Here is a 72,089-nt window from a genome sequence, read left to right as displayed (position 1 = left end):
GTAGACTTTAGACTTGATCGCATGATCTTGGTGGCCAACTTACCGGTCCATTTCTTGAGATGAATTGTTCTCCGAAGTTTTCCCTCAAAATGGCCATAGAATCGCGAGCTGTGTGGCATGTAGCGCCATCTTGTTGAAACCACATGTCAACCAAGTTCAGTTCTTCCATTTTTGGCAACAAAAAGTTTGTTAGCATCGAACGATAGCGATCGCCATTCACCGTAACGTTGCGTCCAACAGCATCTTTGAAAAAATACGGTCCAATGATTCCACCAGCGTACAAACCACACCAAACAGTGTATTTTTCGGGATGCATGGGCAGTTCTTGAACGGCTTCTGGTTGCTCTTCACTCCAAATGCGGCAATTTTGCTTATTTACGTAGCCATTCAACCAGAAATGAGCCTCATCGCTGAACAAAATTTGTCGATAAAAAAGCGGATTTTCTGCAAACTTTTCTAGGGCCCATTCACTGAAAATTCGACGTTGTGGCATATCGTTCGGCTTCAGTTCTTGCACGAGCTGTATTTTATACGGTTTTACACCAAGATCTTTGCGTAAAATCTTCCATGCGGTCGAATAACACAAACCCAATTGCTGCGAACGGCGACGAATCGACATTTCACGGTCTTCAGCAAAACTCTCAGAAACAGACGCAATATTCTCTTCTGTACGCATTCGTGTGGTTGGTTTAATGTCCAATAAAGTAAACTGAGTGCGAAACTTGGTCACAATCGCATTAATTGTTTGCTCACTTGGTCGATTATGTAGACCATAAATCGGACGTAAAGCGCGAAACACATTTCGAACCGAACACTGATTTTGGTAATAAAATTCAATGATTTGCAAGCGTTGCTCGTTAGTAAGTCTATTCATGATGAAATGTCAAAGCATACTGAGCATCTTTCCCTTTGACACCATGTCTGAAATCCCACGTGATCTGTCAAATACTAATGCATGAAAATCCTAACCTCAAAAAATCACCCTTTATTTATACGGGGTCTATATTATTGCATTGTATGCTAAATGAAGTTCTGAATTGTAGATATTCAGCTTAGAAAACAGAGATAGGTAATTAAACACTCGAAAATTGTGCAGGACCACTGTATGGGGTCTATTGAAACATATGGACCTACACAGAAACTTTTCGGGGAAGAATTATATTATTTATCAGGAATTTTAAATGCCGGGTACTTCAGTATAAAATTGGGGCCTGGAAAAGCATAGACCCAAATAGAACCATTTATACAAAGGCCAAATTAGAGCATCTTCCTTGGAAAATTGCGGTCAAGACCTCAAAAATATCAAATGAGCGGGATCATTAGGGCGGCTAAACAAAAATGGTATTACAAAAAATCTGCAGATATATGTTCTCTGCGATTTCGCATTTCGGTATCATTCAATGAGAATATTAGGTTCAAATTTTCCGAATATCGGAACTTTTAAATGGGGGCTACAGAAGACTTCAAGCGGGTCTTCAAGGTTCTGAAATTTGTTGAAGGTTTTCTAGCTATAGAAGTAAAAGGGCTTATAATTCATTTGGGAGGTCTTATAGATATAGAAGTCCTGTATATGGTATGGAGGACTCGACAAGGTTTTTTTAGCCACAAAAGACATCTGAAAGGTCTTCTAGACACAGAACATCCCTACTAGCTATAGAAGTCCTCAGGAAGGTATTCTAGCCAAAGAGAAAATGTGATATTCTATACCTCCAATAGATTAATGGCATTTTAATGGCTCTCCGTCGATAAAAGTTCTCAGAACCTATAGAACGTGGCCAATTTCTAAAATTCCTCTCCGTTCTGTAAATAATTACTGATAGACCTCGACTTTCGGGACGTCTTTTGCAAAGGTAATGTTAAGGGACCGTAAAATACTTTAATGTCTATGAAGGCCATTGGGATGTCGGAGTAATATCTCAAAGTTCTTCCATACAAATCTCCAAACGGTCTTTTGTCTTTAGAAAACATATAGAAGATATTTCTCGGAAAGGTTTTCCTGGCCATGGAGGATCTCCTAAAGCTTTTAGTCATTGAAGATATTCGGAAGATCTTCTCTGTAAGGTCTTCTGGTTATAGAAGTTCTCGGAAAGGTTTTCCTTGTGTAGAAATCCTCAAAGGGGTCTTTACATGACCTCTAGAGCATTTTATGTCTATGTAGGCCATTGAGAGGTCGATATAATCTCTCGAAGTTCTTCTATAGAAATCTACAAACGGTCTTTTGTCTTTAGAAAACCTATAGAAGATATTCTATCTATAAGAGAAACACTTAGAAGATATTATACCTTTAGAGAACCTTCAGAAAGTCTTCTGTAGCTCCAGGACCATCAGAATGTTTTCTATAGCTATAGGTACTATAAGTATTCTGACTATAAATCACTATAAAATATTTAATCCTATGGAAGTCCTTCTGGCCATGGAGGATCTCCTAAAGTTTTTTAGTCATTGAAGAGATTCGGAAGATCTTCTCTGGAAGGTTTTCTGGTTATAGAATTTCTCGGGAAGGTTTTCCTGGGGTAGAAATCCTCAAGAGGGTCTTTACATGGCCTCTCGAGCATTTTATGTCTATTAAGGCCATTGAGAGGTCGATGTAATCTCTCGAAGTTCATCTATAGAAATCTACAAACGGTCTTTTGTCTTTAGAAAACATATAGAAGAGGTATTATGCCTGTAGAGAACCTTCCGAAAGTCTTCTGTAAGTCTAGGACCATCAGAATGTTTTTCTATAGCTATAGGTACTACAAATATTCTGCCTATAAACCACTAAAAATATTTGGCTAGTCTTTGCCTATATTGGATCTTTAGTAGACCTTCTGATTATAGAAGTGGTTTGTCTATATAAGACCTGCAGACGGTCTTCAAGCAATCAATATAAGACCTCTGAAGGGAACATAAGGTATGTTTCTGGCTAAATAGAAGATCTGTAGACTTAATTATATACATAGATGATACTATGCCTGTAGAGAACCTTCAGGAAGTCTTCTGTTTGTACACGGCCTGTAGAAGATCAGTAAAAATTATTTCGCTTAGCCTTCCCCCTATATCAGGCCTTTAGCAGGCTTTCTGATAGGGCTTTTAGTTGGCCTTCTGTTTCAGTCTACATGAGACCTATAAACGGGCTTCAATTTATGGAGAATCTATAGACTACCTCTGAAGAGAACTTTAAGTATGTTTCTGGCTAAATAGGAGATCTGTCTATAAAAGTTCCCTGGCAGCTGTTCTGTTAAAGGAAAACCTCTAGCATGTAGTGTGTTCGTAGAACACCAAAATAATGTCTTCTGTTTACGAAAAACCTATTGATGGTAGTCTGCCTGTAGAAGACATTATATTTGGTGAGACATTATATATGACCTTCCAACTCAAAAACATCTATAGAAGTTGTTCTGTGGAACGGCTTTCCCTTGGTGTATTGGTTTTGTTACTCGAAATCGGGTTGCCCCACAGTCGCCTTTCTAGAGGCCTTTTTACTGACTCTTCTTCTGGACAATATAGATACAACATTACCTTCCTGTGGATTGGTCTATGGTGCTAGGGATCTCTCGTCATTCAGAGACACCATCGAAGGTTCTCTTGATTACAGATTCCTGATTTCATTCTGAAATGTAGTTCGATGAACCGGTAGCAGAATTTTTTTGTACTTCGTTGTCATTGACACATTTGGTGATAGATTCTTCTGATGAATTCTCTATTGTTCAATGGGAAGATGATCGGCATCCATATCCATCTTAATAGTACATTGCCTAATTTATCAGGGACAAATTAAATCGCTCTCTAGTGAAGATCGGTAAAATGTTCTCTAGATTTATGTATATATATATATATATATATATGGTTCTCGATATTATATTAAAGGAATTATAGAAGGTCTTCAAATCACAGGAATTCTGACACCTCATTATAAGTGTCTAGTTTGCATTTAACGACCAAAAATTCAATAACGCCTAAAAGTATGTTTGCTCGATTACAGCTAAGGGGCTTGGTGCTCAACGACTTATTTTAAATGAGAACATGTTCTAATTTTCAATTATATTTTTATTTTATCACATTATTTTTTTAAATAAGTTCGATTACTTATTTATTCTATTTCTTTTTCCCAAATTTTCCTCCTTCATTCCTTCCAGTCGCTGATATTACATCTGGCATCTATCGTATTGGTGCAATAATACTCTATGACACCTTTTGGTCATTGGGTGTCATCTTCCTGCCCTCTCTTAGTGCCTTCTTCAACAGTTGGACTCACATCTATTTGGGTATAACATTTCCAACATTATTTTTAACTCTTCTACTACAATGGACCCCCGAATCTCCAAGATGGCTGCTGAAAAATGGCTGTGATAAAGATGTGGCGAGAGTAGAGGCTATAATACGGGAGGGAGCTGGTATCAATGATCGCCTATGTAAAATTCCTGCAGATTTTCATCATCAGTTACAACAATTAAGGGAGAAATTACGGTCTGCCCCAGCACCAGCAAAGTGGTTAGATTTGTGGAAAGGTCCTCGGGCCAAGGTCCATATGATTGCCGCTCATTTGGCCTTGGCTGCTTTCATTATAAATTTCATGGGCATGTTGCTGAATATTCGTTCATTTGGCCGCGACTACTTGGTGCCGAACACTGTGGCAATGGGTAAGTGTGGGAAGGAAGGGATGGAGTCTTTTGGATGAATTTTTAATTGATTTTGCAATTTTAGGTTTCTCTGAAATCTTTGGCTGCTTCTTGGCCTTGCATTTTACTTTGCGGCACAACAAATGGAAGTGGCAATGTGCTGGAGTTTTCAATATTATAGCTGGTCTTATTGGCTGCCTGGGATGGCTCTTCAGTCATTCGGAAAGTAAGTTGAAAGGGATTTACGTTTTAAAGGTCATGCAGCTAAAAATATGTAAAACCCGAGCAAAGTCTTCTGGCTATCCAATGTGCAAGAGTCCTAAACTGCTCAAAAGTCTCCTAGCTATAGGAAACCTTAAACAAGTTCTCTGGAACGCCTTCTCGTCATGGAGGATCTCCGGAAGTTTTTCTAGACATTGAAAATATTCGGAAGATCTTCTCTGGAAGGGAGGTCTTCTCTTCTGGTTATAGAAGTTCTCTGGGAGGGTTTCCTGGTGTAGAAGGTGTTTTAGTCACCTAAGACCTTTGGGATTATCTTCAAAAGATATCCCGAGACCTATGGAAGGTTTTCAAGCCCTAAAAGACCTTTGGAACGTTTTCTGGTCGACCTCAGAAAAGTCCCTTGGGAGCTCTTCTGGTTATGGAAGATCTCCTAAAGTTTTTTAGTCATTGAAGAGATTCGAAAGGTCTTCTCTGGTAGGTCTTCTGATTATAAATGTTCTCTGGAAGGTTTTTCTGGTGTAGAAGTCCTCAAGAGGGTCTTTACATGACCTCTAGAGCATTTTATGTCTATGAAGGCCATTGAGAGGTCGATGTAATCTCTCGAAGTTCTTCTATAGAAATCTACAACTTCTTCATTTATGACCATAAAAGACCTCTGGAAGGTGTTTTAGACACCTAACGCCTTTGGTAGGTCTTCTAGACGCAAACGACCTTCGGGAGTTCCTTTCGATATAGTAGGCTTCTATATGGTCTTCTAAATGTAAGTGACCTATGGAATATTTTCTAGCCCTAAAAGGCTCTGGAATGTTTTCTGGTAGTATAGTATAGATCTAGAAGGTCTTCTGGCTATTGAATCCTATAAGTCATCTTCCATATATGAAATACCTCTGTAAGATCTTCTAACCGATGATTACTGCTGGCAAGTGTTTTTGACTAGGTGGTCCTCTGTAAGGTCTTCGAGCCATAGAAGTTCACTGGAAGTTATTCTAACCAAAGTTCTCTGGTCCTCTGAAAGGTCTTCTAGACATAACAGACTTGTGGGGGGACTACTAGATACGCGAGGCATCTGCAGGGAGGCCATAGAAAGCATTTGATAGGTCTTCTAAACCTTGAAGACATACCTAATGTCTTCTATACCCATAACTCTAACAGACTTTCTACAGACCTCTGTCTGATTCTCTAGTCATAAAAGATTTCTGCAAAGTATTTTTCACTTGGCGAGCCTTTGGAAGGTCCATTAAAGTTCACTGAAAGGTCTCCTAGCCTAAGTTCTCTGGTCCCCTGAAAGGCATTCTAGCCATAACATACTTTTGGAGGGACTTCTAGATATCTGAAGGTCTTCTAAACTAAGAAGACATTCCTAATGTCTTCCATACCATTAACTCTAACAGACCTTCTAGTTATCACAGACATCTGTGTGATCCTCTAGTTATACAAGACCTCTGCAAAGTATTTTTGACTAGGTAAGCCTTTAAAAGGACCATAGAAGTTCACAGAAAGGTCACCTAGCTAAAGTTCTCTGGTCCCCTGAAAGGTATTCTAGCCATAACAGACTTATGGAGGGACTTCTAGATATCTGAGGTATCTGCAAGGAGGCTATAGAAGGCATTTGAAACCTAAACCTAGAAGACATTCCTGAAACCTTCTATACTCTTAACTCTAACAGACCTTCTAGGTATTACAAATCTCTCTGTGATCCTCTAGTCATAAAAGACCTCTGCAAAGTATTTTTGACTAGGTGGGCCTTTGGAAGGTCCATAGAAGTACATTGAAAGGTCTCCTAGCCAAAGTTCTCTGCCCCCTGAAAGGTATTCTATCCATAACAGACATTTGGGTGAACTCCTAGAATATATTCCTAAGTTTTTCTATATCCATTACTCTAGTAGCCAAAGCGTAGATTTTTTTAAAAAATATTTTTTCAAGGCTAGTCAAAGCGTAGATTTTTTCAACTCTAACCGAACTTCTAGGTATTAACAAGTTATCCTGAAGTCATAAAAGACCTCTGAAAGGCCTTCTCCCTTTCCTATATCTTCTATAGATATAACTCTGACAGGTTTTCTAAGTATAGAAGACCTCTACAATGCATCTAGCTATAAAATACCTCTAGAAGTTATACAATATAAGACAACTCAGAAATGTCTTCTAACGAAGGTAACCTATTCTAAGTTTCTGTAAGTTTGCTATCTTCGAAAAGTCTTTCGGCTATATTAGACTTCATAAGGTATTAAAACTACAAAAGACTCCAGTTATAGAAGACATCCAGAAGGTGTTTAGCAGTATAAGGCCTCTGAGTGGCCTTCTACATATAAAAGAGGCCTGTCTAAGAGACCTTTAAAATCGAAAAAACATTTCTACCTTGCAATAATTCCCTTTAATTTCCCTTTTCTCCTCTTGCAGTGGATCCCGAGCTGAAAGTCACCCTGTGGATGATAATTGCCACCATACCCAAAATGGGTGTCTCCTGTGCCCAATCGATGATACTGGCCTGCATGGCTGAAGTTATGCCAGCCAATAAGAAAATACCATATGTTTTCTCTGTGGTGACATGGGCTCGAGTTTGGCTACTCTCAGCACCCTTTATAAATGTTCTAAAGAAAATCGATGTTGCATTTTCGTTAAGTGCCTATTGTTGGCTGAGTATATTTGGTGGCATCTGTACGTGTTTAATGTTAACACCACGAGCACCCGCGGCGCCAACACAACAAAATGCAGATACAATTCCTGAGAAAAAAGATATATCACCGTTGCCGAAACCCGTGTGGACTGTCGACATGGATATAAGTAATACTCAGCTGTAGGATGTACAGGAGCCGAAGAAGAATGAATCAGGTCCTAAATATTGGATATTTTAGCACAAAATAAGTAGTTAAATTAGTTTGTAAGTTTTGTAAGTCCGAAAAGTGATAGGAACAGATATTTCATGAAGTGTACTTAAAACTCCCAAGAGTATTGTTATTATTTTTTATTTTTGTATATAAGTATTTTTTATATTTTTAAAATAAATATTTTATTTAATGTGATGATTCTAAATATATATACCAAGATATCGAATATATAAAATTGTGTTTTAGAATTTTAAAAATGCAATTCATTGTTAGTCAGAAATGAACTATAGGTTCACGATTTTGTATTTTTTAATTATTAATTTTAAGTCACCATTCAGCCTAGACCTTTATAAAAATGTTCCTTATATATGAGAGGCATGCACAAAATCAATGGAAATTTATGCAAGAAATAGCATGCTTAAATGTAAAACATTGTAGCCCCAGTCACGCAAATTTTAATCTTGCTTAGACCTTAAGAGATGATTTATTGCCTGATAAGGAAAATTTAAAATGAAGGAGAGGTTTAAAAAGATGTGGAAAAGTAAATAGTTACTAATGGATAAAATTCAGACATGAATTACCAGGGCGGCGAAATAGGTTAATCTTTTAGTCAATAAAGATATATTCACGGCAAATATCCGACAATTCCTCTCTTTAATTTTTTTCACCGCAAACTCAGCTCCAGATACTTTCTGGAAATTGGAAATGTGTATATGTGATTTGCCACGTTCCTCTGTAGATCCTTACTGTCTTTGGTGGGCATTTGCCTAAGAAACTCACCGAGTTCGCAACCACACCTCGAGCTACTTTCTGTGAATTGGATAAAAACCAACTACTCTCTCTGGACACATCCTTTTTTATCGCAACCCCATATCACGTTCGGTCTCAGCTTATCGACGGATCTACTCGGAAGAAGGCAAACCTTCCGAAATCCGTTTTAACTTTCAAGGATTTTACAATATGGTTCGCTGCAGTACTTTCTGTACGCAATCTCTCTTCATCTGTCACCAAATTAACCCTTAAGTTCGGGAACTTGTTTTTTTAGGTCACAACAATTCGACCTCAGAATGCTCATTCCTTAACCATTCACCAGTTCATACTGGGCGTTTATCATCATCTCTCCAAATATCTGCCGATTTCGTCACCCAAACTGAACCTACTGCAATTGTCGGCCTCTGCTTACCGGCCACATAGTACTCAACACCGGTGAAATGCGGCTCGTCTTCCAAGCCGCAACATTTGTATTTATCGGTAACATACTAATCATTCTTTTCATCGCGAACTTATCATATACGGATTCTGCTGCTCGATGTTACTTCGCCTTTCGAAAGTTTAATTTCTTCCACTTCCCTGGATTTCACGATGTGATTAGCTGCAACTCTTGCTGTACTCGCATTCTTCTCAGCTACCACCAATACACTTATGTTCGAGAACTTTTTTTGTAGTTCTCCTCTCAGCCTTTCAATGACTGCAAAATTTCTTAAAGGACAAAATTGGTATCTACTGGTGTCTTCAGGGTACATCAGCTCGCGCTCTTTTCTGGTAATTAAAAAAATATATAAATATTTGGTCTTTAACTTACCCTCTGTAGCCTTTTACTGTCATTGACGACATACAGCTGCCCCTCCAAAGAAGTCACACCTTCCGAGACTTGTTTTACTTCCACTTCCAAAGATTTCAGAATGTGGATCGTTGCAATACTTGCTGTATGCGTTTCCACCTCAACTACCAGCAAATCACACTAGTTTTTTATATCATGGCTTTATGGTTCAACCTTACGACCCCATTTTTATAGAAAAAATCACATAGAAAATTCTATATAAAAATTCAAAAACATTTTTTTGTAGATCCCCGCAATCTCACCCACACATACCATATGAGGCAATAGAAAATGCTCTCTTATTTCTAAATACAAACATTAATTAAGAAATATCTCTTATCTAAAGTGGACTGTATAAAAATATATCCCTGTTTACTACAATTTTCTCATTTTTAAACAAGAAACCCACAGCAAGAAATTCACTATTTATACCCTACACAACTATGTTGTCAGGGTATTATAGCTTTGTGCAGCCCCAAAAGTTTGTAACGCCGCGAAATATTGGTCCTAGACCCACCTTTAAGTATACCGATCGTCATATCTCGACTAGCTAAGTCGATCTAGACATGTGTGTCCGTCCGTATGTCCATTATAATTTGTAAACACGATACAGGCCACAGTTATGGACCAATCTTCACGAAATTTTGCATGTAGGATGGGTTCTGGCCAATGAAGACCCCTACTGTTTTTGGGAAAGATCTATTAATATTTAGGGGATGAAATGGACCAAATACTAAATTTTTGTCGGTTTTTCTGGTCGCTCCAGAGGCCGCAATTATGGCCCAAACATCGTGAAATTTTCCACGGAGAAGGGGATCAGGCCAAAGAATAAGCATGCCTGTTTTCATAAAGATCGGTCAATATTTAGTGGGTCAAATGGACCCTGACTTTTGTGTGAAAAATGACAAAATTTGTATTCTATAGCGTATATATTTATCCCTGAAGGACATAGACCCGAGAAGTTTATATTATATCCAAGAGGAGTGGTTGACTTTTAAATTAATACCAATTATATTGTTGTATGTGCTCGGATGTGGGAGTTACTCCTAAATATTTACAGGTATCTCCGTATTCGTATATTATTTAGTAACCCATTATAACTCTAGAGAGCGGAACTATAGCGCTGATCGCTTTGAAATGTTCCATGAGGTTCCAGTTATGGTCAAGGACAACGCCTATAATTTTCGGTGATGATCAGATAATAATTTTGGAATGAAGTGGACCGAAAACTTAATTTGTTTGTGTTATTATCGAGTCGATCTATAGACCACAAATGAAAGCCGAACATCACAACACAACCCACGGTGAAGGGAATCTGGACAATAGCTGTACTGAATACTCGTAATATTCGGAAAATATGTCAGTTTGAGGAAGAGTTGCTGTTTACCACTAATCGGGCAAGAGGGTGCAAATATCACGAATTATTGCCCAGGCTCGGAATATACATCCGCAGAAAATTTGAGTTCCGTGGTAGTTGTGTAGGGTATCGTATGGTTGGCCCCGTCCGACTATACTGCTCCGCTCACTGGTTTTATTAAGCGAAAATTCCTGTTCGCTACCTGAACATTGAACGCTCTTCTAATTCTTCTAGGTATAGAAGACCTCCCTTTGATCCTCTAATCATAAAAGGCTTCGGGAAGGCCTTCCGCCTTTCCGATGTCTTCTATAGCTATAACTCTGACAGATTTTCTAAGTATAGAATACCTCTAGAAGGTCTTCTTGCTAAATTTGACTCATAGGAGACTCCTCTAAGTGGTCCTTGAAATCTCTCTTTCAGTGGATCCCGAGCTGAAGATCACCAATTGGATGATAATAACCACATGTCCTACAAAAACAAGTTTCTATAGACTAAAATGGGACCTGCACGTCTGTGATTTTTTTTTCTATAGAAAAAATAGGACCTGAGGGTCTGTAAATTATTTTTCTAAAGAAAAGAATTAAAAAATGGATTTTTATAGAAAATAGGACCTGAGGGTCTGTAAATTATTTTTCTAAAGAAAAGAATTCAAAAATGGCTTTTATAGATCATGGCTTTATGGTTAAGCTTTACGACCCGTTCCAACTGGGCGTTCAATGACGTTCAATGTTACTTATATAAAGGCAACATTGACATATTCCATAAACTTCAGAATACATTCTGGCTCATTACTCGTAGTTTTGCAATTTCAAGTCCTGCTTCTTCTAATTTTTGGTTAAATTTTAAATATGAAGCCTCGGTTAGACTATTTATTTTCTTATTCAAATATTGAACCGTCAACCGTTCACGAATCGAATCATGTCAAACCAATGGCTTGTTCACGTGCAGTAGCATATGATGCCTTGACCTTCATCGATGTCGAATAAAACAAATTGTCAACAGGGCCTCATTAGCTAAAGTCTCGTTCATGTGCAGTTTATAATTCAAATTTTGTCCCTATAGTGAACTAGGCAGAAGCAGAAAATTCGGAATTCTTAAAGTTTGACTATTGTTTCTGATGATGCCGTAGGTAACAACTTTCTATATTTCATCATCTTCTGGATATGACCTCACCTTTCTGTCTGCATCCTCCTGGTTTAAGTCTCATCTCAAGTGAACTGTATACAGAAATAGATCCCTGTTTAACAAAATTCTCTCTCATCTACTTAAAAAATCGCCATAATGAAAATATGCACAGCAAGACGTACCAATGACTTTTTTTAATTCCCGAACTAGTTGAATTGAACGATTCCCCGAAAAGAGGCAGGACTAGGTTAGACTCAACTATAATCAACGATTTTCGTTCAGTTTTTAACGAAGAATTCACTTATTCTTCGTACTATATTCCATCACCTGGTGCGCTACTCCGCAGACATGGCAAGACTCTTGAACTGTGTTGAATCATATCTCAAACTTCTCTTAGGGATATATATGACTTGATAATCTTTTTGTCTTCAGTTCTTATCTCATGTGGAGAGTATACAAAAATAGATCCCTGTTTAGCTAAAGTCTCTCTCATCTACATAAGAAGTCCCCAGTATGTCAGCTCTTGACTTTATCGGATAATCATTTTGGAAAGATAGTTCAAATATATTTTCTTTGAGTGTAATATTTGAATAATATACTTGAATTATTTTAAAGAGATTTTAATCGCTGAACAATTAAAAAGTATTTGGATTTTTCATACATATTAAATCAACTTTAATATTTCGGTACCGTAATCAAATGAAAATCCGCATGCTGTTAAGCTAGTTTTTCCAACGCAGAGATAGAAAGCTTTCGCGTAATACTCGTACCACACTGCAACTGCACAAAAAACTTTCTTCATTGCAACAAAACGAAGCGTTTAGTTTACTCAAAGGCTTCAAAGTGTGCAAACATTCGAACATAATTTGTCGGAAACATAAGCGGATTGTAGCGGAGAAAATATTAGATTTGTATTTTTTGTTAAACAAAGAAAAGAAAAGTGTCGTTAATGTTTGGGGAAGTTTGGGAATAATAATGGAATTTTATCAGGATGCAGTTATATTTGTGACAGGTGAGTAAGTAAATAATGTTGAAAGTCGGGTGTTTACGTTACATTGAATCTCTACTTAAACTGACAGGGAACTATGTTAATAGGCTTTTAATCTCCATTAAGTCGATTTTCAATATTTTTCGCATTTGTTATATGGCACCTAGGAACTTTAAAATATTTAAGTATCCCGAAATTAAACAACATATAAATAATATTCTTCGAAAATAAAAAAGTTCCAATTTCGAATTGAAAATGTGACTGAATTTAAAAATACCTTAAATCGACAGAAACCTTATATTGAGGGTATGTAAATACCTCGACATATATTTTCTGGCAAATAAATAGAACCTGAATCCCACTAAAAAATTCCCAGAACTATTCAATTATCCAAAATTGAATTCTATTGTGATTCCATGATATCAATATCGAACATTTCAAGGCGTTGAAAAGGAAATTATAGGTTTGATTATACCATATAACTTTAAATGCAAATACGCCAAGATAATTCGTAGCAGACATTTCTAGGATAAAATTAAATTTCAGGAATACTTTCCACCGATACCGATGGGACGCAGTTTCGAATCACTACGGAGAAAGCAAAAATCATTCACAGTGGTTTTCGAAAATTTTTAAAAAGAGGCACACACCTTTTCCAGATGTGTCCCAAGACCACTGGTATTTAAATAATAAAACTCGGCAGCAAAAGCAACACATGAGGATAACACAAAATTGAAAAGGCAGGAGATAACGCCATCCGGACGAAAATGCCAAAACTACATTAGCAAGGTCATCACCCACGATACAACATTATTGAAGTTGTTTCCAGATTAAATATATTTGAAGCCTCTTTACATTAAGAACAAACATTTGCGTCAGCACATGGACATGACACAAAATAGGTATAGCAAGAGATAACGCCACCCAGTAGAATATGGCAACACTGGTTATGCAAGGACACCAACCACTGCACATAATTCAATTAGGCCCTGTTTCTAGGCAACGATAGATGGCAGCCCCATCTCACACGATATGCTACATCAGACCAATCATCTACTTAGCTAGAATAAAAACAATGAATGGATGAACGAAAATAAAACAAGGATTAGTCGATTAAGATGGCGATGTTTTGTGGAAGACATATGATCCCAGATTTGAATCCCAGCGGATTAGCAAAAATGCTTTCAAAGTGGTTATAAATATAAGTCCCTTGACATTCTGATAACCAACCTCGACATCATCACAATAGGGTAGCACAAAATAGGTATGGCAGGAGGTAACGCCATCCAGAGGAAAATAGCTTAAGCAAGGACACCAAAAGGACAGTGCAAAATCCAAAAAGGCGTTGTTTCCATGCAACGGCAGATGACAATCACATAGGAGAGGCTACAACAGACCAATCATCTACTTAGCAGGAATAAAAAGTAATGATAACGAAACATACACAAGGACTAATCGAGTAAGATGTCGATGGGGAAGCCCTATGCTTGCAAGAGGAGTAATAAGAGAGAAAAACTAGATCTCATCAGGTTCGAATCCCAGCGAAGTAGGGAAAATTATTTCAAAGTGACTTTTGAATATGCTTAGTGAATTGTCCGAAGAGGAGTAACATGAGAGAGAAATTCACAGAAAAATTAGATCACACCATGTTTGAATCCCAGCAGAGATGGACAAATTCTTTCAAATGGTTTCTTGAATATTTGCTAATATAGATACACACCTTCTTCAGATGAAATGCATCCGAAGCCCTTGACATTCGGGTAATTAAACTCGGCATCAATGCATATATCACAAAATAGAAGTGGCAGGAGATAGCGCCACTCAGAGGAAAATAGTTTAACCAAGGACACCAAACACTGCAAAATCCAAGGAGGTTTTTTCTAGGTAACGACAGACGGCAGCCCCATATCACATTGGGCAGGCTACAGCAGATCAATCATCTAATGAGCTGGAATAAAAAACAATGATACCGAGATGTCGATGCGAGAGAAAAAAAATCCTAGAAAAATTAAATCTCACCAGTTTCAAATCTAAGCGAAGTAGGAAACAATAGTTTTGAAGAGATTTTTGAATATTTGTTAATAGAGAACGCACCTTCTTGACATAAAATGCATCCGAAGTTCCTGACATTCTGGTTACCAAATAAGAATGACTAGAGGTAGAGCCAGCCAGAGAAAAATGCCAACACTAAGTAAGCAAGGATTCCAACCAAGAAGATATTGTTTCTTGGCAGCGACAGATGATAGCCCCGTCAGACTACAGCAGACTAATCATGTACTTTGCTGGAATAAAAACGATGATAGCGAAACTAAAGAATGGTCCCAAGAAGATTAAAATGAGAGAAAAATTAGTTCTTTCCAAGTTCGAATCCGAAGAAATTCGCTGTAATATTTGATAATAGACACACATTCATCAGAATCTGGTCCCTGATATAGGAGTGGAAGGAGGAACACCACCCAGTGGAAAATGGCAAAACTTCTTAAACAAGGTCCTCAACCATGGCACAAAATTTGAGAAGTTGTTTTTAGGCAACGACAGATGGCAGCCACATTACATAGGATGGGCTAAGGCGGACTAATCATGTACTTTGCTGGAATAAAAAACAAAGATAACGAAACTACCACAGGGACTAATCGAGTATACAGAGCGATTATTTCGAAGTGATTTTGGAATATATGTTTTATAGAGATAAAATGTACCCGAAGTCCATGACAAATCAGAATGCCTAGAGATAGAACCAGCGAGAAGAAAATGTAACACTAAGTAAGCAAGGATCCCAACCACTGTACAAGATTTAAGGTGGTGTAGTTTCTAGGCAACGATAGATGGCAGTCTCATTACATAGGGCAGGATACAGCAGATCAATAATATACTTAGCTGGAATAAGAAAAACAGGGACTAATCAAGTAAAATGGTGATGCTAACACGATAAATAAATTAGATATCACCAGATTCGAATCCCAGCGGAGTAGGACAAATTCTTCGAAGTGGCTACATAAATTCGATGCATGCCATTGGTAATTTGCTGTCCTTATTTATTTTTCATATTAAGATCTAGAGTTAAGAGGAAATTTTAAATAAATTGAGTTCCCTTCGAACCACGAACCGTACATCGACCATATCTGTTTATTTTCTCTTTGTCGCACTTGTGATGAGTTGTGATATCGATTCAAAATATTTTAAAAAATAAGTTCGTATGCTATGGAAATTAATAATTTTTTACTTATAACAGTTAATAGAAATGTTTTTAATTGCAATTAATTTCACTTTTGTCAATTTTACTTCTTATCTAACCAAAACAACATTTCTTCTTCAAGCACACACAAATCCAACTCCCCTTCCTTCCCCGTCCCCTCAATAAACACTTTCATAATCACTCGACTTTGCAGTCATATCAATTGAATGATTCGGAGAGTGGATCATGCAACATCGTCATCATGTTGTCCGATCATGCAATAACAAACTACTTATTTACCCCTCTCCTTCTCCTGCAATCCACCACATTTTAATTCAAGTTTAATATACGATTTTTCCTCTTCATCGTTCCGTTGCATTGCAGGTGCCACCGGTTTTGTGGGCAAAACTTTACTGGAAAAGCTTCTATGGAGTTTTCCACAGCTCAGCTGTATTTATATTTTGATACGCGAGAAAAATGGTAAAACTGCCCAGCAACGATTCAATGAATTTTGTCAACATAAGATCTTTGAACGTTTGCGTCAGCATTATCCGCAACGTTTGCGTAAGCTGCGTTTTTTGGCGGGAGATATTGAAAAGGAAGATTTTGGTATGATAAGATTTGGAAATTTTAAGTGAAAAGAAATAAATTTGTAATTTTTTGGTAGGTCTCAGTAATGTCGACAAAAAAATCTTGTGTGCCGAGGTGAACATAATTTTTCATAGTGCCGCCACAGTTCGCTTCAATGAACGTCTAAAGGTTGCCGCAATTGTAAATTCCGTGGCCACATGGAATCTATTGGAGATGTGTAAGGATATGCCGCTGCTAAAGGTCAGTAAAAATTGGATTTGTGGGTCGTTGAATCTTTTTCTATAGAAAAAAAACCCGAGGGTCTGTAAAAAAAATCCGACCTGAGGGTCTTTGAATTTTTTTCTATAGAAAAAAATCAGACCTGAGGGTCTGTGCGAATTTTTTTCTATAGAAAAAAATCAGACCTGAGTGTCTGTGAATTTTTTCTATAGAAAAAAATCAGACCTGAGGGTCTGTGCGAATTTTTTTCTATAGAAAAAAATCAGACCTGAGGGTCTGTGCGAATTTTTTTCTATAGAAAAAAATCAGACCTGAGGATCTGTGCGAATTTTTTTCTATAGAAAAAAATCAGACCTGAGGGTCTGTGCGAATTTTTTTCTATAGAAAAAAATCAGACCTGAGGGTCTGTGCGAATTTTTTTCTATAGAAAAAAATCAGACCTGAGGGTCTGTGCGAATTTTTTTCTATAGAAAAAAATCAGACCTGAGGGTCTGTGCGAATTTTTTTCTATAGAAAAAAATCAGACCTGAGGGTCTGTGCGAATTTTTTTCTATAGAAAAAAAATCAGACCTGAGGGTCTGTGCGAATTTTTTTCTATAGAAAAAAATCAGAATCAGAAAATCAGATAGAAAAATAAATCATACCTGAAAAATTAGACCTGAGGTCTGCGAATTTTTTTCTATAGAAAAAAATCAGACCTGAGCGTCTGCGGATCTTCTGATCCAAATATTTTTTGAAGTAATGTTTTAGATCTTGTTTCTTGTAGAGTTTCGTTTATGTTTCAACGGCATATTGCAATCCGGGACGGAAATATGTTGACGAAGAAATCTACCCTACCCTGCCACCAGTCAATTGGAAATATTTTGTGGACTGTGCCTTAAAAATACCCGACGAGTACTTTAATAGTTTGGCCAATTATATCAAGGTAGGATTCGAATACCTAAAGATTTTTTTAAGAATTAAAATTGGTCTTCCAGGGTCCTCATCCGAACACTTATACCTTCACAAAATCGATTGCCGAACAAATTGTCAACGATTATAAACATCGCCTGCCAATTGTCATTGTACGGCCTTCTATAGTGACAGCATCATATCGTGAACCCTATCCCGGTTGGATTGATAATATTCAGGGTATCACCGGGATAATGATGGAAATTGGCAAGGGTTCGATAAGCAGTATCTTGGGTGATAAAAATGTCATATGCGATATTATACCTGTTGATTTTGTGGTTAATTCTATGATAATGACAGCGCAGAGGGCTACGCTGGGAAGGTGAGAATTTGAAAGAATTTTCAAAGATTTTATATGTTCGAAACTGAAGACTATGTTTCGATTATCGAATTTAATCTGTATTTTGATTCTTTTTTCAGAATTTTCATATCCAACTGCACCTCGGGAGTTACCAACCCCATAACCTGGCAGCGTTTGGGTTGTTTAACACTCAAATGGTCACGAATCTATCCGACCCGTAAGGCCTTTATGTTTCCCTATTTCCAGTACCGCAAAAGCTTCCTAATGCATGATATTGCCGTGTATCTGCTACATTATGTTCCGGCCATTATGATGGATTTATTAGCCCTAGCTCTGGGTCAGAAGAGAAAAATGGTCTTACCCATAGCCAAGAAGTTCCGACAGGCCTGTTTGGCGGGTATGTTATCGAGAACTTTATGAAGCAATTTTTTTTTTTTATTTTTTGTTCTGCCTTCAAGGAAAATGTTTCTCTTTAAATGAGTGGATTTTTATGAATGGCAGCCGTTATTATTATGAGGATGTGTTGGGTTCGGGAGCCTTCCCATGCCTCTATTGGAATTTGAAGTCCTTGGATTATGAAATTTATATACGGCAATTTGTCATTGGAATACAGAAATATTTACACCAGGAGCGGTTTCGTGAAAATTCCAATAAATGGCAGATCACAAGGTGAGGATGAGGATTTTTTTTTTCTAAATCCACGCCCTGTGTGGGTGGTTGAAAAAAGTATTTTTTCTAAATCCACGCCTAGTGTGGGTGGTTGAAAAAATATTTTTTCTAAATCCACGCCTAGTGTGGGTGGTTGAAAAAATATTTTTTCTAAATCCACGCCTTGTGTGGGTGGTTGAAAAAATATTTTTTCTAAATCCACGCCTAGTGTGGGTGGTTGAAAAAATATTTTTTCTAAATCCACGCCTTGTGTGGGTGGTTGAAAAAATATTTTTTATAAAACCACGCCTTGTGTGGGTGGTTGAAAAAATATTTTTTATAAATCCACGCCTTGTGTGGGTGGTTGAAAAAATATTTTTTATAAATCCACGCCTTGTGTGGGTGGTTGAAAAAATATTTTTTCTAAATCCACGCCTTGTGTGGGTGGTTGAAAAAATATTTTTTCTAAATCCACGCCTTGTGTGGGTGGTTGAAAAAATATTTTTTCTAAATCCACGCCTTGTGTGGGGTGGTTGAAAAAATATTTTTTCTAAATCCACGCCTTGTGTGGGTGGTTGAAAAAATATTTTTTATAAATCCACGCCTTGTGTGGGTGGTTAAAAAAATATTTTTTATAAATCCACGCCTTGAAAAGATAATTTTATTGTAAATGGATATTTTAAAATTTTTGTTTATATATTTTTTCAGATTATATTGGTTTTGGATATTCCTGCATGTCTTCATCACCCTGGTGTTATTGTATATAATTCTCTAAAAGGCTGAAAGCTGGGCCAGAACATCGGGATTCTTAAGAAACACTCCTTATACCTTAAGACTATACAAAAATATATTCTTTACACATTTATATATTCTAGAAAAAACAGGCCACTGAACTTAATTACAATTTAAATAATCTTAAAAATAATTAGCTAAGTAATATTTTCTTCATTTAACATACATACGGGGGGATAATTAATATTCCTATTTACTAAATCCTTACTCTTAATATAATGACAATTTTCAAATTGCAAAAGAATATTTAAAAATACAATTTTTCGTCCGGGGTAATAGCACTGATGTGAATCATTCAGAAACCCAACATTTTCACAAGTACCATGGGAAACTCTTCCAGCATCCTCCTCTGCCTCGGGTGGTTCCACAATATCACCCACAACCTGTTTCATTGCCAATTCCCGTTCAGCCTCCTTTAATCGCTCCAATCGTATCAATTCATCCATATCATCGAGATCATATACCTCACGCTTCATTTCGAAATTTTTCTGCTCAACACTGGTTTTCAATTTACGATTAAATTCCGAACGATAATAATCGTTGATGAGGTTCATCAATCCCTTGGAATACCAATAAATTATACCCATCAGGAAGATACCTTGGGCAAATGGTCCAACCATTTTTGTAGCTACTTTAAATATTGAGTTTGATTACTTTTTAAATATTTTTATTTTTTATTTTGAAGTTCGGAAAAGGTTTATTCTTCTCTGAAGGTATCCAACCACTGCATTAACCAAATGTACTGCTGTTTAAATTGTGGCCAGGCCATGGTAAGGATCAACATAATCGTATTGGCAAAGACAAATAATTTCATCATTTCAACACCTGCAAGACAAAAACAAAAATAATTGATTAAAATTCATCCTGTGAAAACTTCACGATGGATCCTGAAATATTTCAAATCTTGGCGTATTTGCATTTAAAGTTAATAATACAGAAAAAAATTCACTGAAGCCCAGGTCCCAAGTTTTTTTTATAGAAAAAAATGCACTTCAACCCAGGTCCCAAGTTTTTTCTATAGAAAAAAATTCCGTGGACCAAAGGTCCAAGTTTTTTCTACAGTAAAAATTCCGTGAACCACAGATACCATGTTTTTCCTATAGAACAAAAAAAATCCGTGGACCCCAGGTCCCAAGTTTTTTCTATTGAAAAAAATTCCGCAGGACTACAGGTCCCAAGTTTTTTCTATAGAAAAAAATTCCGCAGGACTACAGGTCCCAAGTTTTTTCTATAGAAAAAAATTCACAGGACCACAGGTCCCAAGTTTTTTCTATAGAAAAAAATTCACAGGACCACAGGTCCCAAGTTTTTTCTATAGAAAAAAATTCACAGGACCACAGGTCCCAAGTTTTTTCTATAGAAAAAAATTCACAGGACCACAGGTCCCAAGTTTTTTCTATAGAAAAAAATTCACAGGACCACAGGTCCCAAGTTTTTTCTATAGAAAAAAATTCACAGGACCACAGGTCCCAAGTTTTTTCTATAGAAAAAAATTCACAGGACCACAGGTCCCAAGTTTTTTCTATAGAAAAAAATTCACAGGGCCACAGGTCCCAAGTCACTGGACTCCAGGTCCTGGACATGAAGAATTTTTAAGATCCATTTTCAAAGGTCATATTCCTGACTACGGGCGTGGATTTTTTAAATAAATTTCAAGGACCATATTCCCCAGTACAGGAGTGGATTTTTAAAGAATTTTTAAGATCCATTTTCAAAGGCCATTTTCCTGACTACAGGCGTGGATTTAAAAAAAAATTTCCTAGGACCATATTCCTGACTACAAGCCCGGATTTTTAAAAGAATTTCAAAGGCCATATTCCTGACTACAGGCATATATTTTTTAAAGAATTTTCAAGGGTCATATTCCTGACGGCAAGCCTGGATTTTTTGAAGAATTTTTAAAGGACCATATTCCTGACTACAGGCGTAGATTTTTTTAAAGAATTTTCAAGGGCCATATTCGTCTTCAGAATCGTGGAATTTTTAAAGAATGTTCAAGGGTCATATTCGGCTTCAGAATCGTGGATTTTTTAAAGAATTTTCAAGGGTCATATTCCTGACGGCAGGCATATATTTTTTATTTTGAAGTTCGGAAAAGGTTTATTCTTCTCTGAAGGTATCCAACCACTGCATTAACCAAATGTACTGCTGTTTAAATTGTGGCCAGGCCATGGTAAGGATCAACATAATCGTATTGGCAAAGACAAATAATTTCATCATTTCAACACCTGCAAGACAAAAACAAAAATAATTGATTAAAATTCATCCTGTGAAAACTTCACGATGGATCCTGAAATATTTCAAATCTTGGCGTATTTGCATTTAAAGTTAATAATACAGAAAAAAATTCACTGAAGCCCAGGTCCCAAGTTTTTTTTATAGAAAAAAATGCACTTCAACCCAGGTCCCAAGTTTTTTCTATAGAAAAAAATTCCGTGGACCAAAGGCCATATTCCTGACTGCAGGCGAGGATTTTTTTAAAGAATTTTCGAAGACCAAATTCCTGACGGCATGCGTGGATTTTTAAAGAAATTTTAAGGACCATATACCTGACGGCAGGCGTGGATTTTTTAAAGAATTTTCAAGGGCCATATTCCTGACTGCAGGCGAGGATTTTTTTAAAGAATTTTCGAAGACCAAATTCCTGACGGCATGCGTGGATTTTTAAAGAAATTTTAAGGACCATATACCTGACGGCAGGCGTGGATTTTTTAAAGAATTTTAAGGGCCATATTCCTGAATACAGGTGTGTATTTTTAAAGAATTTTCAAGGGTCGTATTCCTGACTACAGGCGTGGAGTTTTAAAAGAATTTTCAAGGGTCATATTTCTGACGGCAGGCGTGGAGCTTTTAAAGAATTTTCAAGGGTCATATTCCTGACTGCAGGCGTGGATTTTTTAAAGAATTTTCAGGGGCCATATTCCTGACTACAGACGTGGATTTTTTAAAGAATTTTCTTGGACCACATTCCTGACTGCAGACGTGGATTTTTTAAAGAATTTCAGTTGCCATATTCCTGACTACAGGCGTGAATTTTTTTAAATGATTTTCTAGGACCACATTCCTGACTGCAGGCGAGGATTTTTAGAGAATTAATAATTTTCAAGGGCCATATTCCTGACGGCAGGCATAGATTTTTTAAATAATTTTCAAGGGCCATATTCCTGACGGCAGGCGTGGATTTTTTAAAGAATTTTCAAGGGTGATATTTTTCTTTTGGACCTTTTAAAAAAATATTCTTTAAATAATCTACGCTAAGGTTGGATGTTTGAAAAGGTCCACGGCTTGGTAGAACCTTTGAAAAGGCCAACTCCTACGTTGGACCTTAAAAAATCCACGCCTAGGTTGGACCTTTGAAAAGGTCAACTCCTAGGTTGAACCCTAAAAAACACACGCCTAGGTTTGACCTTTGAAAAAAATATTGTTTAAAAAATCCACGCTTAAGTTAGACATTTGGAAAAATATTGTTTCAAAAATACACGCCCAGGTTGGACCTTTGGAAAAATATTGTTTAAAAAATTCGTACATAGGATGGACCTTTGAAGAATATATTCGTTTAATCCCCGCATAGTTTGGACCTTTGAAAAAATATTGTTTCAAAAATCCACGCCTAGGTTGGACCCTAAAAAATCCACGCTTCGGTTGGACTCTTAAAAATGTTTCTTAAAAAATCCAGGCTTGGGTTTAACCCTTAAAAATATTCTTTAAAAAATCTACGCCTCGGTTGGACCCTTAAAAACTGTTCTTTAAAAAATTCACGCCTAGGTTGGACCATTGAAAAAATATTTTTTAAAAAATGTCCTTAAAAATATTCTATAAAAAATCTGGCCTAGGTTGGACCCTTGGAAACATATTCTTTAACAAATCTCGCATAGGTTGGACCCTTGAAAACATATTCTTCAAAACATTCACGCCTACGTTGGACTATTGGAAAAATTTTCTTTAACAAATCCCCTTAAAATATATTCTTTAAAAAATCCACGCCTGGTTTAGATCTTTGGGTTTGACCCTATAAAAATATTCTGAAGTTCATTTGAATCCTCCTCCGTGCTACTCACCCTCACTGGATCGCAAATAGGTACCGAAACCCGAATTCAATTCATTTGCATCATCCAACTCCTTCTGATGTTCACATTTGGGTTTATCGTCTTTTTTATTCCCCACTGATTTCACTTCGTCTTTTGCAGAATTTGAGCTCTTGCTGTAAGGTTTTTTCGATGAGTATGCACTGGTTGGCTTTTTACCATAACCCGTAGCAGAATTGGCAAAGGCCCCAAGTGGTTTAGAAGTTTTCATGATTTCTTTGCGGAAAAACTGCACATTTATTAGATTTGAATTAAAAAAAGAATACGAGCGAACAATTCCGAAATGTTACATCTTCGACAATCCGACAACAACTAAATAAGGTGGACAAAGACCAAACAATAATTCTTCAATTTTTTGATGTGGCATGTTCACTTTTAAGGTTTCCTCGCTAATTTGTTGTTGCCTTTTGTAGACCTGCTAACCTAAATTTTGTGAGAGGCAATTGGAAAAGAAAAGTGGAAATTGTAATTTTATTTGAAAAAGTATAGATTTTATTTTAGGTTCTTATAAGTACTTCTACAGGTTAGTTCCCTATGTTGATGTGTTTTTGGTCTACATATGTTTATATATATATATATGTATATATAAATATATATATATATGTGTGTGTGTGTATTGGTTTTGTTATGTATGTAATTGTAAATAGGTATGAATATTTTGTAATCTAATTAATATTATTATATAGTATGAGATAATAGGGCTTTTGAAAGGGATGGTATTTTGAAATACGATTTAAAAAAAGCATTGAACATTCCCTGGGATGATTTGAATATTTTGAAAAAAATAGAATCACAACCATAAAATAAGTTGAAAAATTAAACAAAAAAAATAAATTATTGAATACAAAAAAATAAGATTTTTTTAGAACAATAATCAACCTTAGATGCGGATTTTTTAAGTAATTTTCAAGGGTAATATTCAGAGGAATGTTTTTTAATTGGAATGACCATATTCCCTACTACAGATTTTTAAGCATTTTAAAATTTTTTAAAGAATTTTCAGAGGCCATATTCGCATCCGGAAGCGTGGATTTTTTAAAGAATTTTCAAAGATCATAGTCGGCTCTAGAGGCGTGGATTTTTTTAAGAATTTTCAAAGGCCATATTCGCCTCCGGAAGCGTGGATTTTTTAAAGAATTTTCAAACGCCATAGTTGTCTCTAGAGGCGTGGATTTTTTAAAGAATTTTCAAAACCCATATTCGCTTCCGTAGGCGTGGATTTATTTTAAAGAATTTACAAAGGCCATATTCGTCTCCGGAGGCGTGGATTTTTTAAAGAATTTTCAAAGGCCATATTCGCCTCCGGAGGCGTGGATTTTTTTAAAGAATTTTCAAAGGCCATATTCGCCTCCGGAGGCGTGGATTTTTTAAAGAATTTTCAAAGGCCATATTCGCCTCCGGAGGCGTGGATTTTTTTTAAAGAATTTTTAAAGGCCATATTCGGCTCTAGAGTCGTGGATTTTTTAAAGAATTTTCAAAGGCCATATTCGGCTCTAGAGTCCTGGATTTTTTAAAGAATTTTCAAAGGCTGTATTCAGCTCCAGAGGTGTGGATTTTTTAAAGAATTTTCAAAGGGCAAATTCAGCGCCAGAGGCTTGGATTTTTTAAAGAATTTTCAAAGGCCATATACAGCTCCAGAGGCGTGGATTTTTTAAAGAATTTTCAAAGGCCATATACAGCTCCAGAGGCGTGGATTTTTTAAAGAATTTTCAAAGGCCATATACAACTCCAGAGGCGTGGATTATTTAAAGCATTTTCAAACGCCATAGTTGGCTCTAGAGGCGTGGATTTTTTAAAGAATTTTCAAAGGCCATATACAACTCCAGAGGCGTGGATTATTTAAAGCATTTTCAAACGCCATAGTTGGCTCTAGAGGCGTGGATTTTTTTAAAGAAATATTTGGTTGGAGTTCAAAAAAAAATTAAAAATCCAAGCCATGGTTGGAGCTCAAAAAAATTAAATACACACCTCGAGAAAATGTTTCTTTTAATCCACAATTGGAGTTGGGAGAAATATTTATTTTAAAATCCACGCCTCGAGAAAATTTTTTTGTTTTAATCGACGTCTAAGTTGAAGCTCTATTTTTTTTTTTTTTTAAATCCATGCCTAGGTTGGAGATTTCAAAAATCTACACCTAGGTTGAACCTTAAAAAATTAGTCTTTGGAAAAAACTACGCCTACGTTGGACTTTAAAAAATATTTTTTTAAAAATCCACAATTGGTTCGAACATACAAAAATATTATCTTAAAAATCCACACCTAGGTTGGACATTGAGAAAATATTTTTGACAAAACCATGCCTAGATTGGATCTCAAAAAACTAGTCTGGTCTCAATTGAACTTGAAAAAATATTCTTATTAAGATCGGTCGGATTGAAATTTTTGTACCTAAAATCGATCAGAACTTGTCCAAAATACGGAATAATGAGAGGTACTATTATATGGAGACTATTCTGAAAACATGGACCAGTATAAATACATTTTAGTAGGAATCAATGAGAATTCAAAATATCAAATTTGAATCAAATCGGTTGAAAAACATGCCCTAATATCGAATATTAGGTGTACCGTTATATTTGGGCTGTCCTTAAACATGGGCCAATTTTGATAATTGTTGATAGAGATTTTCCATCCAATGAGAACACAAAATATCAAATATTTTTTTTTACCCAATTGGATTGGAAACGTGATCAAAATCACTGAAAATACCCAAATCTTGGGAGTTACTGTCATATTGGACCTATATCAAAACGTTTTCCGATTTATATCTTTTTCAGTTTTAAACATACTAAGAATAGTAGCAATGTGCTAAATTTCAAAGCTCTATCGTAAATACTGCGAGCTCTATAATGATTTCAAGCGAGGAACGGTTGGACTTGGCTAAATCGACATATAAGTTTTAATGTATAGGCTATACAAATCAACACCTATGTTGGAACTTGAAAAGTATTCCATTGTAGGCCTAGAAAAATATTCTTTTAAAAATGTGTGCTAATAGAATGTCCTTGAAAAGTCATACTTAAAAAATTGTTTTAATTAAAAAAAATCCACGCTTGTTACTCTGATAGGCCTTAAACATTTTAATAATTAAAAAAATCCTACCGTTGGCACGGTTAGCCCTAATAATATTAGCAATTTAATATTAAGTTAACCTCTGAAAAAAAAAATATTTTCTTCGAATTAAATTTTTAAAATAATTTTTAAGTCCCTCTACTGCTCCAAAAAAAAAAAAATAAAAAAATTATAAGTCACACAATTTATAAGTAAATAATAATTATTATTTTGTTTTTTATTTTTATTTCTTCAAAGAACACAACCATAATGTCCTTTTTAGGAATTATATTATACAAACATAAGTTTTCATTGAAATGAAATTAAATAATAATAAAAAATTTTATATATACACACAAGAGTTAAAAAACAAAATTAAAAAAAAATACAATTAAAAAATAATAATACATTTTTTGGAAAATTATAAAATAAAAAAAAAAACACACAGGAAACACTTTGGAAGAAACTTATAAATCAAAGTAAAAATAGGACGACTGCTAAGGAATACAAAGATTGGGGGGAGGGGGTTAAACTTTTATTTTGGTAGAGGCGCGCACAGACATTGATGATAGTTTTTTTGTTTTATTATTTTTTCTCTTCTATATATATAAATATATAATTTATATAATATATTATTAATTTATATACTCGACTATGTTGTTTTATTTCTTTGACAAAACATTTATATACTAAATGTGTTACAAATATATATGTTTATTATTATTTTAAATAATGTCATTGTTTCTTTTCGTATGGAAAGCAAATACGAAAGAGTATGTATGTATGTAAGCATTAGTTTATGTTTGTTTTATTGATTTGTTTGATATATGTATATATAGATAGATAGTATATAATGTTGTGTTATATATGTATGTATTATAATAAAGTTTTATTTATATGTATATATAGATAATATATAAATATATTTAATTAAAGATATGACTATGACAGCAAATGTGTGTTATTTTTTTTTTAGTTTTTAGTAATAATAGCAAAATAATATAATATTAAAAATTATAATAATAATATATAGCACTTATGTTGTCTAAAATTATGATTTAGTATTGTATCATTTTTTTCTTTAGTTTTTATTTTAAATTTATATATTATTATCAATTATTGTGATGATGCTGAATAAATTGCTTTCAGTTTTATTTTAATTTTTTTAATTTTACGAAAAAATGCTTTCAAATGCCAATTTATTTTTAAAGAAATACTTTCTTTAATAATTTTATTATTATTATTTTTTTTATATTATTACTCGTAGTTTTGCCTTTCTTCTTTCGCTTAGCATTATTGTGCGTTAAGTAAACAGAACTTATTATTTTTTTGGTTATAATATTTACATAAAAAACACAAAAGGAACATGGACTCGAAATTAAAAGCATTTAAATTATAGGTAGGTAGATAGGTTGGTTGGTTTTGGTTTTAAAAACTATAAGGACTCAGTTTTGTTTGGAAGTTCAAAGGAATAAAATAAAACAAAAGAAAGAAAAAAAAAAATTAAAAAAGGAAACATAAAATAAATTGTTAAAGGCTGGATTCTTGTTTGAAGAGTTGGGAGGAGGGAAAGAGAAAGGTTTTTTATAGAAACCTTGGTAGAACACTAATAAAACAATCCTCCATTCAATACTTCAATAAATATATAAAAAGTAATATTTAATTCAAATTTAATAATGTCCCAGAACACAGACGAATTATGGTGGAAGGCAGAAATAAGTTTATCATTTGATGCCTTTGTTGGGTATTAATAAAAAAACAAGTAAAAATATCGATAAGTTCGCTCGGGCCGATATTTTTATACCCTCCACCATAAGGTCGTCATTTAAAATACCAGTAATTGTTGGGAACCTTCATAAGTGGCAGGCTATGTCATTGTAAATTTTGTGCTAAGGAGATTTGACCCCCAATGAAAACCAAATTTAAGTCAATTCGGTTATAAAAGTGACCAAAATACCCAATAATGGTATACCTATATATGGGGGCTATATTAAAAAACAGATCAATTCTGATAATTTTTGGCAGGAAGATTTCCTACACAATGAGAATTCAATATAATAAATTTAAGACGATTTTTGATGAAAACCCTACGCAAACTCTCCAAAATATCGAATATTGAAGGGGATCGTTATATGGGCGCTATCCTCAAAAGTGGACCAATGTTGAAAATTTTCAGTGGGAAGATTTGATACCAAATGTGATTTCAAAATACTAAATTATAGCCAATTAGGCTGAAAAACGTGCCCAAACACCCTTATAGCCAATTTGGCTGAAAAACGTGCCCAAACACCCTAAAATGCCGAAAAAAATAGGTGTAGGATTATATGCGAGCTATCTTAAAAAGTGGACCCATATTGATAATTTTTTGTAGGGAGATGTTCTATCCAAAGGGGACGCAAAGTAACAAATTACAACCAATTCAATTAAAAAAATGTGTCAAAAATACCCAAAATTCCGAATAAAAGGGGACCAATATTGATCATTTTTGGTATGGAGGATTGCTTGCTACCCAATGAGAACTACAAGTATGAAGTTATACCCAATAAGAACTCCAAATACCAAAATGCCGAAAAAATAGCTGTAGCGTTATATGCGAGCTATCTTAAAAAGTGGACCCATATTGATAATTTTTTGTAGGGAGATGTTCTATCCAAAGGGGACGCAAAGACAAATTACAACCAATCCGATTAAAAAAAAATGTGTCAAAAATACCCAAAATTCCGAATAAAAGGGGACCAATATTGATAATTTTTGGTATGAAGGATTGCTACCCAATGAGAACTACAAGTATGAAGTTATACCCAATAAGTACTCCAAATACCAAATTACAGCCGATTCGGTTGAAAAATGACCTAAAAATACCCAAAATACCGAATATTTGGCGGTACAGCTATATGGGGGGCTATCTTAAAAAGTGGTCCAATATTGATCATTTTTGTAGGGGGATTTGCTACCCAATGAGAACTCCAATTACCAAATTACAGCCGATTCGGTTGAAAAACGACCTAAAAATACCCAAAATACCGAATATTTGGCGGTAAAGCTATATGGGGGGCTATCTTAAAAAGTGAACCAATATTGATAATTTTTTTGTAGGGAGATTTACTGCCCAATATGAACTCAGAGTAACAACTTACAGCCAATTCGGTTGTAAAGCGTTGCAAAAAATCCACATTATATTATATATGTGGGCCAAAAAATGGCCCTATATCTATAATTTGAAGTAGGGAGATTTTCTACCCAAAGCCAATTAGGATCATTAAAGCCAACATGGATCATTTTTTGTGGGAAGATTTTCAATCCAATGTGAACTCAAAATACCAAATTTCAGCCAATTTGGTTAAAAATGTGCCTTAATTCCCCAAACATCGAATATTTCGGGGGTACCTTTATATGGAGACAATACCAAAACATGGACCGATATATCCCATTTCCAATATCAAATATCCTTGGAGTAGTAGCTATGTATGTGCAAAATTTGAATGTTCTATTTTAAATATTGCGAACTCTATCACGATTTCAAAACACAGATGGAGAGACCGGCTAATTTGATAAATAATTTTCTGACCAAGAATATATATACTTAATGGGGTCTTCGGTGAATATTTTGAAGTGTTTCAAATTTAATATACACTGCACATAAGGTTGGGAGTGTATAAAAAGTACAGTTCGAGGGTAAAGCTAATACAGCGCACTTTTTGAGAAGTTATGGTCTAGAACTTATTCTAACTTTTCGGATACCACTGATATCGTGATTTTTTTACAGTATGAATATAGCTTGTTAGTTTATGCAATATTTTATTTTCTAAAAATTGCGTTTCATCGTAGGGACCATATTTCTAATTTTAGTTCATTGATTCTTTCTAAAAATTGCGTTCCATCTTAGGGACCCTTTTTCTAATTTTCAATTATAACCTTACTTTTTAAAGGAACCTTAACAAATTTGAAAACTGCTCTTTTAAATATGAACCTGAAAATGATGAAATATTTTAATTTTTAATGCAAAAATGAATTAATTTTAAGCAAATTTTGAATAGTTAAAAATTCTTTCATAACCTTACTTTACATTTCTTTTCTCCTCCCCCTCTTTCAAATAAGAAAATCCAGCCTCTTTTTCTTTCTAAAACAAGGACTTTTAAAATTCAAATTTCTTTTGAGGTAAACGCACAAAAGAAACATCTACACACGCACAGTCTGACTCGCACACACACACAAATGGATAAACAGAAAAAACACAATTTAAAAAAATCACAAATTCTAACCTATAAAAAACAACTGAAATGAAAAAACACTTCTTATTCTACAGGTTTCTTAACAATAACAGGCGGTGGTGGTGCAGGCACTGTTGGTCTTTTTGGAGTCATAATCATGTTGGGTGATACGGGTGTGGTGGGCGTTAAACGCGTTGTCTCCAGCACCGATTTTTGATTATCCCCCATCGAATGATTGGAATTCGTTGCGGCATTTTGGGATGCTGTTGTTGTTGTGGTGGTATGAAGGGTCGAGGGTGTGGTATAACTAAATGTGGTCAATTTATTGACTACAGATGGTGGTGGCGGTAGCTGATTGGCATTGACAGCATCATGCGTTGCCGAATGATTATGATTATTATGATTGGCCTCCTTTAATATGGCTGACGGTATGGAGGTATTACTACTACCGATATTTGCCTGTAAAGCTGTTACATTATCACAATGTTCCTGCACCAATTGTTCGGCTGTTTTATTGCCTCGGAATGAACCATTTGTTGTGGCATTATTTATTTGTGTTGTCGTGGTGTTGGATTCATCATCGCTTCCCCGATTAGATGTTCCTGTTGTCGATGTCGTTGTTGTGTTAACCGATGTCAGACCCAAGACCATGGGCCGTTTGGGTATTTTTGGCTTTTGTGGGAGATCAGGTTTGAATGTCATCGAACTGACGCTGTCGGTGCTCTTGCGATCAGCTGTGGGAGATGGCAATGTATCTAAACCAAAGAATTGGGTACGTGTCATGGGTACTGGTTTGGCAGATAATGGCGGTGGTGGTCCCGTGTTATTTGCATTTGTTGTTGCATTATCTTGTGGTTGTTGTTGTTGCTGTTGGAGTAGTTGTTTGGGTAATGGAGGAATCTCAGGTTTCTCAGTTGTTGTAGTATGACCATTATTGTTATTGGGTGAAATATTATTTTGTTGATTACCACCACCACTACCGCTATCCGGCATATTGGCAGGGAATAATTCCTTAGCTCTTTGGTGATTATTTTGTTGTTGCAATTCTCCATTGTTTTTGTTGGTTTCATTACCAGTACCATTGGGATCTGTACTAACCATTAGATTTTGCAGTTTCATTGGTGGTGATGGTGCACAGGGTTTTTGTCTTCGTATCGTACCATAGCGTTCGATTTAAAGCATTTATACATAAAGGTACGTTTCGAGATTGAATAACATGGAGTCTTAATACAATACGAAAAGAAAGACCTTCTTAAGAATTCTATTAAAACTAATTTTTTATAGACGATCTGGAATTCAAAAATTCTGAATCTAAGAACTTTTATGAAACACGCTGAAAGAATAATGACGAAAACCTTGAAGTCTTTTTAGACCAGCAATAGAAAATGGAGTATTCTATTGCCTGGAATTCACAAATTCTGAAACTAAGAAATTTTATGAAACAAGCTGAAAGAATAATGACGAAAACCTTGAAGTCTTTTTAGACCGGCAATAGAAAATGGAATATTCTATACGATCATAAACCCTTTGAAAGACCTTGGACTTAGCGAAGCCGAGGTGGGAATAAACTGAACAGTGCAATGAGTCGATGTTGTCGAAATAAATGGTTTGGCTCACTAGTGATAAAATGTAGACGAGCAAGACAAGCTTGTTTATCTATATGGACAAAGCGAAAATCAGTCCATATCGACTACCTGAATAACAGAAAGCTTGGCTATTTTATTAAGGCGATCTGAAAGGTCAGTGAGTAAAAAGGAGGGGTCTATGTTAAACACCACGACCTTAAAGCCGCCAACCCATACAAATACAACTAAAGCCAAGTCAAGAGGCTTTCATGGACGAACTAGGAAGACGATCTGAAAAACAGGCGGTCCTACATTAATTTCCTGAAGTTAATATATATATAAAGAAATTGGAAGCAGGACACTGAGTCATCAGACTGGCTAGTAAGTCTTTACCAGTTGCCACTGAGCTTATTGCCTGAAGCCAGCCAGGCTGACCCAAGAGTCTATTTCTACAGATGAGTTCAAGCCAGCTGGCTCGAGTGTATATTTCTCTTAACGAGCTGAAGTCAACAAGTCTGGCCACTAAGTATATTTCTCCTGACGAGATGAAGTTAGCCAGGCTGATAACTGAATCTATTTCATTAGACTTACTAAAGTTCGTCAGTCTGGCCACTTAGTCTACTTCCATAGATGGGAAAGGCTGGCCTCTGAGTCGACTTCTATAGGCAAGCTGAAGCCAGCCACTGAGAGTATATTTGTATATACGAGCTGAAGCCAGCCAAACTGGCCTCTGAGTTCATTTCTCTTGACTAGCTGAAGCCAGCCTAGCTGGCCTCTGAGTATATTTATATAGACGAGTTGAAGCCAGCCTAGCTGGCCTCTAAGTCTATTTTCTATAGACGAGCTGAAGCCAGCCTGGCTGACACCTGAGGCTTTTTCGATAAACGAGCTGAAGTCAGGCGGGCTGGCCACTGAGCCTTTTTCTATAGACGAGCTAAGGCTGGTCTATGAGTCTATTTCTAACTGAAGCCAGACTATCTGGCCTCTGAGTCTATTTATAAGACGAGCTGAAGCCAGCCTGACTGACCTCTGAGTCAATTTCTATAGACGAGATGAAGCCCCAGCCAGTCTGACCCGAGAGTCTATTTCCATAACTGAGCTGAAGCCAGTCAGGCTGGACAGTTAGTCTATTTCTCTACACTAGCAGAAGCCAGCCAGGCTACCCACTGAGTCTATTTCTGCAGACGAGCTGAAGCCAGCCAGACTGGCCCGATAGTCTATTTTTATAGACGAGGTGAAACCAGCCTGGCTGGCTCGAGAGTCTATTTTTATAGACGAGCTGAAGTCAGCCTGACTGGCTCGAGAGTCTATTTCAATAGAGGAGTTGAAGCCAGCCAGGCTGGCTACTGAGTCTATTTCTATAGACGAGCTGAAACCAGCCTAACTGGCTTCTGAGTCTATTTTTATAGACGAGCTGGCTCCTGAATCTATTTCTATAGAAGAGCTAAAGCCAACCAAGCTGGCCACTGAGTCTACCAAGCTGGCCCGAGAGTCTATTTCTATAGTCGATCTTAAGTCAGTCAGGCCTGTCTCTGAGTCTATTTCTATAGAAGAGAGATTATATTTCTATAAACGAGCTGAAGCCAGTCAGGCTGGTCATTTAGTATATTTCTATAGTCGGGCTGAAGGCAGCCAGGCAGACATCTGAGCCTTTTTCTATTGACGACTGAAGTATATTTCTCTTGAGTCTATTTCTCCTATTTTGAAAGGATTTTTAAGACTTCTGAATATTTCTGTAGAATTCGGTTTTTATGCCTTATTTATGAAGAATTTTTATCTTCATTCCTGGGGCTATTTCGTTTATAAAGAAATTAAGAAGACTTCTGTTAATATTGTCATGTTAATTCTGTATTTTATCAAAATGGGGGTTTCGGGTTAGGGTTTACATTTTCAAAACATAAAAATAAAAATAAGAGGTTATAATAAAATAAATATAATGCAAAAGATATTTAACAAAATAATACTTTAAAAGAAATATATACATAACTTATACAAGAATAAAACCAAAAAAAGCAACAGAACAAAATATATTTTTTTAAAAAAATACTTAAAGCGTTCCAAGCGGACAGACAACAGCAAGGGATGAGTGGGAAGAGGAAGTAGATAGTAGAGTGAGTCAGGCATTAAAACATATGCCAAAAATAACCTTAACCAAAAGCAAAATGAAAAGCTTATTAAAAATTATAATTTAAATCAATCTACACCACTCTACTCACCATTATCATGACGATCCAAATTCTCATTCGAAGAATTCGATTTACTTTTATCTTCCATATACAGTTTACCCCGCTGGAGGGTAACAAAGAAATCGACATCACCCTCAAAGAAATAATCCCAATGATTTATCATTAAATCAATGATAATATTCACCGCCGATGAACTATTCACCTGGCCCATATAATCATCAGGATTGTTTTCATCACGACGAGGCCATAGCATATTCGGTGACATTACAATGGCTAAATTGTGCGAACTCATTTTATTGTACTCGACATTTTGTGTGACCAACCATAGGAATTTCGTTAGATAACGTAAATTATCATAATTGGCTTTGGGCAGCTTCTCCAGTGTGTTCTTAATGGCTGCCTTACGGTCCTGTTCTGAATGACGTTCCACGGTTTTTATGAAATCATCATAATATTTATAGGTCAACAGTGGTTCGGGTAATTCACGTAAATATAATTTGAGAATAGAACCAATAACATGTGGATCTTGATAATCCACCGAAAGGGGAGTCTTGACATGTTGCGCCTCGAGGGCGTGTTTCATGCGACGCAGTTTTGTACTGGCACAGCCGACTCGCAGCAGACCCTCTTCGTGCAGGCCATTCTCGACGAGGCAGCATACACACAACTCAATGATATAGGATATTTCACGATTTGTCGAAGCCAAGTGTTCGGTGAGTGAGGTACCAAATCGTGATTTAACCGTTGACTCGATGATATCCTGAATATTGGCCAACGAGCTATTCACTCGTTGCAGGGCACGTTCATGATAGTTTCTTTGGTTCAGTACATAGTCGCGTATACAATGGACTATAACATCTTCTTTGGCAATTAGTTCGAACATTTGTGCCGCCCACATATCGCGTTCCTTTTCCAATTTCACCTCAACTTGTTCCTGTTGATCTTTGATGTTGTTGATTTTCGCCTGAGGTTCATCCAAACGTTTGGCAGCCTGGAAAGCAGAGGAAGAGAAGAGTGTTAAATTGTAAATCAATAATTTGATTGTGGGAGAGAAATTGAAATGATTTCTTCCTTTCTTTTTTTGGGTTATCATTTATTGATGATTGTGTTATTGTTTTGCTGTTGTTAGACAATCAATTGTTTTGTATATGAGGGTTTGTCTGTCTGTCTGCCAGTTTGTAGTTTATGTGATTTTGTGTGCAAAGTGTGAGTATGACCTAATAAATCAACCAATAGCTCTCTTGAGTCATAGGCAACAAACACCACCACCACACTACAACAACAACTACGAAAAAACAATTGAAAGTAAGTGTTGTTGTTATTTTTGTATAACACTATTGTGTCAAACTTTCAAAGACATTCTAAAACTTAATCATCAATGGTGGTGGTTGGTGGGGTCTCAATATGGATACAAGATGCCATAAAGAAGAATTGGAACAGAGAAGCTGCTAAAAATCGATAGTTGTTTAATATCGGAAACAGGGAGGTGATTGCTAGAAGCCCAAAAAAACTAAACAAATTTCCTTTAAAGATCTGGAAATCATATTATAAGGCAGATTATCTTATATGTGATTTAGGAGCCTACTTATTTATCAGACCTTATACGATACAATGGGGTCGGTCCTCCTCTAATAAAAATTATAGTTAAATAGAATATTTGACATTTTTCATATTGAAAGTCAGGAGGGCATCTACTAGTAAATTAGAACCCTACAAATATTTATAAAAAAGTCATGGATATTATCTTATATGGTAGTTCGGGACCCATAATTTTAATATCCTTTACTATATTGTTCTATAGTACAGAATATTCTTCGTATTCTTCGTGTACCGAAAATAGGGAAAAAAGATTCATTGGACAGCCAGTCTAAATAAATACACAAGGAGACCATCATAAAAAAATTAATCAGGATAAATAGACTCACTGTCATCTCACATCATCCCGGTTGGCTACAGCTTGTCTATACAAATAGACTAAATGGATAGTATGGCTGATTTCAACGCGTCTATAGAAATATCCTGGCTTCAGCTCTTCGATAAAAAATAATCATTTGCCAAGCTTGCCCATAGTGATCTGGCCATCCTTGCTAGCTTTAGGCCGTCTATACAGTTAGACTCTCTGACCAAATTGGCTGGCTGGCTTCTGGCCGTCTTTACAGATGCTTCAGCTCAGCTATGCAGGTAGGTTCACTGGCCAGCATGGTTGTTTTCAGGTTGTTTATATAAATAGACTCTCTGGCCAGCCAGGCTGGCTTCAGTTCGCCTATAGAAATATATTCTTGGACCAGTCTTGCTAGCTTCAACTCATCTACAGAAATATACCCTCGACCCCGCCTGGCTGCCTTCCGCACGTCTAAAGTAATAGACTTTCGGGTCAGCCAGGTTGGCTTCAACTCGTCTATGGAAACAGACCAGACTGGCTGGTCTCAGCTTATCTATGAAAATACTCACTCGGGAAATAGACAGCCTGGCTGGCATCAGCTCGCCTATAGAAATATATTGTTGGACCAGTCTTGCTGGCTTCAACTCGTCTACAGAAATATACCCTCGACCCAGCCTGGTTGCCTTCCGCTCGTCTAAAGAAACAGACTTTCGGGTCAGCCATGTTGGCTTCAACTTGTCTATGGAAACAGACCAGACTGGCTGGTCTCAGCATATCTATGAAAATACACACTCGGGAAATATACCCTCGCGACAGCCTGGCTGGCATCAGCTCGCCTATAGAAACAGGCCCTCGGATCAGCCTGACTGATTTTAGCTCGTCTATGGAAATAGACTCACTGGCTTCAGCTCGTCTATGGATATAGACTCAGTGACCAGCATGGCTGGCTTCAGCTCGCCTATAGGAGTAGACTCTCGGGCCAGCCTAGCTACTTTCAGCTCGTCCAGCCTGGCTGATTTTAGCTCGTCAATTGAAATAGACTTCTGGCTCCAGCACCTCTATAGAAATAGACTCAGTTGCTAGCCTGGCTGACTTCAGCTCGTCTATAAAAATAGACTCTCGGGCAAACCTTCCTGGCTTTGGGTATTCTATACAAATATACTCTAGGACCAATCTGGCTAACTTCAGCTCGCATACAGAAATAGATTCTCGCGACAGCCTGGATAGCTTCGGCAGGTCTATAAAAATAGACTGTAGGTCCAGCCTGGCTTTAGTTCAACTCATTTATACAGATCATTGCTTCATAGATTGTCAGCATTTCAATAGAGGTCAATGTCCCGCGCCAATTTAGATATGTTAATGATCGTTGGTGCATTTTCCAACAGATGTAACTGTAATTGGCATTCCGAATTCTTGGAGAGCAAATAACTTTTTCGCAAAAAATTATATATACAGGCCTATGTTTTGATAATTTGAAGAGTCGAGTCGCACTTTCTTAACCCAATAACTGCAATTTGGTATTTCGGGTTCATGAATTGGGTAAATAATTAAGAGATTAAATGTTAATGCCCTTCTACTGAAATAGCCATATAATGGTGGCCCAGCCTCATTTTAGGCACTTTAATGGTCCAATGTGGATTTGAGAGGTTGGGAGACATCTATTTACCAAATGTTCAATAAGTATCGATATTTTGACATAGGTCCCATAAAAAATGTTTCAAAGCATTTTAGGTAGTTTGAAGGTTCCATTCACATTTACAGGGTCTCCTGGAGCCATTTTAGCATGGCATAGCACCATATAGACAAATCGTTTGTAATCCTAAAGTCTCTGAAGAAGGGATGACCTGAATATCTAAAAATAAGAACTTTCATGGATTCAGGACCTACTGGTCCCCACTATTATTTCTTCGATTCATCTACCATAACTCCCTAAGAGACAATCCCTTAAGAAGGTCTCTTCTAAGTAGAAGATTTCCTTATCTTCCGTACACAATTTGAATTTCCATTGCAATATTCAAAATATTTACTTATCTCCCTCTCTGTCTCAACTAACGATAACTACACAGGTGGTCTATCTTAACTGCAACTCTAATACATAAACAGGAAATTAAAAAATTGTTTTTGGGGTTTATCTGCCTGCCAGTCATCGCGCAAAGCGAATGTGTGTGTGTGTTTTTTCTCGATTATGGAAATATGAAGAATATCAAATCAAAAACAAATGAAATTTTTTTAATTAGAAGTTTCACGTGCTAGTTGTATTGCGTGAATGCGATTTAATTGACATCGAAGAAAAAACAAAGCATTTTAACTATTTTCGCGTCATAGGCGGCGACAACGATAACAACCATCCATTCGATCGATTCATTGCTGCTATCAATTAAAAAGTTCTGCCCATTTAAATTGAATTTGTAATATATTCTTGTATCCATCGATAGTTTTGTTAGAGTATTTGTATGCCCAGTAAGGTCGTCTTGAATATTTATGTTTTGTGTAGTTGAAATTGTTGTTGTTGGACTCCTTATCATTCTTATCATATCTATGGAATGTCCATAATTTTGTTAAATGAAAACTAAAAAAATATATTTATTATGACACATATATTGGGTATTCAATATATTTATTACACAATGTAATTGTGTTATAGAAGTAGGGGGAGAGTTAGGGTGAAGGAAAGAATGTGAGACATGTATTGTTTGCTTGTCAATTTCATGTCAAATATTGTGTCAACAGCTCAGATACATCAGATACTTTGACATAATGTTGGGAAAGGGTCGTGGTGGGACTTTTTAAAGGTTCTCCTTCTAGTTTTCAATATAAGCCGATGCCAGTCTTGCTGACCAGTGTGTCTATTTCTACAGAGGAGCTGAATCTTCACCTTGGCTATTTATATAGGCAAGAGAACCCAATCAGGCTAGACTGTGAGTCTATTTCTATAGACGACTTGAAGCCGGCCTGACCTTTGAGTTTATTACTTTAGACAACCTGAATCCGGCATGGCTAGCCAGTACGTCTATTTATTTTGACGGGCTGATTCAGCCTGGCTGCCTAGTGAGTCTATTTCTATAGACAAGCTAAAGCCAGTTCTTTAGACCAGTGATGTACACGGTGAGAGGATGCCAATTTGTAAATGTATTTGTGAGACTAGTACACAAAGCTAAAGCAGTCCACACACGTCAAACATGTGCCTTCCATCGTGTGAATGAAATTAAAAGAATTTAATTAAATAACAAAGTTCGGTCTTTCTACGTCATCACTATCGCTGTCCATCTTCAATCTTTAAAAACCAAATTCGAAATGAAGTTTTGTTGATTCTTTTGTGGTCTAGAAGCTTCACACCGATGAAACGTACATGTTTGACGTGTTTGGGCCGCTTAAGCTTAGCCGCAAAATGATGCACACCACCATGGACATGTTTACTCGTTGAAGCCTCAACGACGACTAAATAAATGAGCGTAAGAATCCGTGTGAGTTGAGCTGACCGCTAGAGTGCAAGGGCGTGCATCCCTGCTTTAGACGGCCTGAAGCCCGCCAGGCTGGCCAGTGATTCTATTTTTATAGACGAACTGAAGCAAGTCAGGCAGGCTCGTCTACAGACAAACTGAAGCTAGTTAGGTTGGCCTGTGGGTCTATTTCTTTAGACGAGCTGGAGCCAACCAGGCTGATAAGTGAATTTATTTCTATAGATGAGCTGAAGCCAGTCTAGATGGCCAGTGAGTTAACTTCTATAGACTAACTGAAGCCAGCATGGATGGCTATAGATGAGCGAGTTGTAGTCCCATCATTCCAATCCCATACTTTAAAAATCTCGTAATATATTACCCATAGATCAGGGTTATCCTTATAAAATAAATTTTTTCATAGAATAGCCAAAAGTTAATTCCGAATTATAAAAGAAAATGTCAACCTTCGAAAGCAAGGGAAGAATTTCATATGAAAGCGAAAAGGTTATCTTTATAGAAGAAATATTAGGAAATATGAGGTTATAAACCTCAGTATAGTTACAGAAATATTTCTGAAAGAATTAAGCATATAAAGCGCAGGATAGCCTCTAAAATATTTCTTTTAAAAACTCACCTTATAAAGCTGAGAATAGTTTTGGATATATTCCTGAAAAACTCATCTTATAAATGTCTAGTTAATATCCGAAATAATTCTAAAATATTTCAGCACATACAACTCAGGATAGTCTCAGAAAATCAGAAGAAAATCAGAGCTCTGAAGAACCCTTAAAATATTCATTAAAAACCCAAAAAATCTACACCAATAGAGCTCTGTGAAGCCCTTAAAATATTCTTTAAAAAATTCACGCCTATAGTCTTTAAAATATTCTTTAAAATTTCACTCCTATAGAGCCATGAAGATATTCTTAAAAATGGCTCAGTATTTACTTTACTTAGCTGGCTTGTGACAGAATATTTGTTCCATAAAAAAGATTTTCAGGCGCGTCGGTCTGGTGTGCAGCTCTTCCAATTTGAAAGACCAGCCAGATTTGCCGGCCAGTGAGTCTATGTTTATAGAGACGAGCTGGAGTGAGGCTGGCCTGTGAGTATATGTAGAGGAGCTGAAAGGTCATTGAGATTGAGGTGGATACTGAGTCTCTAAATCAGGGTGCGCAAAAATTCGCTGTCGAATGATACAAAATATCCTATTTTCGTTTGGGCTCATTTTACGAATGAATTTATCGCTATAAATTATTTACCTAATGAGCATTCGCCAAACGAATATTCGCTCACACATAACAAACGAATGAGAGCACACAACAACGATCGTTTATTTCGTTTTGTAGTTGAAATTCTCTCGGACATTCGTTAACGAATGAAAACGTACATTCGAGAATGCTCGCGAGTGTTTACATTTTTATGGTATTTTTGTTTGTGTTATTTTTAACAGCGCTCGCGAGCATTCGCGAACTACAGTTTTTTTAGTTTTTTCAAATGAATGCTGTTCATTAACGAATGCTCGGGAATCGACGACGCTTGCAGCGACATTTTATCGTTCGTGAATTTTTCGTACAATGCGAACATTCACGAGAGAGTTGCAAGTGCTTGTTCATTCATTGTAATTTAATCATTCGCTATATATTTAAAACAATCGAATTCTCGCCATGAGCATTCGTGAGAAAGAGCGCATTTTAATCTATCGCCACACCCTGTTCTAAAGTCGAGCTGAAGAGAATAGTTTATCAAGGGTCAGCAAAAAATAGTGGAGTCTTGTAGATAATGAGAAGGGTTTTAAGAAGGGTTCTTGAGAGGGTCTTATTCTACGTGGTCTTCTTTTTCGCCCTGAAGAAAATGTATGGAAGATCTCATTGTAGAATACCAGAAACCTTAGGTAAACTAATGCCAACTTCGCAAAAATACAACTTATTAAGTAACGACATTTTCAACCTAACCTAAAGACATTTCTAAGTCACATTGCCCAATATGCCAACAGGAATAAGGTTTGGAATGTAGTATCTCTCTGACTTTTCTTTTCATTGCAATTTCGAATATGTAGCTCATCTCGAAAGAGAAATGAGCTTAAGAAAGAAATATATCGGATCTATTACAAATTCTCTGACTTTTTTCTCTGAGTGTAATACTGTAATTGCCTCCATATCGATTGTGTAAATATTTGATTTGTTATATTTTTCCAAATAAATATAATGGTTGGGGGCCAATCAACCCTCAATCTTGAATTGTTTTGTTTGATTTTTCTTTAAATTTGGCTTATCAGTTTTGTTTTCAGAGATATAAAAACATTTATATTAAAATTTATGTTTGCTTCTCTATGCATGGAGCTACTGCTATGAAGATATGCCTTGGTCGGTCGGTCTTTGACAAAATAAACAATTCACAAATAACAGCCATTGTTGCATTTTCTTCAATTGTTATTGTTATTATCATTGTTGTTGTTGTGGTGTGCTTGGTTGTTATTTAATTGAATTATCTTGTTTGTTGTTGCTGTTGTCGCCGTTGTCGTCTTTAAGAATGTGTCATTTAATTTCGAAATCTCTCACCTTCCCTTGGTCCGCGTTGTTTGCTTCTTTCTTTCATTATTTTTTAGCTTAAATAAATTCATAAACGTGATATTGTCATAAAATACTATTAGAATTTATTTTTTGTTACACATTGCAAAAACGATGGTGGTTTGAAGAGGGGAGGAATTTGAAGGGGGGAGGGGTCTACTTCTCCAATTCACATGCGTTCAAATTTCTCAACTTGTATATAATAACAACAATAACGAACACCAAATAAAGTGATAACGAAACGAACGCTTGCTCGTATATAAATTATGGGGAATGACTATATGTGAGAGGGAGAACCCTCCGCCCTCTATACATACATTGCAGAAAAGAAACGAAATGCAATTAAAAAGTTATTGAAAACGATATTGATAAGGTTTGGAGAATAACAAAGCAATATATATTTCCTTAAACATTTTAGCGGATAATGGCAAGAAGGTCTTCTTGTTTCAAAGACATTTTTCGATAGAAGATCAGAAGGTCTTCTCGGTCTATAGAAGAGTAAAATATCTTCTTCGAACTAATTAAGACAATGAGTCTATATATATAGAATCCCAGGGATGTCTATAGAACAACAAAAGTCTTCTTGGAGCTGTTCAGGACAGTGAGTCCATACTGACCAGGGCAGTGAGTCTATTTATATTGATGAGGGCTGAAGATTGAATCTGTAAAGAATAGCTGAAGGCAGACATACGAAGAAGTCCTGATCAATAAGTATGTAGAGATCTTGTAGAGAAGCTCTTTAAGGTCTAGGCAGTCAGGAAAGTGTACCCAGAAAATGACAGTTTTCCCTTTGAAAAGTGGAAATATTTTTTCATAGTCTCTGATAAATTCCTGAAAAAATTTTGCTGATAAAGCTCGATATAGTCTCTAAAATAATACTTAAAAATAAAAGTTTTCTAAGGTTAGGATAGTCTCTGAAATATTCAGATGTTATAAAGCTCAGGATATCTTTTAAATATTTCTAGGTATGTAGATCTCTGCAGAACCCCTAAAATATTGAAATGTTCTATTGAGCTTTCGAAAGCCCTTAAAAGCTTTTTTAGAAGCCCACGCCTATTGAGCTTTCTAAAGCCCTTAAAATGTTCTTTAAAAACCCACGCCTATTGACCATTCTGGAGCCCTTGAAATATTCTTTAAAAACCTACTCCTATTGAGCTTTCTAGAGATCTTGAAAAGTTCTTTAAAAAAACCTCGTCAATTGAGCTTCATGAAACCCTAGAAATGTTCATAAAAAAGCACGCATATTGAGCTTTCTAGAACTCTTGAAAAGTTCTTTAAAAAATCTCGCCAATTGAGCTTTATGGAGCCCTTTAAAATGTTCCTTAAAAAACCTCGCTATTAGGCTTTCTGGAGCCCTCGAAATGGTCTTAAAAACCACGCCTATAGAGCTTTCTGGAGCCTTTGAAACTATCTTTAAAAAACACGCCTATAGAGCTATCTGGAGCCTTTGAAACTATCTTTAAAGCCAACCACGCCTATTGAGCTTTCTGTAGCCCTTGAAATATTCTTAAAAACACGCCATAAAAAAACACACCTATTGAGCTTTCTGTAGCCCTTGAAATGTTCTTTAAAAAAAAACCACGCCTATTGAGCTTTCTGTGGCCCTGGAAATATCCTTAAAAACACGCCATAAAAAACACACCTATTGAGCTTTCTGTAGCCCTTGAAATGTTCTTTAAAAAAACCACGCCTATTGAGCTTTCTGTAGCCCTTGAAATATTCTTAAAAACACGCCATAAAAAACACACCTATTGAGCTTTCTGTAGCCCTTGAAATGTTCTTTAAAAAAAACCACGCCTATTGGGCTTTCTGTAGCCCTTGAAATATTCTTAAAAACACACCTATTGAGCTTTCTGTAGCCCTTGAAATGTTCTTTAAAAAAACCACGCCTATTAAGCTTTCTGTAGCCCTTGAAATGTTTTTTCAGAAAACCACGCCTATTGAGCTTTCTGTAGTCTTTGAAATGTTCTTTAAGAAAACCACGCCTATTGAGCTTTCTGCAGCCCTTAAAATGTTCTTTAAGAAAACCACGCCTATTGAGCTTTCTGTAGCCCTTGAAATGTTTTTTTTAATAAAATCACGCGTATTAAGTTTTCTGGAGACCGTGAAATGTCTTTTTTAAGAAAATCACGCCTATTAAGCTTTCTGGAGCCAGTGAAATGTTTTTTTGAGAAAACCATTGAGCCTATTGAGCTTTCTGGAGAACTTGAAATGTTCTTTAAAAAACAACGCCTATTGAGCTTTCTGTAGCACTTGACATGATATATTAAGCTTTCTGGAGGCCTTGAAATATTCTTAAAAACCACTCCTATTAAGCTTTCCTATCGAGATTCCTAGATTCCTTGAAATATGATCTAAAACAACATGTCTATTGAGTTTTCTAGAGCCCTTAAAATGTTCTTTAAAAAAACTCGCCTATTGAGCTTTCTGTAGCCCTTAAAATATTATTTAAAAACCATCGCCTAGAACCTACAACCTTTGTGATATTCTTTAAAAGTCGATACCTATTAAGAAGCGCTGTAAAGCTCTCGAAATATTCATAGATGATCAACAGCGATAAAGTTCTGTGGAGCCATTGAAATATTCTTAAAAAACGTCGTATATTGAGCTCGAAAAAGCCCCCAAAAATAATTTTGAAAAAATCCAGAACTGAGAAATTTTGAATTGCCTTTGTTAAATTCTTAACAAATGATCGCCTTTTTAGCTTAGTAGATCTATTAAAATAGTTAAAAAAAAAACTCCGAAGTGTATTCTATAGTTCTTCTTATTGAAACCCAAAATGGTTCACCAAAATGGTCTCAATATAGAACAATAGAAAAACATTTTACAGAAGGTCTCTGACTATCATTCTAAAACTCCAGAAAATTTTTATGTGATTTTTTTCTTGTAAAATCCGATCACCTCATTTTGTAGAATACAATTTCCTAACCCCATTATTTAACAAACCAAAAAATTATCTCCATTATTTATCTCTACTTTCGTTAATAATGCCATTCCCCACATACATACATACATAATTATTAATGAAATTTAATAGTAAAAAAATAAATCACAATATTTTTTTGGTTCATCTTTTTTTTCAACTACTTACCTCATAGCTTCTGGTTAACGAAGCATATTCTTGCAATGTACGTGACACGTTACGTTTCATTGTTGAGATCTCTTGTATTTCCTTGTCTAAAATTAATTTCAGACGCCGCACCACTTTACATTCTGTCTCCAATTCGCTGTCGACAATGCATTCAGCCAATGACTTTTCAAGATCGCCTGCATGAGAGGATGGCGGATGGATGGATGATGGTTCCACATTTCATTCATTCACAATTGCAATTTGCGAGTCCGCAGGCATAGGAGAGGTGGCAGAAAAGCCAAGAAAGAAAAAAAATATACAGAGAAAATAAGTTGAAGATAAATTAAAAAATTTAAGTTGAAAAAAATAAATGGAGAAAATGTTTGGAGAAAATAAGATGATGTTGATGGGGTGATGTTTGGGGAATAGGAATATGTAGAGGTGGAGACGGAGAGGAGTAAGGCAAAACAATCAACCAAACCATCTGTCATTATGACAGGAAATGTATATTAAAATACCAAAAAGATCAGTGACAGTGTGAGTGATGGACACTTTGGTTTTCTTCAGTATTTTTATTAAAAGGTGACATTGGACTTTTTTAAAATTACACAATTGTTGTAAAAAAATATTGAAATACTCAAATTTCAAAACGTTTTTATACTATTCACCACACTGTGGTACAGGGTTGTTATGTCTTTGTGCATATGTTTGTAACAGGCAAAAGGAAACGAGATAGGCCCATGGTTCCTTTTGAGAATATGCATAGAATCACTTTCTAAGTCGATTTATGCATGTCCAGGTTAAATTGTAAACAAAGTACAGGTCGCATTTATGATCCGAGTTGGATCCAAATTTGGCACAGCTCATTTATTTGTCCCAAGTACTAACCCTATTGAAACTATAAAAAATCGGATTAGATTTGGATATAGCTCCCATATATATTTTCGTCCGATTTAAGGTAAATGGTGTACTAGTGTCCCGATTTGCGCGAAATTTGGTAAATAGTGCACCAAATTTTCATATATATCTTCAGATTTGCACGAAATTTGGCATAGCATACTCAATTAAGTCTAGGATAATTTGTGTCTAGTTTTGTGAAAATCGGTTCAGATTTAGATATAGATCTGATTTAAGGTGAATGGTATACCAATGTCCCTATATATGGTTGGATTTTCCCGAAATTTGGCACAAAGTACTGAATTGAGTCTAGAATGATGTGTCCTAAGTTTCGTGAAAATCGGTGCATATTTAGATATAGCTCCCATATATATTTTCGTCCGATTTAATGTAAATGGTGCACCGAAGTCCCCTTATATCGTTTGATTTGCACACAATTTGGCATTACGTACTGAGTTAAGCATAGAATGATGTGTGTTAAGTCTCGTGAAAATCGGTTCAGATTTAAGGTAAATGGGGTACCAATGTCCCTATATATCATTCGATTTGCACTAAATTTAGCATAGGGTGCTGAATTGAGTCTGGAATGATGTGTGTTAAGTTTCGTCAAAATCGGTTCAGATTTAGATATAGCTCCCATATATATTTTCGTCCGATTTAAAGTAAATCGTTCGATTTGCACGAAATTTAGCATAACGTACTGAATTAAGTCTAGAATGATATGTGTTAAGTTTCGTAAAAATCGGTTCAGATTTAAATATAGCTCCTTCATATATTTTCGTCCGATTTTAGGTAAATGGTGTACCAATGTCCCTATATATGGTTCGATTTGCATGAAATTTGGCATATCGTACTGAATTATGTCACGAATGATGTGTGCTAAGTTTCGTCAAAATCGGTTCAGATTTAGATATAGCTCCCATATATATTTTCTTCCGATTTAATGTAAAATGTGCACTAAAGAAAGACCCAAACATTGACCGATCTGCTGAAGTTAATATAAATTAATCTTTAGTAAGTTTCGTTTAAATGTGTGTTAGTCGGTTCACTTATAGATAAAGATCACACATTGAAGTTCGTTATACGATGGAAAAGGGCCTCCTAATAAAAAAAAGAAATATTCCTCATATCAAATAGTAAAACACAGGATATCCCAGAAATATGCCTAAAATTGTAAGCTCCCAGCTCATTAAGTTCGGAATAGTCTCTGAAGTATTCAGTATAAACTATAGAAAACATTTTGAAACATCCCTTCAAAAAAACCCTTTCACATTTTAATAAAAATTCGTTTCTATTCATCTAAGCATAATGTCGCTTCTTCTAATAGTTCCCATTTCATATCATTGCATTTATTGCTTATCTAATAAAACAACAACTACTAGTACACAACTTTTTATTTAATATTATTTAATTGCGATTAATTTATTTTAATCTGCACAAGAGAATATTCATGCACCAGCCTTCTATCAGGCACTTCTTCCTGCTGCTGCTCAAAGTTCCCAGCTCAATTAATGAAAGAAACAATGACATTTGTTTCGCTCGAATGCAAAATAAAAATAAAGAAAAAAACAAACCGCAGAATTGTAGCTATTTATGTGAAATAACCTTGTCCTATGATAAGGCCAAAAGTATGGAATATAATAATAAACAGAAAATTATTTTTAAAACATACACATTCAGATAATTTCTATAAAAAATATGTCTTTACAATACACCGCCTTAAGATGAATGAGTTGTGACGAGGGTATTCCAAAAAATCGACGATTATGAAAGGGAAATATTTTTTTAATCTATATATTTTTAAAAAATTTACATTAAGGAAGGTTATTAGAATGAATTTGTCAAATAATCAACGCTTCTGGAAGAGTATTGAAAACTATTTCTAGAAAGTCCACGCTTATGGAAGGGTATTGAAAAATCAGTAGTATTGAAAAATTATTTTCAAACAAGTCACCACGTATTTTGTTAAAAATCCACGTTTATGGAAGGGGATTTTATCTCCTGGAGTTATGCATATAACGTAACAATAAATAAGATTATATATTATATAAAACCTCTATAGAACTACAGAATGACATATCAAAGGATTTATATCTACAAAAGACTAAATTAAGCTATAATAGAAGACTTATGAAAGCTATTAACAGGAGATCTCATCAAAGAGCTTTTAAAAGGCGATCTCATCAAAAGTTTTCTATCAACAGAGAACCTCATCAGAAGGTTTTTACCTAGAGTGGATCTTATCAAAGGGGGCTTATATTAACAAGGCACCTTATAAAAGAAGACGTCAACAAGGCTTCCTTTCAATAGAGAAAATCATCAAAAGCTTCTACCAACAAAGAACTTCATCAATGAGTTTTTATCAACGTTGGAATTCATCAGAGGGCTTTTACCAACAGAGGTGATGAGGTCACAACATTGCCAAAAATTGTCTTTCCAATTGGAAAAACTGCGCAAAAGACCGACGCGCTTGGAAATCTTTTCTAAGCTCGGCTTATGGAACTAACACAAGCCAGCTAAGTTAGTAAGTGATGAGGTCAATTCTACTAACAGAGGGCCACGCTTATAAAAGGCCTAAGAAAAATATTATTTAAGAAATTCACGCCTTCAAAAAAATTATACTTTATAAAATTCACACATTGAAGGGATTGTAAAAAAATCAGACCTTGCTGGACTTTCGAAAAATATATTCTCACAAAACTCTAGTCCTTGAAATTTAGATAATAATTTTTTAAACAAAACCCACAACTTCATGGGCCTTCCAAAAAATTTCAAACAAAAATATAGGCCTTGGTTCTTTGAAAATAATTTTCTGAATAAATTCAGACCTTTCAGGACCTTCGAAAATAATTTTCTAAAAAACCCTGCGAGACCTTAAAAAGTGCTAAAAAATCTAGGCCTGAGACCTTCGAAAATGTTCTAAATAAATTTCCTAAAAAATCCAGGCCTTGCTGGGTCTGCGAAATATGTTAGCAAGTATATAGGCCTTAGAACTTCAAAAAATGTCTAAAGAAAAATCCTGGCGTTGGAACTTCGACAAAAATTTTCTAAAAAAAAATTAAGACATTGCTGGGTCTACGAAATCAATATTCTAACTGAAATCTAGGTTTCTTCAAATATGATTTTCTAAAAAAATATTCTAACAAAAATCCTGGTATTGCTGGGCCTTCAAAAAATTAGTCTAAAAAATTCAGGTATTGCTGGTCTTTTCAAAAGGTTTTGATAGGCCTTAATAAAATATTATTTAAATCAATGACATATTGGGCCTTGAAAAAATATGGTTAAAAAAATTCACGATTTGTTTGGGAAAATATTCTTTTATATTCTCGATTATTTAAAAAAAAATGTAATTTTTTTGAACATAATATTCTCCAGACATAGCATGGCCTTCGAAAATAATTTTATAAAAAAAATCCCGGCACTGCGGACTTTGAAAAAAATATTCTTAAAAAAATCCACGCCTTGTTAGGCCATCGAAAGAAATATTCTTTAAAAAATCCACATCTCGATAGGCCTTCGAAAAAAATATTCTTTAAAAAATCCACGCCTTGATAGGCCTTTAAAAAAATATTCTCTAAAAATCCATATTTTTTCCACGCCTTGATAGGCCTTCGAAAAAATATTCGTTAAAAAATCAACGCCTTGTTAGGCCTTCGAAAAAATATTCTTTAAACAATCCACGTCTTGATAGGCTTTCGAAAAAAATTATTCTTTAAAAAATCCACGCCTATTTGTTGACTTGGAAAAATATTATTTAACAAATCCGCGCCTTGTTCGACCATTCAAAAAACATTTTTTTTAATCCACCCTTATTTGTTGAATTAAAAAGACATTCTTTAAAAAATCTAAGCTTTGGTAAAATCCACGCCTCGATAGTCCTTCGAAAAAATATTCTTAAAAAAATGCTTGATATGGTTCCAAAAATATTTAAAAAATAGATGCTTTGATGTGTCTTTGAAATAAAATATCTAAATTTTTGGGCTTTCAGAAAATTTTATTTAAAAAATCCTGGCTTTGTTTGGTCTTTGAAAAAATATTTATGAACATTGGAAAGAATTATTCTTTAGGGATGTCACAGCTATAGAAAAAACTTGGACCGGAGGTCTCACGAATTTTTTTCTATATAAAAACTTGGAGCAGAAGGTCTCCGGATTTTTTTTTTTCTATGGAAAATTTTGTTTCTATAGAAAAATGTCTCCTTAAAAATCTACGAGATTTTCTATGCAATGAGAACCCAAATTCTCAAAATAATTATTTAGAGCTCTATCATGATTTCAACAGTCGGACAGATGAACGGACATAACTATATCGGCATACAACTTTATTCTAATCAAAAATATTTATACTTTATGTAGTCTCCGAAGTATATTTCGAGGTTTTGCCAACGGAATTACAACTTTATTTTATACCTCATCTTGTAATAGAGGGTACATAACCCAAGGCTTACTGAAGTTTTTTGAAAAACATTTAAAAATTACTCCTTGAGGTTAAAGTATTTCCTCTACCCTTAAAATCTCACAAAAAGAAAATATTTATCTAACACTCTATGTTAATTAAGTAATGATATGAATATTTTCTTGATCCCCTCCAGCCCCCTTCGGCGTGGTCTTCAAATCCCATTGACCTTAGGGTTTCATGTTTACTTTCACTTATAACAAAAAACAATTTACAAAAAAATTTTGTTTGCAAAAAAACACAGCGGTGTATTCCATAATAGACATTTGTCACACAACGGAAAGCTGTTATTCTTATTCAAATATCTACCACTCCTCACAGGGTTATACAATGTAAATATGACCGACCATACCATAGACCAGACAGACTATAATCCAAAAACAAATACGAATATTCATTGTCATTGTTGACATAATAGGTCAAAATGTAAGACAGTGGCGGCTGGCCAAAAACAATACCCAATTATCATTAATCCGCACAACAAGAAAAAAAAAACTATTAATAGTTTGAACCAAGAAAAGAGATTCAAAACAGACTGAAACAGAAAAAAAAACTAGGTGTGAAGCCAAAGTAACCAAAAGACCATCAAAATCGGTTATGATTTGTAAGTATGTTTGTTTGTGTGTGTGTGAAAAGCTTATCGCGGCAAACATTACGATGGTGTTTGGTCAGCGTCAGCCATCATCACAATTCCCTAACAACTCAATTAACACGAGAGCGTTTATTTGTAAAGGAAAATTAAAAAAGGCAAAGTTCCAAAAAAAACGCTCGTTAACAACAAAAACAACAATGGCATTTCAAGTACAACCAAACACAAATTTTATAAGGCAATCGGTCAATATGTTTTCCGTCTATCTTCCGATTTGTATTACAATAAATCACGGAATATTGTTTTTGTTTTTCAATCCGCTCGTTACCTTATTAATTATTTACACCTCACTGCAAAACATGTTCAAAGCAAATGCACACACCTCCACCTCCCACCCAAACCGCATGCCATAACCGGACCAAACGAATATCGTTGAACAAGGTCAAATTGTCAGCGTTGACCAAGTGTTGAGGCCTAGTTGAGGTAAAAAACCAACTATTCATTTCAGCGTCAGCTTGTCTCTTCTTGTTTTGTCATTTACTGTGTGGCCTCCCGAAAATGGTGGGTTGTCGAAGAAAATAGGCTTTGGAAAAATCGCCACCATTAAAAAAGAACTGTGGAAAAGTGAAACATTATCATAAACCTCCTCCCCCATTACGGCTTTTATTGGACACTCGAGACTACTTCGCCGATACATTGGAGGTGAGGATATTTAAGCGTAACTATGTTTTGATATTAACGTGCCGCCAACGCGCCATTATTCGCCAAGTTTAGTGACCAAGAGAATTACAGCAACAACAACAGCAAAAAACTCAATGCAAATATGGTCAGTTAGCACGCAAACCGATAAACCCTTTTTTGTAAAACCAACAATAAAAAAACAACAACGAAGCAGTGTGTATTTTTTTACTATAATATGACTGGACTTTTAAATAAATTATTCATATATTTCTTTTAATTACGAGGAAAGGTAACAATGTTTGGGGAAAATTATCTGTAAAGATTTTCAATACATTATTTTATTCTAGACTTAATTCAGTGCGCTATACCAAATTTCGTGCAAATCGAAAGATATTTAGGGACTTTGGCGCACCATTTACATTAAACCGGACGAAAATATATATGGGAGCTATATCAAAATCTGAACCGATTTCCACGAAACCTAACACACATTATGTTGGACTTAATTCAGTACTTTATGCCAAATTTCGTGCAAATCGAAAGATATTTAGGGACTTTGGGGCACCAATTACATGAAATCGGACGAAACTATATATGGGAGCTATATCTAAATCTGGACCAATTTTCACGAAACTTGGCCCAAAGTCCCTATATAACTTTTGATTTGCACGAAATTTGGTATAACGTGCTAAATTAAGCCTAGAGTGATGTATGCCAAGTTTGGAGAAAATCGCACCATTTACTAGCTTATATATAGGATAAAATTTTATAAATGGTGCTATATCTAAATCTATATATCTTTCGATTTGCACGAAATTTGGTACAGCCTAATCATTTAAGTCTAGAATGATGTCTGCCAAGTTTCGTGAAAATCGGTCCAGATTTAGATATAGCACCCATATATAGTTTCGTCCGATTTCATGTAAATGGTGCCCCAAAGTCCCTATATATCTTTTGATTTGCACGAAATTTGGTATAACGTGCTGAATTAAGCCTAGAGTGATGTTTGCCAAGTTTCGTGAAAACACATTATGATTAGCTCTATAAATTCAGTACTTTATGCCAAATTTCGTGCAAATCGAAAGATATTTAGGGACTTTGGCGCATTATTTACCTTAAATCGGACGAAAATATATAAGGGAGCTATATCTAAATTTGAACCCATTTTTCCCAATTCCAAATAAATCTGCTGTGTCAGATTTGTGTGTGCCTTAAGGAACCTGTCTAAAATCCTTAAAATACCGAAAATCGGAAGATTCCGTTTAATGTCGACTACACAAAAAGGTGGATCGATGGAATATATAAAAAGCTGATTTTTCAAAGTACAGGTCGCATTTATGATCCGAATTGGATGAAATTTGGCATAGGTCACTTATTCGGCCCAAGGACGAACCCTATTGAAATTGGGAAAAATCGGTTCAGATTTAGATATAGCTCCCATATATATATTTAACCGATTTAATGTAAACGGTCCCTATATACCTTTCGATTTGCACGAAATTTGGTACAGCCTAATCATTTAGGTCTAGAATGATGTCTGCCAAGTTTCGTGAAAATTGGTCCAGATTTAGATATAGCTCCCATATATAGTTTCGTCCGATTTCATGTAATTGGTGCCCCAAAGTCCCTATATAACTTTTGATTTGCACGAAATTTGGTATAACGTGCTAAATTAAGCCTAGAGTGATGTATGCCAAGTTTGGAGAAAATCGGTCCAAATTTAGATATAGCTCCCATATATAGTTTCGTCCGATTTCATGTAAATGGTGCCCCAAAGTCCCCATATATATTTCGATTTGCACGAAATTTAGTACAGCCTAATCATTTAGGTCTAGAATGATGTCTGCCAAATTTCGTGAAAATCGGTCCAGATTTAGATATAGCACCCATATATAGTTTCGTCCGATTTCATGTAAATGGTGCCCCAAAGTCCCTATATATCTTTTGATTTGCACGAAATTTGGTATAACGTGCTGAATTAAGCCTAGAGTGATGTCTGCCAAGTTTCGTGAAAATCGGTCCAGATTTAGATATATCTCCCATATATAGTTTCGTCCGATTTCATGTAAATGGTGCCCAAAGTCCCTATATATCTTTTGATTTGCACGAAATTTGGCATAACGTACTGAATTAAGCCTAGAGTGATGTCTGCCAAGTTTGGAGAAAATCGGTCAAGATTTAGATATAGCTCCCATATATAGTTTCGTCCGATTTGATGTAAATGGTCCACCAAAGTCGCTAAATATCCTTCGATTTGCACGAACTATGGCATAACGTACTGAATTGAGTCCAGAATGATGTCTGCCAAGTTTCGTGAAAATAGGTCAAGATTTAGATATAGCTCCCATATATAGTTTCGTCCGATTTCATGTAAATGGTGCACCAAAGTCCCTATATATCCTTCGATTTGCACGAAATTTGGCATAACGTACTTAATTGAGCCTAGAATGATGTCGGCCAAGTTTCGTGAAAATCGGTCCAGATTTAGATATAGCTCTCTTTTATTATAGATTGATTTTAAGTAATTGTCGTACTAAGGAACCAATAGGAACAAAACGTTATAAAATTAGTATAACCTAACCTGTGAAAAGTTTGTTTGAAATCGCTCTATATTTGGATAGAGCTTCCATATATATTTTCGCCCGATTTCAAGTAAATTGGGCATCAAACTCCTCATGTTAGTCAGATTGACATCAAATTTTGCACAACTTACAAAATTGAGCATAGAATTACGTAGTTGCATTTTCTAGAAGTGCAGACATAGCCCAACGGATGACCTATTTATATTTGTTTGAAGTCGATTGACATACTTTATGGATAGATCTAGGTAGATTCACATTTAGATAAATATCACATTTTTTTCATCCATTTTTATGTTATAGTCCTGTTTAATATACCCATAGTGGTGAAGGGTATCATATAGTCGGCCCCGTCCGACTTTACTACTTTCCTTACTGGTTTTCAAATATTTTTTTTTCAAAACCTGTCAAGGTCTGGATTATTTGAACAATATTTGTCAAAGGTCTCTATTAATCGCATCATTTTTAAAGAATATTTTTCGAACGCCTATTTAAAAGTGGATTTTTTAATGAATGTTAATCAAAAGACAGGCTGGACTTGGATTTTTTAAAGATATTTCTTCCAAGAGCCTATAAGTCATACATTTTTTCAAAGGTCTATAAAAACGTGGACTTTTTCCAGAGGCCTATCAAGGCGTGGATTTTTTTAAAAAATACTTTTTCAAAGACCTATCAAGGCGTGAATTTATAAAGAATATTTTTTTCAATAGCCTATCAAGATGTGGATTTATAAAGAATATTTTTTCAAAGGTCTATCAAGGCATGAATTCTTCAAAGAATATTTTTTCAAAGGCCTATCAAGGCGTGAATTCTTCAAAGAATATTTTTTCAAAGGCCTATCAAACATGTTTTTTAAAGACCGTGGATTTTTTAAAGAACGTTGTTTTTCGAAATTACGTTTTTTAAGGCGTGAATTCTTCAAAGAATACTTATTTAGAAAGGCGTAGATTTTTTAAAGAATACTTTTTTTCAAAGGCTTGGATTTTTTAAAGAATATTTTTTGGATTTTTAAGAATAATTTTTCAAAGGAATGTCAAGGCTTCGATTTTTTAAAGAATATAATTTTAAAGGCCCATTTATGCCGATTCTCAAGGTGAGGATTTTTAAAAGAATGTTTTTAAGACCAATCAATGCGAGTGTCTTTGGGGATTATTATTATTATTTTTTTTTTTTTTTTTTTTTTTTTTTTTTTGAGAATTTTTAATGAACTCCCAAAATACTACGAGTTCGGTATACCGATATACGAAAAAGGAGACAAATATGGATAAAACGAAATAGAATTTTATTCTCATCAATAATCTTCTTCGTCAATTTGTTATCTGGATTCATGCCTCAATCGCATTTGAAAAAAAATTATATTCTATTGTGTTTATTCGCTATGAACACATGGGATCTATCAGCCAATTGACGGCATTATTCAATGATGATAATTCCACAGCAATTCGATAGCTTAAAATAAAAAATAGTACACATTATCTTTGCGAAGTAAGCAAAATGACAAATTATTATCATACTACCCCTCTTATTTGTAATCAGTTCGATTTGCCATAATAATAATCATAACAAAAGAATTCTGACTCAACATTGCCATAGCCGCTAGCTGATTTAATAGAAAAGAAGTTTGTTGGTTGATTTGTGTGTTGGTTTCTTGATTGCTTGGCCGGTTGCTTGAATGTGTTTCTTTTTACTTCTTGTTGGTTTTGGTGGCTCTTATCTTTCTTTTTTGGTTTTTCTCTACTCCACACATTATTATATATTTATAGGTAGAAATATATGTATATATGACGATGATGATGTTGATAGTGGTGATAGTGTATAATATAGGGGATATGTGTTGTAGAAAGGTGCGTATAGATGTGTGTGTGTGCGAGGTTTAGATGGATGGCTGGATATGTGGTCATTATTTATTTTTTGTTTTATTTCTTTTTGGTGTCCAAAAAAGAAAGAGTTTATCTTTTCTTATGCTATTTTTGTTTAGGTAGCTGGTAGCCACCAGTCACCAATCACAACTCACCGCTATTTAGCAGAACATGATGCAGTGGCATATCTGTGGATAATTCTTTTGATGACTCCTCAAGGGCTTGACCAATTTTATAATGACTTTGTTTTTTAATACGTTTATCGCGATCTTGTATATCGGCCGAACCGGCTGGTAATTTCTTAACCATTTTATCGAGTACATCACGATATTTGTCCACTTGTTTTTCTATCAATTCCAATTCACAATCTTTACGATCCGGTTTATTTGATCTGTAAGAAAAGAAGAAGAGGGTGGGTAGGTGGTTAAAAATCGCCATTAGAATTACTCAAGACGAAAATTTGTACACACAAATGGAAAATATAATCACAACAATGACATAACATTTGAAGTAAAAAAAAAGTGGAACGAGACAAAGCGCAACATGGCGCATCATCAGCAGGCAGCACCACCCTTTTTAAGGCCTATGGTCAAGGGGGACAGCAGAGAAGGAAGATATGCAAATAAAAGACTTGGCAAAAGGACAAAGGCCTAATATAAAAACGCCCTTATCGCTAGCCAAGCAGTCAGCCAGCCAGCCACACCATTGGAATGGGGTGGTGGTGTACTTGTTGTTGTGTTCTGCAGTGGCGCTCAATTATAAGCCAGACGATGACAACAACGACAACAAACACACACAACATTCCACCACAAACAACATTGAGGCTATGCTATTTTAAAGATATAAATTTTTGGGGGAATTTTACAGCAGGCCTCGTTGTTGTTGTTGTTGCTGTTAATGTCGTATTTAGGGGTTTTATCTACTGAAGCGAAAAAATTGCAAGTCTGTCGACGACGATGATGCTGCTCCTCTCATGCCACTCCTCTTTGTGTCTCCTTAACCACTTTTGAAACACTTAAATGCCATATAATCATCATCACACTTTCAAGTTTTTTTCTTGTCGTGTTTTGCTCAATTTTGTTTTTTGTGCGAACAACAAGCAAATTTACAACACCTTGTTGTTGTCTCCGGACATGGAGCAACATAACGACAGCAACATTTACCTTGATAGATTTTCAGCTGCTATTTTAATTTTTGTAAATTGTTTCTTCATTTTGTCTTGTTATTTTCTTTGCGTTTCTTATCGTTATTTATTTATCTTTGAAAAAATTTTTGGCAAATAAAAAAACACAACCCGCAACCGCACCACAATTCTTATTCTCTGTTTTTTTCGGGCAAAATTAAACGCGTTCTTCTCGTAAAATCGATTTCATTGATTTTGTTATTTTCTTTAATTCCTTGTTGTGGAATTAATTTTTCTTCTTTTTTTCTATATTATTATTTTGCAATTCTTTAGTTTTATTTTTTAAATAACAAAACACTCACGAAAATTAGTCATTCAGTCATTCTTTGATACTAGAAGTCAAACGAATAGGTTGCACTAAGTCGACTTTGGACTAATCGATTTCCAATAGCAAAAAACAAACACACACACACACAGAAATGTCAATGACGATTTGTAGGGAAAAATCGATTGTTATCGAATATTTTGTTGTCAAAGGGTACACAGAAAAAAAATATTGAAGCAAATTCAATCACTTGGAGCCACCGTCCTTTTAAAAATCTCCAAAAATTACAATTCTACTTCTAGAAAACAACAAACAAACATTTTTATTAAAGAACAACCATCTATGAGTAAAATATATATAAGTTTTGAAATTAAATTTATGATTTTGAACATGCTACAATTGTACAAGGTAAGTCTGCTTTTCCACAGGCAAATTTTTATTTGGCAAATACTGAGTTTGTAGGCGAGAGGGGTGCGAGGAAGAAAAACAAAAATTTGCCTGTTCAGAATTTGCCGTACACGCAAATTCTGCTTTGCTCTGTTCGTTGAAAACAATTTTGTTGACATTTCCTTTTGAACCTATTCGCTTTACTGACACACAGCCGGCTTTTGTTTACAAACCTGTTGCTTTAATTTGTGCAAGTGAAATTTAATTTTTAATTTTTGCAATTTATATAATAAAATATAAATAAAATATTTAAAAAAAATCTTTAAAATGCAAACACTTTTGACTTTTATTTTCTTTCATTTGTATTTTGATTCGCAAATTTGGCAAAGAAAAATTTGCTAATGGTTTTCCAAAAATTTCAAAAGAGAAAACAAAAATTTTGCCAAATAAAAATCTGCCTGTGGAAAAGCAGACTAACTGCAAAACTACAAGAAAATTGTGGTTAACTTGGTCAATTTGAGATGTCGAAAAATGAAAACAAAACAAATAAAATATCAATGAATTTGATTTATTTTCAAAATTTAACATTTATGCATTTTCAGAATAAAATTGAAAAACATGAAAGAAAATATTGAAATTTCATAATTTTATCACTTCTTCCAATTAAGTCATTGCCATATGTAGAGGTAACTCATACTCAATTTTTCATTCCAAAAGGATTTGCTGCTTCACATTGTCCCATTAGGAAATAGAAGTAAATTGCAAACCAAAGGTTAACAAAATTGTGTTGATATTTCATTGAATTGAAAATGTAAAATTGTCAACGCGCGATTAGTACTCTATTAAATTGATATAATTGGAATTCTCATACTAATTCATGTTTTTAAAACCGGTTCAGAAAAAAATTGAACGCCGATACTATATTTTTCTATCTTATGGAGATTTGGGAATATGGATAAATGTCAAACATTTAACAAAATTGTGTTGTATTTTTTCTGTCTCTATATATTTTGTAAAGCTCAAATTGTATTGTCGTATTTTTTAAATGTTTAAATGTAATATGTACAAAATGTTCCTATTGGGTCGTTCTACATAAATCAAAAATGTCATATCGAACTTGACACGAATACTACGATACAATCAAAAAAGCTGAGTTTTGCAGAGTTTTGTAATTGTACCATGGATTTTGAATAAAAATTCTCTGGCGTTATATGGGTTAATTTTTATTAGTTAAAGAAATGCAAGAATCTTCTAATTTTTATAATTTTTCCAAAATATGCAACATTTGCCTTTTACCAATATTCCTTTAATATTAAAAAGTGCACCACATTTTTAGAATGATAGGCCTTTTAAAAAATCTGCAGGAATGTAAATTTTTTTACTACGAAAACTTTTTTCCTTTATGATATCGGAAAAATAGTAAAATAGCTACCAACAGTTTAACATTTTTTCTCAAAGTGGTCTTAGGCGCATTTTCCAGTCATTGTAATTTAATTTAATGTAATTTAATATCATGAGATCTTGGCGCTTAAAAACTCTTCTCCATTCTAAGGAAACATCTTTTAAGCGAATATTTAATATATGTCAATATTTTGATATGGCCGTCATAAGCACAGTTTCCAACCGAATTGACTATAATTTTGCATTCCGTATTTTGGCTGATAAGACTTTTATGCAAAAATTACAATATATATGTTGCATTTTAATTATTTTATTTTTTTCCATTTTCTATTTCAATTTATCATTTTCTATCAATCAACTTTATATATGTTTCATTTTCAATATTTTCAAATGTTTTAAATTTTTAATTCAATTCAGCATTTTCCATCAATTTTTCTTAAAAAAAAAATTATAAGGTAAATAGTAATAGAATAAATATCCGTTAAATCAACTCTGATTATTCACTGAACATACTCTTTTAACATATCAACGACTGGAATATATGTAGTCCCTTCATTTACATGAAAATAAGAAAAAAAAACTATTAATAAATAAATTTTAAAAATTCTAGACGAATGGATTATAGGGCACTTTTACACCTATAAATTTTATGATAAATCACCATTTACATTGTAATTTTCTTTTAATATATGTGAAATAACTACATTTTTATGCAAACACAAAATTTTCTCTTAATAATTGCATTCAATAGTCGACCTACATAACCCTATACATCTGCCACGAATGTGTTATTACACTGAACATACTCCACTGAGCATAAATGTCAAAAGCGGCTGTGTTTATATTTTGCTTTTGTAGAAAAAACATTAAAGGTGCACGTGTTGACAAAGAAAATTAGAAATTTTATAAAATTTTGTAATAAATTCATTGCAAAATGACAATACAAATAGACAAGAAACATTTACTGACGTTTATGCGTTCAGAAAATGAAAAAATTATGGATTTATTGTTGACTTTCAATGTACCCGATTCTATTGAAGGTAAGTTGGGAAGTGTGAATTTGGCAAATGATGAATTCCCAGCGGGGTGTTTTATATCCAAATAAGAGGTATCCTGTAAATGAAGGATTTTTTATAAGTTTTTCTATGCAAAGGAGATTAGTGATAAACAATATTGCTACAAGAAGAACGACAAATTGTCGGGAGATTTTGGTGTAATTGCCAAACTGCTGGTATTGCTGGACTAAAATTATCGCAAATGGACTAGAACCACGAGTTAATTATGATGTTTTTTGATTTTATTGTGGAAATTTGGTATTAAAAAAAGGAACAGTTTTACTTACAGTGTTTACTCTGTCCGCCTACCAACTGTATTCATTTATTGTTACAATGTCCCAAATCGCTAATAATTTGTAGACGTCGATGGCTGAGCTCCAATGAATTCATTTTTTGCTGTTGATCATGTCAGTGTTCATAGTAGTGTCCGCCACTGGTACCTTAATTTTTTATATTTTTATTTTTTCTCAATTATATTTTTTCTAACATATTTTTAATTATTTTCTCCCCTTATCGTTTTTTCCAGCCGATGACACAGATGACTATCTCCTGACAACAAGTAAAACTGTTGCTGCCAAAGCATTTCCCAATAAGCAAAATGCCGCCTCCGATTCAATTGATGAGTTGCAGCAACGTCTGGATCGTATCAAAAATAAAATGAAAACCAAAAAGGGACCACAATCGGAAAAGGCCAAGAAAAAGAAGGAAGCCAAGAAACTCAAGAAAAATAAGGAGTTCAAAAAGGTTCTCGTCACCGCTGCCAAGTCCATTAAAAATCAACAAGCCAAACTCGGCGAAGAAAACGATGATGAGAAGGAAACGAAAAAAGATATTAAACCTGTGGTGCCCAAACCTGTCTTCAATGAAGAGGGTAAAATTGTATTCTCTAAATTCGACTTTGCCCAAAAGAAAAAGAAATCCCACAAAAATCCACGTGAAATCCTGCGCGAAATTAAGGCAACCGACAAAAAGATAAATGAATTAAAAGAATCGGGTGAAGTGGAAAAAGCACTGGAAATCAAAAACGAACTGGCGTGGAAGAAGGCATTCGATAAGGTTGAAGGTAAAAAGGTTAAGGATGATCCAAAGTTGTTGTACAAGGCCATCAAGAAACGTAAGGTGGAAAAGAAGAAGGCCAAGAAACAATGGACAGAACGTAAGCAGAAGGTGGAGAAGGATATTGCTGCCCGCCAAAAGAAACGTCAAGAGAATTTGGACAAACGCTCGAAGGATAAGCAGAAAACTAAACTTAAGAAGGCTGCAAAGAAGGGTAGAGTTATACCAGGATTTTAATAAAATTTTAGGTTTTAGTAAAAAAATTAAAAAAATGAGATTTGTTTTATTTATTTTTGGGGGTGGTGGGACACAGCATTTTCATGAAGGCACAGGAGTCTTTATTGATGATAGAAGACTATAAGGGTTAGAAGGTTATATAAGCGAACTAAAACCCCTAGTAACGGAAGTCAGTATATAGATGAATTGCGAGACCCTCGCACCTTCAAGGGGCTTTTAGATAAACCCCAGATCGTGTAAAATATCCCTAGTCCCTTTCAATCTTTTATAAATACTCCCGTACATTCAGCTCTCTGACCTGCACTCATCTCGTCAATATAGACTGTCTGACATGAACTCATCTCGTGTATATATGGACTCCCTGACCTTTACTCATATCGTCTATGTAGATTCTCTAAACTGCACTCATCTCGTCTATATTAACTCCCTGACCTGCACTCATCTCGTCTATATAGACTCGCTGACCTGCACTGATCTCGATTTTATATACTCGCTGGCCTGACCTAATCATGTCTATATAGACTCCCTGACCTTCAGCTCTTATATATAGACTCCCTGACCTGCACCCACCTCAGAACTTCAGCGTCTATATAGACTCTCTTCGAAATAGACTTCAGCTAGCATATATAGACACCCTGACTTTTAGCTCGTCTATATAGACCCCTAACCTTAAGCTCACCCATATAGACTCCCTGATATTCAGTTCGTCTATAACAGTCGCTCTGACCTTCAATTAATCAATAAAGATTCCCCTGCGGACCATCCACAGATACTCCCTTGGTCTCTTCTGAGAAACTCCCTGCATCAGGTAGTCTATGAAAGACTCACTGCTTTAGATCGTCTATGAACGAATCTCTGTTTCAGATTGTCTATAAAAGACTCCCTTCCGCTTGTCTATGAAAGACTCTCATCAGTACGTCTATGAAAGATTACGTTCAGCTCGTCCATGAAAGACTCCCTTGGATCGTCTACGAAGGTTATTCAAAGATCCTTCTGACCGCCTAAAAAGACTGCCTTCTGTACCTCTATTTAAAATTATTTCGCCCCTATTATTAATCCAACTTCCATTGCATATAATTTACTAATTTTTATTATATGGCAACCCCAATTTTTCATATTTCTGAAGGTTCAATTTTTTTCTCTCCATTGGATTTATTTTCAAAAAGCCAATTCAAAATTCTGGTTTAATTTGCATTCAAAATCTTGAATTTTAACCACTGTTTCCCTGCAACGACAAGCTGTCACTTTAATTTTGACATCTACAATCAAAGAAAAGCGTAAACATACCCCACCAAATATATAACCTGTAACGGCAGCAACTGAACATACCCCACGACAAAACAAATGTCATTCTGGTTGAATTCATGAAAAAAACAAAATCTTCGTTGTAGTGGTCGTCGTCGGTCGCGATAAAGGAAGGAGAAAAACTCACACAGCAAAGCAAATAAGAAAAATATATATTTAAAGGCAAATTGAAAAAGAAAGCATCGTCCGTAGTCGTCGGGAAAACGTCAAAACATAATTTCAAAAGAAAATTGCGTCTTTACAAATTTGTTAACCAAATGCGCTGAAACCGAAAAGAAAACGTAAACAATTTTTCAATCGAATTGGAATTCTCCATCCATACAAACATCCATAATAATTGTGGTGCGTCGTAGTAGTGTTGGTGATACAAGTAATAGTATGTTGGTGGACGACGAAGACGTGTGTTGAAAAATAAAAAGATCACAGAGAAATAGATAGAAAAAACAAAATTGATTAAAAATATTGGTTGTGGGAGAAAAAATTGTAAGAAAAAATATTTTTAATAGCCGCTCAACTACGTCACAAGCAGAAGACAAATAGAAACAAATAAGCGAGATAACAGCGGCCAAACATTACAAAACCACCGTATAAGATAAGCTACCATTGAAACCCGAGTTATAACAGCAGCAACACCAGCAGCCTCATAATGAGTGTGGCCCGCCACATAGTTTTATTATCCCAACTACAGAAAGCTGGTGTCCATCATTGTTGGTTAAGAGGTAAGTGTCCACTTGCTGTAGGTTTCATAATCACATCTTCTTCAAACATTGTTGTCGCCATTTGTGTATGGTGTACGGATTTATGGGTTAGTGAACTCGTCCGTGACTAAGTCATCGAAAGAAAAAACCTGTCCTCCCGAAAAAAAAACACAAAATGTCTTATTTTCCCCAAAAAATTGCCTTTTGTTTGTTTTTCTCTTTATTTTTTTTTTTCATCATCTATTGACTTGCTTGCTGTTTGTCTTTGTTCTAGAAATAATTAATGCAAACATATTCACAACGATCAGCGATGGAAAGCAAGTGCATTGAGCTTTTCACGCACAATATACAAATAATACAACAATTTGTTTTTGTTAATAAATAAAAATCCCCAATCTCTTATTGGAGTCTTCTTATTTTTCCATGCAAATCAGCTGATTTGTTGTCTTTGCTTTCCTTTCCCATATTCTCTCATCAAAGTAATGACTGCAGTTGTACTTCTGCTTGCTCTCCTTCCCATTTGTCAGTCTGTCTTCCCTTTGGCTGGTTGGTTGTTGTTTTTTGCGTTTTTTATTTTGTTATTTGTGTTATCAAATCAAGGTCATTAAAACGCCTTTACGTAGAAACATTTTTTTTATTTTATTTTTTCAATCAATTGCATCGCATTTCATTTAATTGTTTGTACTTTTTTTCATTTATTTACCTCTCAATCACATTCAGGGACTGACTCGCACTCTCACATTCCTTTCCCTTTGCTCTCATTGGATTAAAAAACAATATGCCCTGTGTTGTTTATTGTTTGTCTCTCTGTTGTTTGTTTCTCATATTACAGGTGATAATGGTTAATACAGAGAGTGCTGATGCATGCATATGTTGTTGTTTGTTTGTTGTCTTAACAGAAATTGACGTGTTTTCTTTTGTCATTTACTATTTTAGTAGATTACTTTAGTTCAGTTCAGTTTAGTTTATTGTGTATTGTTATCGCAAGAAGAAATCAACAGAGGGGGAACATAAAATAAAAATTGATTTCCTATTAATTATCAGGTTTCTAAGTCAAGAATAAACACGTTTTATTTTAGTTTAGTTGTTTTTATTTTTCTACTGCATTAAATACCACACATAATTTCCATATGCATTGACAGTTTAAATGTTAAGCTTGACCTTTCCCTGCTATGACGTGCTGCTGGTGGTCATTTAACTTTGATTACGGTGGCTCAATTTGATTTTATTAAGTCAAGTTTGGTTTTTGGAGGGTATATTTCAACATTTACCTATTTATGAGTTTTGTCTATGGCAACAACAACAACAGCAACCGGTCCCCCTTTTACCTATACAACCAGTGGTGACCATAACTTCCTCTGCGCGATTTCCTCATTGTGCGTTATGACGGTGAAGCAACAAATACAACCTCGTAACGTCTCCGAAGGCAATAAAAAAATGAGTGTCAACAAATGAAAAGGTAGCCGAGTGGAGGGAGGGGTTTTGGTCTTTATAATGAGCATGCGTGCCATTTGAAAAAATAATTTTTCTTCGTTACAGATTTTAGTTTTCATGGCTTTTCTTTTTTTTCGACTTTTTAGTATGCACATAATGGTGCGACTTTTATACAATCCCCCCACTCCTCAAGTAGTAAATCAAAAGGCGTGATAACAAATCATATTTATAGAAAGAAAAAAACGGTGTATAGTCACGTTTTGAGTATTTATTAACCGGGGAAAGGTAAACAATGTGGTTGGAGGCTAGAAAGAAAATGGAGTCTATAAGGGGCTAATTTCTTTTATAGAGCAGCTGAAGGCAGCCTTTCACAGACGAGCTGAAATGAGTCTTTCATAGACGAGCTGAAGCCGGGAGTCTTTCATAGACAAGCTGAAGCCGGGAGTCTTTCATAGACGAGCTGAAGACGTGAATCTTTCATAGACGAGCTGAAGCCGGGAGTCTTTCATAGACGAGCTGAAGCCGGGAGTTTATCATAGACGAGCTGAAGCCGGGAGTCTTTAATAAACGAGCTAAAGCCCGGAGTCTTTCATAGACGAGCTGAAGTCGGGAGTCTTTCATAGACGAGCTGAAGCCGGGAGTCTTTATAGACGAGCTGAAGCCGGGAGTCTTTCATAGACGAGCTGAAGCCGGGAGTCTTTAATAAACGAGCTAAAGCCCGGAGTCTTTCATAGACGAGCTGAAGCCGGGAGTCTTTAATAAACGAGCTAAAGCCCGGAGTAAGCCGGGAGTCTTTCATTTTTCATAGACACATGCTGAAGCCGGTAGTCTTTCATAGACGTACTGAAGCTGGGAGTCGTTCATAGACGAGCTGAAGCCGGGAGTCTTTCATAGACGAGCTGAAGCAGGGAGTCTTTCATAGTCGAATTGAAACAGGGAGTATTCCAGGACATACTTTTTAAGAAGAGCTGAAATCGATAAAGTATTTTTAGGCGAGGTGAAGTCTAGGGATGTTTTAGAAGAGAATGAGAAAGAGAGTCTATATTGAGGTGATTGGTATCTTTATAGGCGAGCTGATGGGAGTCTTTCATAGACGAGCTGAAGTAGGGATTCTAAAGTTGGGATTCTTTCAGATACAAAATAATTCATTATAGCAGTCCTAATAGATCCAGTTGAAGTCCGAGAAACTGACCTAAAATAGAGTTCCTTCAGAACGTAGATTTTTTAGACTAAATTAAGTCCAAGAATATTTGACGAATTGAAGTTCATAAATATTTGTACACATGCTGAAAGCAAAGAAGTATTTCTAGAGGAATTGAAGTGTACAGAAACCCACAACAATATTTAAGACAAGCCACATTGTTGATTTCGACGATCTGAAGTCCAGGGAATATTTCTGGACGAGAAAAATTCAGGAATCTTGAGGGGTCAACATGTCTTTATCGACTTGTTAAAGGTCCTTAGAAGGCTGCAGGATAAGCAGTCTGTAGATATCATTCTAAGGGTATGTGATCGCTATAGACAGGCTGGAGTCTAGTCTAAACTGATCCTCTGCCTCTCTGAAGAACTCCTCTGGCTTTTTGCCTTATATTAAACGTTTTCTATAAAAAAAAACCCTTTCAGAGTGGCCTTGAATAAGAAACCTTTATATCGCTGATATTTCGTAAGATTTGGTCCTCATATCCATTGGTTGGTATTTTAAAAGAACCTCGTTTATAAGAACCTCTTCTGGTTTTCTATTAGAAGTCTCTTCTTTCCTTCCTATATGTATTCACTTCTGGCCTTCTATAAACCTTCTCAACTTTTATAAAAATATTTTACAAGCCTAGTAAGGGTTTTATTAAAATTGTAGTCGAATAACGTTTTCGCCCATTTCTCTATTCAATATTTCCATTAGAGATTTCCTTGATTCGTTATTAATATATCTTTCAATTCTTCCCTTTCAGGTCTCTATTGTCCAAATCATCATGCTCAATCGGGATGTTTATCAGCCTTGGCAGCACGCTGTCTTCACATTGCCACAAATCCACGAATTGACATAACTCTTGCCCATGCTGCTGGTGCAGGTAGTGGTGGCATTGGTACCGGTACCGGCGGTACAGTTGGTGGTGGTAATTCTTCATCCTCCTCAGCAGCTGGCGGTGCTGGTGGCAATAACAGTGGTTCCAGTGGCGAACCACCAAATGATAAAAATTTCTTACAATGCCCGAAATGTGGAAGCCCGTGCACACAAGTCGAAACCTTTGTTAGCTCGACACGTTTTGTAAAATGTGCCAAGTGTAATCATTTCTTCGTCGTACTCTCCGAAGTCGATACAAAACGTAATATCAAAGAGGAGACAAAGAATCAAAGAAAACCGCCACCACCACCACAAAAAATTATGGAATATTTGGATAAACATGTTGTGGGTCAAGATTTTGCCAAGAAAGTCCTTTCGGTTGCCGTCTACAATCACTATAAACGTATCCACCACAATTTACCGCAGGTGAGTCCACAACAACAACAAATGTCACAGAATGGTGGCATGATGAATGATCCAATGGGTACACGAACCGATTTGCTACACATAACTGGTATTGGTCATACAATTGCTACATCGGGTACTGAATTACCACCCAAACAGGCACAGAATGCAGGAAATACTGGAGGACATCATCATGATACCGGATCGGAAATATTGGATAAACAGAATTATGAAATCAAATTGGAAAAGAGTAATATTATAATGTTGGGTCCCACCGGTTCGGGTAAGACGCTGATAGCTCAGACCATAGCGAAGTGTTTAGATGTGCCGTTTGCCATCTGTGATTGTACCACATTGACACAGGCCGGTTATGTGGGCGAAGATATTGAGAGTGTTATATCAAAGCTGTTGCAGGATGCCAATTACAAGTAAGTTTCCATTAATCTCTATTGAACCAATAACTAATTTTTATGTTTGTTTTCAGTGTGGAACGTGCTCAAACAGGTATTGTGTTCTTGGATGAAGTCGACAAAATTGGTGCCGTCCCTGGTATTCATCAGTTACGCGACGTTGGCGGTGAGGGTGTCCAACAGGGCATGTTGAAAATGTTGGAAGGTACAATTGTCAATGTACCCGAACGTAATTCACCGCGCAAACTGAGAGGTGAAACTGTACAAGTAGATACCACAAATATTCTATTTGTTGCCTCGGGAGCCTATACCGGTTTGGATCGTCTCATTGCCAGAAGGCTTAATGAAAAGGTCGGTAGTAATATATTTTTTAATTTTTAAATAGCTTGCTAAATACATTGCTGTTCTTTTTTGTTTTCTTTTTCCTGTTCCATTCATAAAGTATTTGGGTTTTGGTGCTCCCACATCGGGCTCTTCCGGTCGCCGTGCTGCCCAATCCACAGCCAGTCCCATGGACGATGATCAGGAGGAACGTGATAGATGTTTGACAAAAGTACAAGCTCGTGATCTCGTGGAATTTGGCATGATACCGGTATGTTGAATAATTTTTAAATTTTTTCTATTTTGATGTATTAATTTTTATTTATTTCCCTTAGGAATTCGTTGGCCGTTTTCCCGTCATTGTGCCGTTCCACAGCCTTAATGTTAACATGTTGGTTCGCATTTTAACTGAACCCAAAAATGCTTTAATTCCCCAGTATAAGGCTTTGATTGGTTTGGATCATGTCGATTTAACATTTACCGAGAACTCCATTAAGGCCATTGCCGCCTTGGCCATGGAACGTCAGACCGGTGCCAGAGGTTTACGTTCAATAATGGTAGGAATTGAAAAGAATAAAAAGGAAATCTACGCGATGGTGTAGAAGAATAATTCGATAATATAACAAAAGAAATCAGTCCCTAGAAAGAAGTCTCGAAAAAAAATTATCTGCCGTTCTAAAAGAAGTCTCAATCGGGATTTTGTTGACCTAATACGGCTTTTAAAATGATCTATTTTAGAAGTTCAACGAGTGGACCCATTGGTCCATTGTTGAAAGACTTTTCAGATCCATTAAAAAACGCTATAAGGTTCTAAAGGAAACATTTTCGATACCTTTAGAATTTTTTTTTGGTATTCTATGAGAATATTTTTTGGAAATATATTCGAAAAACTTTCTATACGAAGGACTTTTAGTCATCAATTATTAAAAAAGAAGGTCATTTATTCGACAACCTTTTGGTCTCCTATACGAAGGCCTTCTGTGATCGTTAATAAAAAAATCTTTTGATATGCCTATACGAAGACCATTTAATCTTCCATAGGAAGACACTTTTATATTCTATACGAAGACCTTTCTGTCTTCAATATGAAGATCCTTTGGTCTTCTATGCGAAGACATCTGTGATCGTTAATAACAACCCCTTTTGACTTTCCTTAAGAAGTCAATTTTGTCTTCCATAAGCTGACCTATTGGTTTTTGTCTTTTATATGAAACCATATAGGTTTCATTGACCTAGAAAGACATATAAGAAGCGCATATCTGAGAAGTCATTGCGGCATCCTAATCTTTCTGGCCTTCTATAAGATGTCCTACTCATATAAGTCCAGTCGATCTTCTTCGGATACATCTTCAAATAGGTGCTGAATGTCTTCCTCATAGCAGTCCAGAAGGTCATCTTCATAGAAGACCAAAAGGTATTCTTCATAGAAGGACAGAATGTTTTCTACATAGTAGTTCATAAGGTCATATTTTGAAAAGAGCTGAAGATCTTTTTCATAGTAGTCCATCTCATTCATAAAAGAGCTGAAACTAGGTGAAAACAACTCTTAGGGCAGTTGCCAATCTCCTACTAGGCGCGCCTTCCCGGATGGCGGATGGGAAGAGGATCTCCATGATGTACAGAGTGAAAGTGACCTAGGATAACTTTTCTCTGCACTTCGTTTAAACCTTGGGGATCTTCGGACCCCCAGTGGACCAAAATGGATCGGGGTAGTGCCCGATGGCGGAAAGGAACAAAAAGAATAAAGTTACGGCGCAGGTAGATAATAACCCAGTACCGGCGGCAAGCATTGGTGAGGTCACGAGCCACGGGTCGTCGAGATCAAGCGATTGTGATCTGGCTGTTCTAGGTGCATCAATTTCAAATCCTAACGTTGACGAACCGGCAATTCTTTTGGCAAACGAGCAGGTCAGGGCTGATGAATATCAGTCTCTGGCTGAGAGGACTGTAGTTCTGGGAGGGACTCTAAATGCTATCCGCGATAGTGTAGAGGAGTAAAGTAAGGAAATCTTCGAAGAGCTGAAGTTATTCTGCCTCATAGAAGAGCTGAAGTTCTTCTGCCTCAAGAAGAGCTGAAGGTCTTCTGCCTCATAGAAGAGCTGAAGTTCTGAAGGTATCCTTCCTCATAGAAGATCTGAAAGTGTTTTGCCTTATAGAAGAGCTGGTGGTCACCTTCTTCTATATAGAAGAGTAGAATGTCTTCATTAAGGGTCAGAAGTTCTTCTTCATTGAAGGTCTGATGGTATTCTTCATAGAGGAACAGAAAGTCACCCTTAAAGCAGATCACACTGCCTTTGAAAATACTAGAATTTCTACCTCATAGTAACCCAGAAGGGTTTTTAATAGAAAAATCAGAGTTTTCATCTATAAAAATAAAAAAAAAACGGAATATATTTTTAATGGTTTTTTATTTATCTTCGTTACAGGAACAACTTTTACTCGATCCCATGTTTGAAGTTCCCGGCTCTGATATTAAGACTGTACATATAACATCGGCCTGTGTTAAGGGTCAAGCCCCACCCATCTATATACGCAAGGATGAGAATGTCAGCAGTACTGAAAGTACCACAGATGACAGCAGTGAAGACAGTGAAAGCACAAAAGTTCGTGCAACGCAATAATCGAATTCTACGGCAAAAATAGATGCTGCGATAATTGGGCCACAGTTCCAAAAACATTCAATTGTTACAAACAAAAAAGTTATATATATTCTTTCCTTTGTTCTTTAATTCCTTATGCCACACAAACACACACACATACAACATTTCTGTCCTACTTAGTAGAGAGTAGAGTTAAGTTTTTTTTCAATTACGAAAAAACGACGAAATATATAATTCGCCTGTATTTATAAATTACAAAAGAAGAAAAGAAAAACCAATCATTTTGTACCACATTAGAAAATTACATTTTGTTTTTGTTATAAAAAAAGAAAATCGAAGGTCTCTTTGAAAAACAAATTTGGTTGCATTATTCCTGATTATTATTACTTTTTTTGTTAAGACGAAAAAAGAAAGAAAAAAAATCTCCACCATGTTTATGTCAATACCTCCCACAACCTACCTTCTCCCAACCATGTTTTTAGGAAATAGGAAATTAAAAAAATCTATATTAATGAGTTTAGATAATACGAAACAAAAAGAAAAAATACTGAAAATAATTATTTGTAATTATACAACTTTGTTAGAACAAAAACAAAAAAATCAGTATAATTTATGAAAAAGGTAAACATATTTTTTATTAAATAGTTTCACAAAAAAAAAAAAAATAAATAAAATAAAATTAAAAAAATGAAAGTAAATAAAAATAATAGCAATGTTCTTTTATATTACCAATTAATGATTTAAAAAAATTAAATAAAATA

At 35.5% G+C, this 72,089-nt stretch overlaps 6 protein-coding genes across 6 annotated transcripts in view; 4 read left to right on the top strand and 2 right to left on the bottom strand.

Moving 5' to 3' along the window:
• LOC133328910 (solute carrier family 22 member 13) overlaps window positions 1–7,621 on the top strand; it is an 8,958-nt gene extending 1,337 nt beyond the window's left edge. Inside the window, exons 3-5 of the mRNA XM_061537423.1 lie at window positions 4,119–4,622; window positions 4,687–4,827; window positions 7,221–7,621. Of these exons, the coding sequence (XP_061393407.1) occupies window positions 4,119–4,622; window positions 4,687–4,827; window positions 7,221–7,621 (1,046 nt within the window). The remainder of the gene's footprint in view (window positions 1–4,118; window positions 4,623–4,686; window positions 4,828–7,220) is intronic.
• A 5,084-nt stretch (window positions 7,622–12,705) lies between these two features.
• On the top strand, window positions 12,706–19,378 carry LOC133328899 (putative fatty acyl-CoA reductase CG5065). The gene is made up of 8 exons (XM_061537412.1): window positions 12,706–12,742; window positions 16,278–16,502; window positions 16,561–16,724; window positions 17,470–17,628; window positions 17,681–17,976; window positions 18,075–18,352; window positions 18,414–18,624; window positions 19,312–19,378. Exons 1-8 carry the CDS (start codon window positions 12,706–12,708, stop codon window positions 19,376–19,378), a joined length of 1,437 nt encoding a protein of 478 aa, XP_061393396.1.
• Window positions 19,379–21,492: 2,114 nt separating this feature from the next.
• Window positions 21,493–23,691, bottom strand: LOC133328921 (uncharacterized). Its single transcript, XM_061537434.1, has 2 exons — window positions 23,454–23,691; window positions 21,493–21,623 (listed from the first exon to the last, which is right to left on the bottom strand). The coding sequence occupies exons 1-2, from the start codon at window positions 23,689–23,691 to the stop codon at window positions 21,496–21,498; spliced, it is 366 nt and encodes a 121-aa protein (XP_061393418.1). The 3' UTR covers window positions 21,493–21,495.
• Window positions 23,692–30,811: 7,120 nt separating this feature from the next.
• Window positions 30,812–57,764, bottom strand: LOC133328888 (rho GTPase-activating protein 92B). Its single transcript, XM_061537401.1, is given in 5 exon segments — window positions 30,812–31,965; window positions 34,524–35,484; window positions 45,474–45,649; window positions 56,668–56,903; window positions 57,676–57,764. Coding segments are annotated over 5 exon segments (2,562 nt in total). The 5' UTR covers window positions 57,726–57,764; the 3' UTR covers window positions 30,812–30,826.
• Window positions 57,765–60,657: 2,893 nt separating this feature from the next.
• Window positions 60,658–62,131, top strand: LOC133328877 (surfeit locus protein 6 homolog). The gene is made up of 2 exons (XM_061537390.1): window positions 60,658–60,788; window positions 61,330–62,131. The coding sequence occupies exons 1-2, from the start codon at window positions 60,683–60,685 to the stop codon at window positions 62,094–62,096; spliced, it is 873 nt and encodes a 290-aa protein (XP_061393374.1). The 5' UTR covers window positions 60,658–60,682; the 3' UTR covers window positions 62,097–62,131.
• A 1,907-nt stretch (window positions 62,132–64,038) lies between these two features.
• LOC133328866 (ATP-dependent Clp protease ATP-binding subunit clpX-like, mitochondrial) lies at window positions 64,039–71,351 on the top strand. Its single transcript, XM_061537379.1, has 6 exons — window positions 64,039–64,120; window positions 67,480–68,425; window positions 68,482–68,758; window positions 68,850–68,999; window positions 69,064–69,285; window positions 71,155–71,351. The coding sequence occupies exons 1-6, from the start codon at window positions 64,048–64,050 to the stop codon at window positions 71,347–71,349; spliced, it is 1,863 nt and encodes a 620-aa protein (XP_061393363.1). The 5' UTR covers window positions 64,039–64,047; the 3' UTR covers window positions 71,350–71,351.
• The last annotated feature ends 738 nt before the right edge of the window (window positions 71,352–72,089 follow it).

Source organism: Musca vetustissima, unplaced genomic scaffold, assembly GCF_032173495.1.
Source record: "Musca vetustissima isolate MV318-11 ecotype Yass unplaced genomic scaffold, APGP_CSIRO_Mvet_v1 utg38424, whole genome shotgun sequence".
NCBI classification, from domain to species: Eukaryota; Metazoa; Arthropoda; class Insecta; order Diptera; family Muscidae; genus Musca; species Musca vetustissima.
The sequence above is the reverse complement of the archived record's forward strand: the minus strand, read 5'-3'. Positions and strand labels throughout refer to the sequence as shown.

What these genes read in the sequence shown, in the direction of transcription:
- LOC133328921 (XM_061537434.1), bottom strand. Translation starts at nt 23,691, where the DNA reads ATGAAAACTTCTAAACCACTTGGGGCCTTTGCCAATTCTGCTACGGGT. An exon ending in CTATTTGCGATCCAGTGAGG is followed by an intron (nt 21,624 to 23,453) that starts GTGAGTAGCACG and finishes TTTGTCTTGCAG; the next exon opens with GTGTTGAAATGATGAAATTA.
- LOC133328899 (XM_061537412.1), top strand. Translation starts at nt 12,706, where the DNA reads ATGGAATTTTATCAGGATGCAGTTATATTTGTGACAG. An exon ending in CAGAGGGCTACGCTGGGAAG is followed by an intron (nt 17,977 to 18,074) that starts GTGAGAATTTGA and finishes TTCTTTTTTCAG; the next exon opens with AATTTTCATATCCAACTGCA. An exon ending in AATAAATGGCAGATCACAAG is followed by an intron (nt 18,625 to 19,311) that starts GTGAGGATGAGG and finishes ATATTTTTTCAG; the next exon opens with ATTATATTGGTTTTGGATAT.
- LOC133328866 (XM_061537379.1), top strand. Translation starts at nt 64,048, where the DNA reads ATGAGTGTGGCCCGCCACATAGTTTTATTATCCCAACTACAGAAAGCT. An exon ending in TGGAATTTGGCATGATACCG is followed by an intron (nt 69,000 to 69,063) that starts GTATGTTGAATA and finishes TATTTCCCTTAG; the next exon opens with GAATTCGTTGGCCGTTTTCC. An exon ending in GAGGTTTACGTTCAATAATG is followed by an intron (nt 69,286 to 71,154) that starts GTAGGAATTGAA and finishes TCTTCGTTACAG; the next exon opens with GAACAACTTTTACTCGATCC.
- LOC133328877 (XM_061537390.1), top strand. Translation starts at nt 60,683, where the DNA reads ATGACAATACAAATAGACAAGAAACATTTACTGACGTTTATGCGTTCA. An exon ending in TGTACCCGATTCTATTGAAG is followed by an intron (nt 60,789 to 61,329) that starts GTAAGTTGGGAA and finishes CGTTTTTTCCAG; the next exon opens with CCGATGACACAGATGACTAT.